Raw genomic sequence first — 72089 nt, forward strand, 5'->3', positions numbered from 1 at the left:
TGACTCGAGGAAGGCAGCAGACAAGGGGGGGGAGTGACGTTGCAATTTGAAGGGAAAGGGGCGTCTTCGTAGCAAACGACGAGGTGTGAATGGCTCAGGTCCGGTGGTCCACGGTCAGCTCCGGTGGTGTCAGCGGTCGGTCGCAATCCACCTCGGAGGCGACGGCTCTGTCCGGCTTGGGTCTCGCTATGCGCCAACGTTAGCAGCCGGCGGCTAGCAAGGCTGGCTAACGGTGACACAGCTAAACTGGGCTAGCGCTGCCAACTCACCAAACTCCGAACTCCCGCGGCGATGCGGGTAGCCAGTGATTTACTATTAACACTCAGTCTCCCGTTCTCCTTGTTGACTGTTGAGATGTCTTCCGCAGCAAAGGAAACCAAATACAGAGATTCAACTATCTATCGATTCAACTAGATTCTACTAATGTTTGCCCTCTGTCACAGTTGCAAACTCAATAATCCCTCGTGTCTTCAGCTTCAGCACGGTGTGTGTCCACTGACTCCGCCCTCCTAGATCGACTTCCGTAGCTATATATACCAACCGGACATACATCAAGTCACGTACGCCAATCAAAACCACGCCCACTAATCTGGCGCTTGCACAATACTGAACAAATCTAAGACAGAACTTATACAATTACAATAACAATACATACACCTTCATGAAAACGTACATGAATAGTATGGAAAATAATTAAGGAAATAACAGGGGCAAAATAGGGCTGATTTGGGGAAACTAACTGGCTCTAAATTGTGGGCCTTCATAACAGATAGTTTAGAACAGTACTGATAGCATAGGCATATAGGATAGTTTAGAACAGTACTGATAGCATAGGCATATAGGATAGTTTAGAACAGTACTGATAGCATAGGCATATAGGATAGTTTAGAACACGGTACTGATAGCATGGGCATATAGGATAGTTTAGAACAGTACTGATAGCATAGACATATAGGATAGTTTAGAACAGTACTGATAGCATGGGCATATAGGATAGTTTAGAACAGTACTGATAGCATAGGCATATAGGATAGTTTAGAACAGTACTGATAGGAGGCTGCAATCCGTAACTGGACCCTCTAAATCAAAAATCAGATTAAAAGACCCGAACTACCCACTGTACATACTTTGTGTTTTGTCCCCCGCCCCCACCTGTGGTGTATGTCCCCACCTGTCCTACCCGCTGTACATACCTTATGTTTTGTTGTATTGTTCTTCCCATGATGGATGTGTGTTTATCTTGTAGATAGTAATAGTTATTTGTCTGTATTATCTTGTAGATAGTACTAGCTTTTTTGTCTGTCTTACATGTAACGATGAATTGAGAATCAAGGACCCCAATTGAAATAAGCCAGTGGCTTTCTTGGGTTTTTATCCTGTTAGTTGACCTTGTATGTAATATGTACTTTCATGTACCTACTTCTGCAAATCTTCTAATAAAGTTTTCAATCAATCAATCAATAGCATAGGCATATAGGATAGTTTAGAACAGTACTGATAGCATAGGCATATAGGATAGTTTAGAACAGTACTGATAGCATAGGCATATAGGATAGTTTAGAACAGTACTGATAGCATAGGCATATAGGATAGTTTAGAACAGTACTGATAGCATAGGCATATAGGATAGTTTAGAACAGTACTGATAGCATAGGCATATAGGATAGTTTAGAACTAAGAATGTGTCAAGGCAAGGATTCAGCACTCCTTGGACTGACAAGAAGGTATGTGTGAAAAGGGTGAACAGAGACCAGGCAGGTCCATCTAGAGAGGTGGGAGTGTGGCTATGCCTACCTCATTTCCATGTTTCTGTAGGAATTCGATTTCCTGTAGCGTGAAGGTTGTCATGGAGATGGACTTCACTCTGTGGGGTGGGTTGAGCCCTCGCCTGGCACCCCCCAAGAGAGATAAAGGGGTTAACTCAATTAGAAACACACAACACATACGGTCGGTACATTCAGGCAGTTCTTTTGTCACAACCATGCACCCCCCCCCCCCCCCGCCCAACATTCCCAGAGGGACATAAGGCTTGAACTGAAACTGTCTGTTTTTCAACATGTGATAACCTACCATTATGTTCCTAATTAAAATGCCCAAAAGTTGCTGTGTTGAACTTTTTACTGCCAGCGAATGAAAATACCTGGACTTAGTTAGGAGAGAGCTAGCCAACTCTGTCCACCTACAGTAGCTAACATATAATATACAACTGTACAACAAAGGATAATATTTTCAAATAAAGAAACTACTAAAAGGTAATTTACGCTCTGTTTCAGAGCTAAGCCCATTTCTAATAGACAATACATATTTGAGAAATATAAATATTATCCCAAAAACTATCAGAAGTCAGTGACACACTATCCTCCCTAGACAAAATAGACCAATGATTTTGACACAGACCAAGATAAAATTAGACAAATATTCACCAACATTCGCAGAATATTACACAATGCAAAACATTTTAATCGGATTCAATAGACTCTACACAGATTCCATTATACAAATAGAAGGCTGTTTTGAAAAGGGACTTGAATCGCCTTGAATTGCCTATGTGTCCATTTTGCCTAGCAGACACCCACGGTGTCTCATGCGTTCTGTCTGTGTCCGATTATCGAGAACTACTTTTAAAAAGCACCCAGGTGATCCAAGATCTACACCAAACGCAACATCTGAAGCCACTCAACAAAATCCTTCAGCACAACCTTTGTATGGATTCTGATAGTAACAGAAATGGACCTGTATTGAAAAACAAAATTGGTGACAATGAGATTTATACCATTGTCCCCTCCGGGGGGTGTGGCCTCCTTGGAGTGGACAGCACTTATATAGCGCCTTTATCCAAAGCGCTTTACAACGGCCTCTCATTCACCCATTCACACACACACATTCACACACCAATGGCGGCCAAGCTACCATGCAAGGCTCCGGCCCGCTCACTGGGTGCAATTTTGGGGTTCAGTGTCTTGCCCAAGGACACCTCGACATGTGGCCAGCCGGGGCTCGAACCGCCGATCTGCCAACCTTGCGATGATTAGATGCCGGTTCTACCTCCTGAACCACAGCCGCCCCAGTGACACTGTACTGTATCAGAGAAGATCCAGATATCCAACTTTCTTTTCAGACTGGGACACGTGCTGAGTAATGTGTCACCACAGCAGATCTAGGACAAGGACAGCAGAGTGTCACCAGGACTCCAAAGAGGAGGAGGAGGAGAGGAGGAGAGGAGGAGAGGAGGAGGAGGAGGAGGAGAGGAGAGGAGGAGGAGGAGGAGGAGGAGGAGAGGAGGAGAGGAGGAGAGGAGGAGAGGAGCGAGAGAGCAAGCAGCGAGCAGTTCTACTCCTGGTTAATGAACCCAGGTTCCCCCGCCCACTGCAAGACTAGGAGAGCTCACTGAGCTTATAGAAATAAAAACCCCACGATAAGTATTAGATCTGGGAGTCGATATGTTCAAGCAAGGCTACGTCATCATGTGTCGGTTGGGCTCTGTGTCTGCAAAACAACCCTGCTTGCACTAGCGCAACGGGTGTTCGACTACGAAGGTCTGAAAGTGTATTCTTTCGAGTGTGTGGGGGTTCTCTTGCGGTGTGTGAGCGGTGTGTGAGCGATGTGTGTATGTGTGTGTGTGTGTTAGGAGGACTGTTTCCTGGCTCGATTTCCGCCCTTTCTGTGCAGGGCTCTGCTCCCCTGGGTTTGGGAAACAGCTTTTTCACAGACACAGGCAGAAACCTCTCATACTCATTCACATCCATCTCATACTATCATCCATGGCCTGTTCACGCCAACCCCCCCCTGATGTACAGGGATGAGGTAGAGCAGCTGAGCAAGCTGTGCAAGGTTAACAACCTGCTGCTGAACCAGTCAAAGACCCAGGAAATCATCGTGGACTTCAGGAGGAAAAAATCTGAGGTCCAGCCCCTGCTCATCGACGGAGAGAGCGTGGAGAGAGTCTCAACTAGGGCTGCACGATTTGGGGGGAAAAATCGAATTGCGATTATTTGGACAGATATTGCGATTGCGATTTAATTTGCGATTATTTATTTCTAAAGCCACCCAACAGACGTTTTTGTAAAGTGTGGCCATATCTCCGGCTAGGAAGGTCGTATCAACGTGCAGTTTGTTTGTACGTCTTCAGGGGACTGAGGAGAATTGGCTCCCTCCTCTAGCATCCCCACAGCCCGAGCTACGAGTGAAAGAACTAAACTTACATTGGGTTGCTTTAAAGTTGGGTTGCTTTAAAGTCAAGCTTCAGATTGAAACATGTGATGGAGCATTACTAACCTGACTCAGATGGTTTGTTTCACACAACCATCTAGGAAAGCTTCATTGGAAGCTGTTTGGAAAAGGGCAGGTACTTTCAAAAATACTTGGCAGGTGATTGGATGAATCTGTCTATCACCTTCTATCATGGGCTAATTTCAGAGAGCATTACCACATGATACCATCAACCTGTTAACTGCTCTAATTCTAATGCAAGGATGAGAACTTAAAAGATATGAATTGGAACAACATATGTATGTATGGGTTTTTTAAACAGCTGCCATTTTGTTTCTCTCAACAAGTGTAAAAAAAATAAATAAATCCAATATGAAAATAAAATAGGACCTTTCTACAAACAAGGTTATTTAATTATGGCAAAGGAGCAGCATCTAAATATTGCACATACTGCAATCAAGTGATAATAAAAATGTCCAGTAAAAAAGAATAGGTCCTTTCTGTAAACATTTAAATAGATAAAGCAGGAAAGTATACCGTTTGCCGGCAACTCTTCAACTCGTCGTCGTAATGTATGAAGTGCACGGTGAGACTGAGATACGGCTCGGTCGTCCTGCCCGACAGATCGGTTGTTGCATAGTACTCCACATTTTTCAGCTCCGTCTCAAGTATCTTCCTACATTCAGCGTACATTTCTGGGATGGCCGCATGATTAAAGTACGTGCGGGATGGAATCACATTATCTTTTATCCAGCGTTTGGATGAGTTTTTTAAACCCTTTTCATACGGCGTAACAGCCACAAACGACTCTAAAACTCTTGTTTGCTTAACGTTAGACTGGGCTACGGGACTTTCACTTAACTCTCCGTTTCTGACTGTACACTCGTCATAGAGCTGCCTGTGGTACGTTTTCAAGTGCTGATACAGGTTTGTGGCGTTGCCTCTGGATGTAGCGACTGTTCCACGACAGGTCGTGCGCAACACCTGCTTTTGTTGCACATCAGTCGTCCTAAACCCGAAATACTTACAACAGAAGTGCTGTTTTTCTTCGGGACTAAATCGTCCAACGTTGCTTCTGGTTCTGCTGAAGCCATTTATCCACCATGAATGTTGCTAGCTACCGAAACGTGGGCGTTTCACGTGCGATGTTGTTGTTGTGCGTGTGCGTTCATTGACATTGACGTTCATTGACGTTGACGTTCTTTGACGTTGACGTTCATTGACATTGACGTTCATTGACATTGACGTTCATTGACGTTGACGTTCATTGACGTTGAATCCGACGCGCTGTATGACGTATCCCAAATCGCAGGCAAATCGCAGGCTTTGCGATTAGCTAATCGCATCATTTCAAATCGCGATTTCGATTTAAAATCGATTAATCGTGCAGCCCTAGTCTCAACCCTCCGATTCCTGGGGGTGCACATACAGGATGACCTGTCCTGGAAGAACAACACAGCAGCCATCATCAAGAAGGCACAACAGCGGCTCTTCTTCCTGAGAGTCCTCAGGAAGGACCACAACAAGCAGGAGATACTGGTGGCCTTCTACCGCTGCGCAGTGAAGAGCATCCTCACCTACTGCATCTGCAACTGGTTCTCCAGCTGCACAGCCGCAGAGAGAAATGCGCTACAGAGAGTCGTGAGAACAGCCCAGAAGATCACCGGCGCCCCCCTCCCCTCTCTGGAAGAGCTGTACAACACACGCTGCCTCAGGAAGGCCTCCAAGATCTCCAGAGACCCATCCCACCCTGGGTACGAACACTTTGCCCGGCTGCCCTCTAAGAGGCGGTACAGGACCATGGCCGCAAGGACAAACAGACTGAAGCTCAGCTTCTACCCCAGGGCCATCCAGGCCCTGAACACAGCAAAGACCTAGGTTCTGGGCCCTGGACAGTCTGGACGGATTGATGGCAGCTGCTGGATTGAAAAATCAGGTGTAGTGCTGAGGCACAAATGTGTACATTTCAAGCCTGCAAACTGCGACACGTTAAATGAATGTGCAATAACACTATGTGCAATATGACAACCCTAGGGTACATAAGGTTGCAGAGAAATAGGAAATGTTAGAATAGGTATAGCATAGCATAGAGTACAGCACAGTGTTTTATCTGTACAGTATAGTATAGTGGATAGTGTACATAGCCTTTATTTATGTAAACCAGCTCCTTTCCCTTCTTGTTTTTTTTGTTTTTTTCTTCTTTCCTAGCACCAGGGGAGCCCCCCCTCCCAAATTTCGTTGTTTGGTACCTGTACTATAGCAATGACAATAAAGACCATTCATTCATTCATTCATTCATTCATTCATGTTGAAGGGAGTCCACATTCAGCTCACTTCAAATCAGTTAGAAGAATAACTATACATGCCATCGATTGGCATGCACAAACTTAGGCCTACGTTTACCAGACACATGATTATCAGTGCAGTTATATCAACCAGGCTGTTTGGCTACACACACACACACACACACACACACACACACAGACACACAGACACACTGACACACACACACTGACACACACACACACACACACACACACACACACAGACACACAGACACACCGACACACACACACTGACACACACACACACACACAGACACACAGACACACACACACACACACACACACACACACACACACACACACACACACACACAACACCTGGAAGCTCAATAGAAAAATTAGTCTCTAGAAGAACAGGTGAAACTGTATCGGAGCCATGTCACCTGAGCCTCCGAGTTATGGTAATAAGTTTCCTTGTTAGCTTTCCTCTAGCCACACAGAGGCACACACACATAAGCATACAGTACACGTGTGTGTCCGCACACACACACAAACACACGATCAAACACACACATGATATAGGCTAGAGATATCACACATTTGTGTGAGGAATTTGGGGACAGCATCTGAAATCATCTCATTGGTAATAATTGGGAAAAGCTATACAAGCCAAAGATGCTGTAGCCTAAGACTAGACCGGGCTGCTAAATTATTCACTGCTCTTGCACAGTGAATAATTAAGCCGTACGCACTCTTTGAGTCCCACCCAACAGTCTTCCACCGGCAACATAACAGTCATCCAACCGTTGTCCCCGCCACATCCTGTCACAGATGAACGTCTGACACAGTGATGAGGACAGCTTTAGGAGCGTATCAAGATCCAAGTCGATTTATGTTAAAGACCAGACCAATACCTGGTGAGGATATACATGACGTAGCCTAATTGTGGCTAGGCTATTTGTTCAGAATGGACAGAATTTATTTAACCCTCCTAACAAACCCGGCTACTGTAGTTCATCATGTGAACATGTTGCGTGCGCTGGTTTTGTGTGAGTGGCGTATACATACACAGTGCCGTGAGTAAGTAACCGGACAGTGGAGCATTTCAGTGAAACAATTAGGCTACTATGACGTTAAAGTAGAGATGCTCAGCTTTTATTTGAGGGTATTTGTGTACAACATTGGTTTCACCGTTTTCGAAATGACAACACTTTTTATACATAGTCCCCCTAGTTCAGGGGATCAAAGTTACCGGGACAATTGGCTTGACGGGTGTTTCTGGTGAGTCAGACGTGTTCCATCACATCATGTGTGCAGCATAAGAGAGCTGTCCATGTCTAGTATTGATTCTAGACTTTGTGTTTGCCTTTGGAGTCTGTTATTGCTGTCTGTCAACATGGGGAGTAGGGATGCTCCGATACTGATACCAGCACTCGTACCCGACGCTGCGCTCGTGTACTCGTACTCCGATACATCCGCTCCCGACACCACTACAACGGCAATGTAACATAACCTCTCTAGCAGGTAGGTAGAGGAGGAGGGGCGATGTCAGCAGTATGGAGTTATTTTAGGATAAGCGACGATGACGCTACAAAAGTAGAGCAACTGCACACTGTTCTCTGCTGGGTTCTGTATGTGTGACAGCAGCTGGTGAAAGCAGGAAGAAAGTCGGCGACCGACCAAAATGTTCAAACCTTTATTCTGAAAAATAAGAAAATAAATGTCAGCGTCGTTGAAAATCAATGACACACTCGCTAGTCGAGCCAAAATATTGCAATGTGATGCATTCGGTGAGTAACCAAACATAACAGTCATCCAACCGTTGTGTGTCCCTAACATTCTGTCACAGATGGATGTCTGACACAGGAACGAGGACAGGTTTAGGAGCATATTCGGTTGTTAAGTCTGACGTCACGCAAAAATTCCCCACACCAGAGTACTAAAGAGGTAGAATGACAGCTCAATCGTTTTTTTTGACTGGGATCTATTCATACAACAAGGGACACAGCACTTTCCCGTTTTTCCCATATTGTCAGCGTCTTTGAGCCTCGGAAAAGCGCTATACAAATATAATTAAATGTTAGACCCAGAAACACGTCACGACTTAACAACCAAATTGAGATCCAAGTCAAGTCATGTTAAAGACCAGACCAATACCTGTTGAATCAAGGATAGTTACTCTATGATTAAATAACAGTCTACACTGAACAAAATATAAATGAAACACTTTTCATGAGTTGAAAAGACCTACGATTTTTTCTATGTACACAAAAGGCCTAGCTATTTCTCTCAAATTGTGTTCACAAAAACGGCATATTTTAGAGTGGCCTTTTTTTCGTTTATTATGTGTGTAGAAAAAGTCTTAGGTCTTTGATTTCAACTTGTGAAAAATTGGAGCAAAAACCCCAAAAGTGTTGCATTTATATTTCTGTTCAGTGTAGTAGCCAAATGGGTCATGTGGTAAAGTGCCATTCTTATATTATTTGGGAAGAACGCTGCAATGTATAAAACATGTTTTTTATTTAAAAATAATTAAACCAATATGTAGGCCTACACAAATACCATCAAATGCAAGTTGGGAATCTACATTTTAACCTCATAGTAACTATAACTATTTAAAATACAAAGTTTTGGAGTATAGAGCCAAAAGAAGAAGAAAATGCTTCACTGTCCTATATTACTGACACAGGGCAGTGTGTGTGACTGCTCAGGGCCTGGGGGGGTGAAAGATCCAGTCACAGAGTGAACTAGGTCAGATACAGGGAGAGCTCCAGACACCTCCTCCAAGCGCAACACTTTAAGGGTGTGTTCTCACTAGAACATTTGCTTCACTTGGAATCGGAGTTTAGGATAAAATTTGCTTTGCTCTGCGTCGTTTGGAGCTGTGAGAACGCGCATTCGAAGTCGCTCCCGGAGCAAACAGCCGACGGATGCTCCGCTTCAAAAGGGTGGTTTCGCTCCGGTTAGAAACGACGCATCGAGGCTGTCCATAGGAAAACAACAGCGCATGCGTGTTGATCTGGATAAGAGCGGGACGAACGGGCAATTTTCAATTTTTCTGACCAATCAACTACCACGTCTGTTGCTTCGATTGCGTATGTTACTTCGTTTACATAAAGGGCTGTGAGAACGCAAATCAGAGAAATAATTTATGCAACAATGTTGCAAACTCATCTACTTGCTCCGGGTCCTGATTCGGACTTTCATGTGAGAACATGACCTTAAACTTTCTTTTAATACTACAACCTCCCGACCCCTCAAAACTTACCAACAACTCCAGAACGTCCATTGTTTGACGTTAGAGTGTTTTCCGTTTAAAATCATTGAATTAGATCAATATCATGCTGATCAATGCACTGGTTGAGTTTAGTCAGGACTTAAGAATCATGAGAATATCAAAATATTTTTTTTAAAGAGCTCCAAATTTTATATTATATAACGATAGACATAATTGGTGTAAATAAAATGAAAACAATTGTATTATTCATGATGATACCAGGCCTAAGACGGCATAGGCCTTTCAGTCACACACAGCCATAATGACATTTTAGACAGTGTCATGTTACAGCTTACACTTGACCTTTTAACCTAATTGGACTGACCTATATAGCGCTTTTATAACGGCTTCTCATTCACCCATTCACACACACATTCACACACCAATGGCAGCAAGCTGCCATGCAAGGCGCCGGCCGGCCGGCTCACTGAGAGCAATTTGGGGTTCAGTGTCTTGCCCAAGGACACTTCGACATGTGGCCAGCCAGGGCTCGAACCGCTGATCATTAGATGGCGGCTCTACCTCCTGAGACACAACCGGCCCTTATATGTTGTGGATACTGCAGCTGTAACATGTCTCTGTGTTGTTAGCCTACGTGTTACTTACTACTACTCTTTTGCAAAGAAAGGTTGACTAACTAGGCCTACCACTTCCTGTTTTGACCACATTGCTGCTGATTTAGCAAGAGAGCTATGCCACTTCCTGATGTTAGAATCACATCAGGCTTCCTGCGTATGATGAGACGTCAAGCTTCACCCAACCTACGTCCTCAACATGATTCTCATTCTGCTCATGCTAAAAGATTTACAGAAGAGCAAAGTGGTTCAAATGCCTCGATCAGCAAAAAGGATGATAGCTCAGACAAGGCCAGTGTGCACTGGCCATTGTTAGGATATACACCCCCACCCTCCCCCTAATCCCAGACCATTATGAGACATTACATACACTTGATAGAGAGAGAGAGAGAGAGAGAGAGAGAGAGAGAGAGAAAGAGAGAGAGAGACAGAGAGAGAGAGACAGACAGAGAGAGAGACAGAGAGAGAGAGAGAGACACAGAGAGAGAGAGAGACAGAGAGAGAGAGACACAGAGAGAGAGACACAGAGAGAGAGAGACACAGAGAGAGAGAGAGAGACAGAGAGAGACAGAGAGAGAGAGAGGGAGAGAGAGAGAGACACAGAGAGAGACAGAGAGAGACAGAGAGAGAGAGAGAGAGGGAGACACAGAGAGAGAGAGACACAGAGAGAGACAGAGAGAGAGAGAGAGGGGGAGAGAGAGAGAGACAGAGACAGTGAGAGAGAGAGACACAGAGAGAGAGAGAGAGAGAGAGAGAGAGAGAGAGAGAGAGAGAGAGAGAGAGAGAGAGAGAGGGAGATAGCAATGTGTGTCTGAGCTTCTTAAGAACTCAATTATCCCACATCCCACATTTAGTACCACAGGAGGACTGCTGGGAAATTCACAGTGGACTCCCAACCAAACCATTAGAGAGGAGGGAGGAAGGAAGGCCAAACTCTGCAGACAACGACTCTCACCAAGACAGTTGTTAGAGCTAACGCCATGATGACTTCAGTCCTAAACAGCTCCACAGTTGTTAGAGCTAACCTAGCCATGATGACTTCAGTCCTAAACAGCTCCACAGTTGTTAGAGCTAACCTAGCCATGATGACTTCAGTCCTAAACAGCTCACACACAGTGTGTGCGATTGCAAAGCCCGAAATAAGCAGCACCACAGTAATAACGTGGAACATTTCTGATGGGGGCAAAGCGAACAACGGGACAGCCAGGGTCATCTCAGAGTTAGACTGGGAGCAGCGTGACATATCAGGAAGGACAGGATCTATGATAATAACTTAATCATAAACAAGGGAGGTACGCACACTTCCCCTTTCCTGCAATAATAAACCATTATCCTCTAATGGAAAACGACAGGTTGACCTCTCTAAGGCATTGAAGGGAAGGGAAATGGAAATTAAGCCTGTAACTCGACAGCGTTGTTGGATTCATCAGGACGAGCCTGAGCACTCTGAGCAAAGAGTCAACAGGAGTGCAAAGCGCACATGAACGTCTGTTCAGACTACAGAGAGAGTGAGAGTTTGCTAAGAGCTCTGTATTGCACCGACTAAATGGACTGCACTTATATAGACTGGCTTATAGAGATATACTTATATAGCGTCCTTTATCTAAAGCACTTTACGACGGCCACTCATTCACCCGTTCACACACACATTCACACACCAATGGCAAGGTAGGCAAGCTACCATGCAAGGCGCTGGCCCGCTCACTGGGAGCAATTTGGAGTTCAGTGTCTTGCCCGAGGACACTTCGACATGTGGCTAGCCGGGGCTCGAACCACCGATCTGCCGATCTTGCGATCATTAGACGACGGCTCTACCTCCTGAGCCATAGCCGCCCCGGGCGGCTTCTGTCATGCACCCCCAATGTGTTAGATAATTAACATAGGGTCGTCTAAGGGGGTGTTCTCACTAGAACATTTGCTTCACTTGAAACGGAGTTTAGGATAAAGTTCGCTTTGCTCTGCGTTGTTTGGAGCTGTGAGAACACGCATTCGAAGTCGCTCCCGCAGCAAAGAACCAACGGATGCTCTGCTTGAAAAGGGTGGTTTCGCTTCGGTTAGAAACGACACATCCATCACTTTGCTTCGCTTCGCTTTTGGTGAGAACGCTGCCCGAGGCTGAGATAAGAGAGGGATGAACGGGCAATTTTCTATTTTTCTGACCAATCAACTACCACGTCTGTTGCTTCGATTGCGTATGTTACTTCGTTTACATGAAGGGCTGTGAGAACGCAAATCAGAGAAATAATTTATGCAACAATGTTGCTAACTCATCCACTTGCTCCGGGTCCTGATTCAGACTTTCGTGAGAACATGACCTTAATGTTTTTGCCATCATTACAGATCTTTTATTGCTTTTTCTGCAAAATTTGACATGAGGGTTGGGCGCTAATACCATATACCATGGCATTTGAAAATAGCAACAGTGTCCATTTCAATACAGTCATAAAAAAAACTGATGTGTGCGCAATATATATCATAAATGCCTTAAGAGTGTTTTCTAGCAATAGTAATAGCATAATAACAATATAGGCTACTTATATGCCAGCTCCAGGTTACTAGGCTTTCCTTCCACTGCTCCATACGCTAGCATAGAAAGCTTTTTTATGTAACCATGTTTCCCTAAAACTAAAATATCTGCCCCAAATTAAAATTAAAATATGCCTGCAGAAAGAGTGGGGTGTCAGGTATCATGACATGTTCAGTTTGAAACTATCTCTTCTGGTTGTTACAATGAGTGAAGTGGATTTACATCCTGTAACAGAATGATGGTAACAGAATGACTACATGCTTCCCTACAGAGACGCATCATTGAGGCCTCCTGTCATTGATGTACATGATGATGTAGGGGAAATAAAACAAGGAAACAAAGGTAGGAATATACAATAGCTATCATTAAGGTAATAATGTAAAGGGAATTGAGGAAAAAAAACACAAAACAAGAGAAAAATACATTTGTTTGTACATTGATTAAAATGTATTACATTCTTTTTGTGGTTTGTGGTTTGCAGTATATTTTTCTTCATTACAACAATACAATAGCCTAGTATACTCACTAGTATAAACACAACAATTAATAATAAACTACAAGTAGGCTCTTCAGGCTACACCTTAACTGTTCCTCCTGAGACATTACCACCCCCCAGCACTGCGTCTCCTGAGACACCCGCTTTCCCCCTATACTGGCCTCCTAAGACTTCTACTGCCCCCCTTGTACTGTCTCTCCAGTGTGATTTTTTTTTTTTTTTTAGCAATAATAATAATAATTCACGACGACTGCCAGTGGCCCCTGGCCTGAGCTGGATTACTCTTCCTGCTAGAACTGGTGAATTGATGATTCACTTCCTTAGTCAAATGTATTGATTGTAAGTCGCTTTGGAATAAGGCGTCTGCTAAATGCCAAAAATGTAAATGTGAAATGGCCTATGTCTCATACTGACACCCAACCTGCTCTGTGCCTCTGCACAATACAGTATGCTCTTTCACCATGAAGATAAAAATCCCTTGATGTCATTTTTGCACAAGTGTGCAACATGTATGTCATAATTCTCAACGGAAGTTCTAGGCCTATAGCTCCATAGCTGTGTGATTTGCTGGCTATGAGATGAGTAGGGTTGGGTACCGAAAATCGGTACCGGTAGGTACCGGTTACTTTACATTCGGTATGTACCCGTACCGAATCGCAAAGGAGATTTCGGTACCTCATTTCGGTACTTTACTGGTGACTCGTGACGTCACATCGCCTGTTAAATTTCCACTCAGTGAAAGCAGCGAGTACGGAAGGATAACGAGAAGGTTGCTAATAGCAACTTCCGCTAGCGGGTTGGCATAACGCGACGCTCGACTTATGGGTGCGTTCCGTTAACTCGTTCTGGAATTCTGATCACCACTCGTGGAATGCCTTCTGTCCAATCAAATGACTTGCTCCCCTTATGACGTCGGGCCCAGTGTGCGATGCGACGCTCTCAGAGCGAGTTTACGAACGCAAGCCTTTGATTGGACAGTGCACTCCAGGATTCGACGCGTCTGTTGATGACGTAGTGCGGATGTGTGGCTGCGTCTCTGCCAGGTGGACAACATGATCGGGGATCTCCTGATATTCGGGTACTGTGTCAGATCATGTATATATATCATGTAGATATATCCTTATCCTACTACTGTGTCTGAAAAATCGTCATGTCATCATGGACCAGAGAGGGGGAGGGGAGTAGTAGTAGCTGAGCGGCAACAGAGTTTGGATTTTGACGAGGTGGAGGGCTCCAGTTCATCAGAGTTATATTTCCTCTTGGTCTTCTTGGTTCCGGGGGCTATGCAGGCCTCTTCACTAGATCCCTTTTCTAAGAATATTCTGATGTCCTTGAGGGGCTGCCGAACAAGTGTGTACTCGTATTCGACATCAGTACCAACGATAGGCACCCCCAGCTTAATGGAGTCCCCAAGGCTCAGGAGTTTTATTTTCATTTATTTTAATTTGAGTGTATATTTAACTAATATATATTGTGCCTCAGCAATACAAAAGTGAAAAGCTGTTTAATGTTGTCGACCGTATATATATACAGTATATATATATGTCATTTTTAAAAATCAAAAGTACCGAATTAAGTACCGTTTTGGTACCGGTACCGTTTTGAAAGTATCGGTTAGGTACCGGTACCGGATAAAACCCAAACGGTACCCAACCCTAGAGATGAGGGTGTTGATGCAGTGCTTGGTGAGCATGGTGTTGCAGTGTTCTGTAACTACTGCTATATGACACCCAGTTTTTTCGTCTGTCCCTGTGGAAGAACCTCTTTGGAACCCTGAGAACCCTTAGGACCATGGAGAACCCTTTGAGAAGTTTCTCCCACAGGGACAGTCGAAGAACCCTTCTAGGTTCTGTACGACCTGTACTATAAGTTAATGTAGCCAATTACATTTCAGTGAGTCATCCCATTACCATATCATTTGGTCATTCTGTTGCCGATTTGTTAACAGAATTATCAGTTTTAATCACTTTACTAATTTCCCACCTCGAAAAAACTGACAATGGTGAATGTCCTTCATCATAGAATCTTAGAAAAAAACATATTGGTTATGATGACAAAACCCCCCACAAGAGCATGACATAGATTAAAGATAGTTTTCATTTTCAAATGTCATTGAGGACAATTTGTTTTCCACTTTCCAATGCCAGTGTTGAGGGACAAATCCGACGATTATAATCTCAGTGGAAATAAAACGCTGTCAAACTTGAATCCATATTCCCTTGCTACACAGTCTCAACTAGCAGAGTATGCAGGAACTGTCTGTGTCTAGCCTACTGACAAATGTGTTCTTAATCATTTAATCAGTGATTTCTTTAGTTGCTTGATAACTAGTGATGGTGTTCTGACCCACTGCTTGGTCCTGGGCCAGTTGACCAGCTGAGATCAGACACATTCAGCCTTCTATTGTCCTGCCTGGGTACAGTGACACTTCTGTCTGCTGGTTAGCATATCAGCCCAGTAGAGCTCTCAGGTCTTCTGCTAGCATATCAGCCCAATAGAGCTCTCAGGTCTTCTGCTAGCATATCAGCCCAATAGAGCTCTCAGGTCTTCTGCTAGCATATCAGCCCAATAGAGCTCTCAGGTCTTCTGCTAGCATATCAGCCCAATAGAGCTCTCAGGTCTTCTGCTAGCATATCAGCCCAATAGAGCTCTCAGGTCTTCTGCTAGCATATCAGCCCAATAGAGCTCTCGGGTCTTCTGCTAGCATATCAGCCCAATAGAGCTCTCAGGTCTTCTGCTAGCATATCAGCCCAATAGAGCTATCAGGTCTTTTGCTAGCATATCAGCCCAATAGAGCTCTCAGGTCTTCTGCTAGCATATCAGCCCAATAGAGCTCTCAGGTCTTCTGCTAGCATATCAGCCCAGTAGAGCTCTCAGGTCTTTTGCTAGCATGTCAGCCCAGTAGAGCTCTCAGGTGTTCTGACGCTGGTTTTCTCTGTGTACCACATGTACAAAAGAAGAGATCTGTGGAATGCACTGCCAGTTTACATTAACTACTAGACCTGGGACTATCACACTCTATATGTGCATGGATCAAGGACTTCCTGTCCGACCGCCCCCAGAGGGTGCGGGTGGGCTCCCACACCTCCACAGCCCTCAGACTCAGCACTGGGTCCCCCCAGGGCTGCGTGCTAAGCCCCATCCTCTACAACCTCTACACCTACGACTTCACCCCCGTCCACCCCAGCAACTCCATCGTAAAGTTTGCAGACGACACCACCGTGGTGGGCTGCATCTCGGGGGGGGACGAGGCGGCGTACAGGGATGAGGTAGAGCAGCTGAGCAAGCTGTGCAAGGTTAACAACCTGCTGCTGAACCAGTCAAAGACCCAGGAAATCATCGTGGACTTCAGGAGGAAAAAATCTGAGGTCCAGCCCCTGCTCATCGACGGAGGGAGCGTGGAGAGAGTCTCAACCCTCCGATTCCTGGGGGTGCACATACAGGATGACCTGTCCTGGAAGAACAACACAGCAGCCATCATCAAGAAGGCACAACAGCGGCTCTTCTTCCTGAGAGTCCTCAGGAAAGACCACATCAGACAGGAGATGCTGGTGGCCTTCTACCGCTGCGCAGTGGAGAGCATCCTCACCTACTGCATCTGCAACTGGTTCTCCAGCTGCACAGCCGCAGAGAGGAATGCGCTACAGAGAGTCGTGAGAACGGCCCAGAAGATCACTGGCGCCCCCCTCCCCTCTCTGGAAGAGCTGTACAACACACGCTGCCTCAGGAAGGCCTCCAAGATCTCCAGAGACCCATCCCACCCTGGGTACGAACACTTTGCTCGGCTGCCCTCGAACAGGCGGTACAGGACCATGTTCGCAAGGACAAACAGACTGAAGCTCAGCTTCTACCCCAGGGCCATCCAGGCCCTGAACACAGCAAAGACCTAGGTTCTGGGCCCTGGACAGTCTGGACGGATTGATGGCAGCTGCTGGATTGAAAATCAGGTGTAGTGCTGAGGCACAAATGTGTACATTTCAAGCCTGCAAACTGCGACACTTTAAATGAATGTGCAATAACACTATGTGCAATATGACAACCCTAGGGTACATAAGGTTGCAGAGAATAGGAAATGTTAGAATAGGTATAGCATAGCATAGAGTACAGCACAGTGTTTTATTTGTATAGTATAGTATAGTGGATAGTGTACATAGCCTTTATTTATGTAAACCAGCTCCTTTCCCTTATTCTTTCTTTTTTTTTTTTTTCTTTCCTAGCACCAGGGGAGCCACCCCTCCCAAATTTCGTTGTTTGGTACCTGTACTATAGCAATGACAATAAAGACCATTCATTCATTCATTCATTCATTCATTCATTCATTAGGGATGCAACCTCAGCACATTATGTTCAAGTCAAGACTTAAAAACCCATCTTTTTAAAAATATTGCCTTTAAATGACAAAATAAATAGGAAAAGCACTATACAAACAAAAGTTATTATTATTATTATTATTATTATTATTATTATTATTATTAAAGCCAGCCACATCATTGGCTAACAGTTCGCTCGCAGGTTACCATCGTTACCGAGCTATAGCTAACGGTGTCAGGTTACCATCGTTAACACGCTAGCCTTGCCTGTTATCAGCAGATAGCCAGACCCCACACAGCCCTTATGATACTGGGATGCATTATTCATTATTCCCACATGATAAGCAGCTAGTAAGTGTGTCAAGTGGCTCAGTCTGAATACTGACAGACCCCCAACCCCCCCGGGGGACCATGTCAGTCAGCTCGCCTTTAACTGAGCTAGCAGGGAAGTCAAGGCTAAGATAGAAGATATTGGCTGTGTTCGGAATGGCATACTAGCATACTAGCATACTAGCATACTCAATGAGTATATACTGCATACTGCCTACTGAATTCACAATAAGTAGGCGATTCTCGCATACTCAAATCTCGCATACTGTACAGTGTGAACGCACTGCATACTCAAAATCTAGGTCATATCTAGTATTAGTAGTATGCTAGTATGCCATTCCGAACACAGCCCATAAGAGAACAAGCTAGGCTAAACAAGCGTCGCCTGTCTGTCAAAGTAGAGGTATTGTAACCCACTAGCTACCATAAAGAAGGTCAACTCAATACTCAATTGCATTGTCTTGTGTACTTACAGGAGCCCGGAGCAGGAGGTGCAGACGAAGGAGCCCAGGGTGGTGTTGGCGTACGTGGGCCCCCGCTGGCCGCAGTCGGAGCAGGTCCTGTTGCCGGGCAGACCCGTCATGTCCCGGAGCAGCTTCAGGTGCTTCTCCTCCTGCTTCCGCTTGGCGCTCACAGCCATGGTCCAGGGGGGAGGAAGGCTAAACTAGGGAGAGATCGGAAGGGTTGTGACTGAGAGAGAAATGGAGGAGAGAGGAGAGAGGGAGGTTCTGAAACTGCTGTCAGAACAAGGAGGAGGCGACGCGTTGTAGGAGAGGAGGGTCCTGCGATGGGTTTCCGTTAGGCAGACTAGCGCCACCCAGAGGAGAGTGTAGTGTAGTGGAGTGGCCACGACCATGCACATGGAAGGCGCTGATGGAAGGAGTGATGGAGCATTTCTCTTGGTTTGTGCCACCCAGGGCCGGTCCTAGGCATTTAGGTGCACTAGGCGAGAGTATGATTTGATGCCCCCCCCCAAAAAAAAATGTTTAGGGGCGCCACCACCACCACATTAAGCCACCAATACTGCCTCATCACCACCCACACATTCAACAGTAAAAATATGGACAACAATGGTTTCAAGACAAAAATAGACAGTAGGCTGAGACATATTTTCATAGAGACATGAAATTCATAGACAAAATGATTGAAATTATTATTTATTTTTTAATTTGGGGGGGGGGGGGGGGGGGGGCACGCCTAGTTCGCCTATGCCCAGGACCGGCCCTGGTGCCACTGCCACGGTAGTCACGTCCCCCATTGTCAGACTTAAACTTGTTCAATTGAAAAATGGAAAAAGGTTTGAAGATCAGCACAATCACGCTGTCCATTCCCTGTCCTACCCCCAGTCCCACAGTCAGATTATGATCGTATAATCATATTGATTATTATTATTTGCCTATAGGCTACCCACATAGTCACCCACATACTCAACTGGGAATCATTCAACATAATTATAACGGTTACAGTACACTCAAAGCATCCCAACACATGATTGTGTTTTTGTGTGTACTCATTGGAATGTGTACTTCTGTCTTTTATTAGTTATGTATGCGTGCCTTATCCCTGCTGCCTGATCAGGTCTCTTGAGAAATAGGAAGCGACCCCCTCATTGCCCATGGTGATATTTGTAATAATCTGTATGATCCTAGTGAATGGGAGTCATGCTTACAGGCCTTCACCCCCTGAGGGTCTTGGCTCCACCCCCGGAGAGCAACATGACAACTTCAATAAAGAATGGATGAGCAAATAGGCATACCCACAGGTTACCCCAACAGGGAAGATCACATGGCTGCTATGGGGTGGACCAGATGATCAAATATAAATGTGAAAAACATGTTATGCGTGGATCCAACACAAAAATATGTAAAAAATCGACAATTAGCTAAGCTTTAATGTAAAAGACATATCACCCATAGCAAAGAAAAGCTCAAATGAATGCCTATATCTGCAGTAGCCTTCTCACTATGAAAAGGCTTTATGGTGCTTTAACACTACAACAGCCGTGCCTATTTTACCTACTAGTATGGAATGGAATGGAATGGACTTTATTTGTCATTGCTACAGTACAGGTACCAAACAACGAAATTTAGGAGGGGTGGCTCCCCTGGTGTTAGGAAAGGGAAAACAAACACTTTTTTTTTTTTTTTTAGAAAAAGCATAAAAGCATAAAATCACAAGAAGGTAAGGTAAGGAGCTGGTTTACATCAATAAAGGCTATGTACACAATCCACTGTAGTAGAGCCGCCTGGGTCAAATAGACCCCCTTTTTAGAATGTAAATCTGCTATTTACACACAGAGATCACTAGAGGGCACTTCCTTTTTTAGCCTGCCTCCTACACAGAAAAACTGCAAAATAGATAGCTCCCTGGTCCACCAACATCTTCAACCAGTCCCTGTCCCAGGCCACCATCCCACCATGCCTGAAAACCTCAACTATCATCCCAGTCCCGAAGAAAAGCACGGTGAGCTGCCTAAACGACTACCGCCCGGTGGCACTCACACCAATGAAGTGCTTCGAGAAACTAGTCCGGGCCCACATACTCACACGCCTCCCGCCCAACCTGGATCCATACCAGTTCGCCTACAGAGCCCACAGGTCCACAGAGGACGCCATCGCGACGACTCTCCACGCCACTCTATCCCACCTGGAGAGGGTAAACAGCTACGCGAGACTGCTCTTTGTGGACTTCAGCTCTGCCTTCAACACCATCCTTCCAGACAGGCTAGTGACCAAACTACTAGACCTGGGTCTATCACACTCTATATGTGCATGGATCAAGGACTTCCTGTCCGACCGCCCCCAGAGGGTGCGGGTGGGCTCCCACACCTCCACAGGCCTCAGACTCAGCACTGGGTCCCCCCAGGGCTGCGTGCTAAGCCCCATCCTCTACAACCTCTACACCTACGACTTCACCCCCGTCCACCCCAGCAACTCCATCGTAAAGTTTGCAGACGACACCACCGTGGTGGGCTGCATCTCGGGGGGGGGACGAGGCGGCGTACAGGGATGAGGTAGAGCAGCTGAGCAAGCTGTGCAAGGTTAACAACCTGCTGCTGAACAAGTAAAAGATCCAGGAAATCATCGTGGACTTCAGGAGGAAAAAGTCTGAGGTCCAGCCCCTGCTCATCGACGGAGAGAGCGTGGAGAGAGTCTCAGCCCTCCGATTCCTGGGGGTGCACATACAGGATGACCTGTCCTGGAAGAACAACACAGCAGCCACCATCAAGAAGGCACAACAGCGGCTCTACTTCCTGAGTCCTCAGGAAGGAACACAACAAGCAGGAGATACTGGTGGCCTTCTACCGCGGCGGAGTGGAGAGCATCCTCACCTACGGCATCTGCAACTGGTTCTCCATCTGCACAACCGCGGAGAGAAATGCGCTACAGAGAGTCGTGAGAACAGCCCAGAAGATCACCGGCGCCCCCCTCCCCTACAACACAACACACGCTGTCTCAGGAAGGCCTCCAAGATCTCCAGAGACCCAACCCACCCTGGGTACGAACACTTTGCCCGGCTGCCCTCGAAAAGGCGGTACAGGACCATGGCCGCAAGGACAAACAGACTGAAGCACAGCTTCTACCCCAGGGCCATCCAGGCCCTGAACACAGCAAAGATCTAGGTTCTGGGCCCTGGACAGTCTGGACGGATTGATGGCAGCTGCTGGATTGAAAAAATCTGGTGTAGTGCTGAGGCACAAATATGTACATTTCAAGCCTGCAAACTGCGACACTTTAAATGAATGTGCAATAACACTATGTGCAATATGACAACCCTAGTCGTCTATCTGTACAGTATAGTATAGTGGATAGTGTACATAGCCTTTATTTATGTAAACCAGCTCCTTTCCCTTCTTGCTTTTTTAGTTTTTTTTTCTTTCCTAGCACCAGGGGAGCCACCCCTCCTAAATTTCGTTGTACCTGTACTATAGCAATGACAATAAAGACCATTCATTCATCATTCATTCATTCATTCATACATCTGGCTAGCTCCCTGGTCCTCCATACATCTGGCTAGCTCCCTGGTCCTCCATACATCTGGCTCTCTCCCTGGTCCTCCATACATCTGACTAGCTCCCTGGTCCTCCATACACCTGGCTCTCTCCCTGGTCCTCCTTACATATGGCTAGCTCCCTGGTCTTCCATACATCTGGCTAGCTCCCTGGTCCTCCATACATCTGACTAGCTCGCCGGTACTTTCCGCTCCTGCATCTTTCTTGAGTACGTCCACGTATGTTAGTGTGGGACTGTGACTACTAACAAATAAACCAGTGTAACTCTATTCTAGAACAATTGTTAAGTAATACAATTAAAGAATAATATTTGAAACCCAAGATGGTAGATAAAATAAAATAGACATGTTCTAGAATACAGATTTATTGTGGACATTTTCATTTAGATAAATTATATATATTACACAGAAAAAGGGGGAGGGGCCTCCTTTAGCTGCTGTTGATGGACTGGACGGCAGGGGCCAGCGGCTCCTCTGGTGTGGAGAAGTCACACGGCCTGCGGTTCTCAGTGAAGCCGTAGAGTTTCCGCAGGGCCACGCGGGCCGCCTCTTCCTCCGCAGCGAGAACCGTCTCTCCTGGGGCTTCAGCAAGAAGCTTCTCATCACTGAGGACACAAACCAAGATTACATTTCAGACTCAATCGTGTTTTTGGTCCCGGATGGAAGAAATGTACTCTTCCCACCATCAGTGCTGAATGGTTCAAGCCAGGTGACTGCCAGTTTCTAAATCAACTGCCAACCACTCCCATTCATACATTAACATTTTTGGCACTTAGCAGACGCCTTATTCCAAAGCGACTTACAATCAATACATTTGACTAAGCAAGTGAATCATCAATCCACCAGTCGTAGCAGGAAGAGTAATCTAGCTCAGGCCTGGGGCCATTGGCAGTCTCCGTGATAGAAGGAAAAGAAAAAGAAAGAAAGATACAAATATATATACGTATATATATATATATATATATAGAGAGAGAGAGAGAGACACTGGAGAAACAGAGAAACTTAGAAAAGTACAAGGAGGGCAGTAGTCCCACTGGCTCCCCATCAAAGAACGCATCCAATTAAAAATCCTCATCCTCACATACAAAGCCCTCCATAGCCTGGCCTAGGGATGGGACGATTATCGTTTTTATCGTTAATCGTGATAAAAACACCCGCGATAACTTAATCGTGGAGAATTTTAATTATTTGAATAATCGTCATACTCGTATGTTATGAATAAACTGTGTTTAACAAATGTCTGGCGCTATTTTTCAGCCTAGTCTACATTACTTTTGCAGTCAAGTTAGCGACTGTTACTGTAATATAATTGCAATTCCTCACATGAGCCGCGCGCACAACGGCACGCTCCCCGCGGCTGCTATCAGACTGGCCGCGGGAGTGAGTGTTGAGGGAGAGAGGAGACGGCAACCCTTGCTCGCCATAGACTGTATCCCTACTCGTCTCTCCTGAGCTCGGTTGTAACGTGAACCGTGGAATACAGGATATGTTAGATGCTTTACAATAATTCCCCAAATGACCAGAAAAGGAAGTTAGATTTGTCGCTGGTCGCTTTTGACTAATTAAGTCGCCAAGGGGCTCTGGAAGTTGGCAACACTGGGAGTGCGTTCTTTAAACTTCCTTGTGTACGTTAATGAAAGGTGCTGATTGGCCTAAAAGGAATTGCTCTTTCTTAACCCTTAGAGGGCTGGGGCTATTTGAGCCATTTTTGTCATACTTAGGATTTTTACCTCATATACCACATTAAGGACCCGGATTATGGCCAGAGATATGTGCCACTAGAATCTGAATTTGAATTACTGATTTAAAATGTCCTAAAATACAACAAAATCTAAGTTAAAGTGATTACAGTGTGTTTTATTGGCATTAAAAAATAAAATTAAATAAATAATAATAATAATAATTCTCGCGATAATATCGTGGATCGCGATTATTTTGCCCACGATAATCGTGACATGACATTTTCTAATCGTCCCACCCCTAGCCTGGCCCCCCCTTACCTGACTGACCTCCTTCTCCCCCACCGCCCTACCCGTACCCTCCGATCCTCATCCATTGTTCCCCTCATTGTCCCACCCTCAAAACTCAAAGGCTTCGGTCACTGTGCCTTTTCACGAGCTGCACCCCGCCTCTGGAACTCTCTCCCCCAACCACTCAGAGACTCACCCTCACTCCTCACTTTTAAATCCCACCTCAAAACCTACCTGTTCTCCCATGCCTACAGCCTCCCCTACCCCTAGCCATCTCCCCCTCCCGGCGCCCCCCCCCCCCTTGACACGCATACAACCTCCCCTACCCCTACCCATCTCCCCTAACCCTGCCACCCCCCTGTTATGCATACAGCCTCCCCTACCCCTAACCACCTCCCCTGTCCCTACCACCCCCCCTGCCCGTTCGCTGACTCTGTGTTCCATGTTACTTGTTGTTTTTGTGTTTCCCGTATCCCCTATATTGTCAGCGTCTTTGAGCCTCGGAAAAACGCTATATAAATTCAATGAATTATTATTATTATTATTAGTCTTAGGGGACACAGTAAAGGGGAAAACCTCACCAGAATATCTGCAGATGGGACATGTGGGTGCATACCTGTACAGTCCTACAAAGTAGAGTGGCAGCACGGTGCTGGCCCCGGTGGACCTGGTGAGCCGCGGCTCTGGGAGGGGCAGGCTCCTCTGGGACAGCTCCTCCACCAGCAGCCCCATGGGGTTCACCACCGCCCACAGCTCAAACACATCCCTCCCTATCAGCTGGGTGACCACGAAGTCCTGAGGAAGAGAGGAGGACGCTAATCAATTAAAGCACTCAAATACAAATTGATATTAATGACTGGTATGGTTGCTGGTCCTAAGTAAAAAAAATCAGCATCCTTGTGATACCTGAAGATGTTAAATTTTGGGAATTGCTTTGAACCAAATCATACTAGACATGGCAGCCTGGCAGCTTGTTGTTAGTTAGTTAGATTAGTTGTTAGTTTGTCTTGCTGAGACTAATCAGATAATAATTCCAAGAGTAAAAACAAAATCTAAGCTAAAAACCTTCATGTTTTGCAGCAGTTATGATTAAACACAAACACTTCCATCAATGTCTTTTTTCCATTAACTATTTGTCTTATTAAATGTTTTATCTATTTACTTCTTATATTTGCTTTTATTCATTGTCATTTTTATTTTCTTACTATGCTGCTCTTGCTGAATAAATAATGTATGTAAAGCACTTTGAATTGCCCCTGTTGTATGAAATGTGCTATACAAATAAACTTGCCTTGCCTTGTGTATAAAACTGAAAAACTTAACAAATCTAAAAGAGAATAATAAAATAAATAATAATAATAATACAAATTGATAAATCACAGTGACAAAACGGGTGCATAAGTTCTTACCCGAAGGAAATGTCCTGCTCTCTCGGCCCCACTGCTCTCGTGGAGCGCCCCGACCACAGCCAGGAACGTCCTGTGTAGCACCTCGTCAGGGACGGGGAACTGAGCGCTCATGGTGAGGTCCTCCACAGCCAGGTTTCGGGCCACATGGCATATGACCGCATGGCTGGTCAGGTGCCGCACCACAGCAGCCACGCCCACTACCGGCAGGCTAGGGAAGCTGGCCCTGCACCAGTCCGTCAGGAAACCGTTAGTGAACTCCAGGCCCCGTGTGCTCACCTCGCTGTTGTCCCTCAGGACGAGCGCGGTTGTCTCAGAGTCCATGTCTAACACGCTCCTTCTCTCCGTCTCTGATTGCACGTAACAGGGGTTCACAAACGCCGTCTTTAGGAGCTGCAGGGAGAAGCTCTCGTGAAGGCGGCCGCTGAAGGCCTGGATCTCTGCGTTGTAATCCCAGTTAGGCTTTTGAGAGCTGGAAGACAGAATGAATAAAAACATTTAATAAATAATAATGTATACATTATTCAGGGTTCCCACACCTTCTGAAACATCAAATTCAAGGACTTTCAAGACTCAAACCATGCCAACACGGCATAGTTTGAGACAGATCTAGATGAGAATTTATATAATAGGAACTATCCGCTCACAGACAACAATTAAAAAGAGAGGCTTGAATGTGTGAACACTAGATGGTCTCTTGCCTTCTCTACCACAGCACAGCAAAACAATATATTGTGTGAAATATGTGTAAAGTTAAGCAATACAGACTTATTTACTAGTTGACGAGCTAAGTAAAACATTTTTGAATATATATATTTTTTAGAGAGGGAGAGAGAGGGGAATTCAAGCACTTTCAATGACCCATGTCTATTTTCAAAAACGTTTAAGACCTTGATTTCTTCTTCTCAAATTCACAAACTTTCAAGGATTTCAAGGACCCGTGGGAGCCCTGACTATTGATCCCCAAGGGGAAATGATCTGCTCACATCTGGATCCCTTCTTCTGATTGGCCGGCCGGCCCCTAGACTACCTGCCGCCCCCATTAGATATAGGCCTAATGGATATGGGGTATAGATTTACAATTAGAGCTCATAGTAAGGTAGCCGAAATCGACTCTGCAGGCTTGACTTGTACATACGGGCGGCTGTGGCGCAGGAGGTAGAGCCGCCGTCTAATGATCGCAAGGTCAGCACTCAGCAGATCAGCGGTTCGAGCCCAGGCTGGCCACATCCTTGGGCAAGACACTGAACGCCAAATTGCTCCCAGTGAGCATGCCGGCGCCTTGCATGGTAGCTTGCCGCAATTGGTGTGTGAATGTGTGAATGAGAGGCCGTTGTAAAGCTCTTTGGATAAAGGCGCTATATAAGTGCATTCCATATAGACCTAATGGATGTGGGGTATTGATTACAATTAGAGCTCATAGTAAGGTAGCCGAAATCGACTCTACAGGCTTGGCTTGTACAGGCCATTTTACATACTGATCACGGCAACTTTGGTTAATAGTAAGACCACTAAGAAAAGACCACTAAGAAAAGCTTGCCTGTAACACTGACACACAGCAATGTGCTCCAGACACTAGGGACGGGCGGTTATATCGTAAGGCGTGGGTTTTTGAAAATAGTAAGGGTATTAAACGTCATAAAACCGTCATAAATCGCTACATATAATAAACGCCTTAAGAGTGTTTGTTCAGCGCCGCCGTCTGTGTGGTTAAAGACGCTATGAAAGGGATGACTTTCTGTAACTTTTTGTAAACAATGTCATTTGTCAAATAAATAACCTTTAGTCAACCTTTAACCAAGTCATGTGACAGCTTCTCCTCAGAACGGACATTTTTCTTTCGGGGCGAGCCAGCAACTGTTGACGAGGCTGTGTAAGATTTGCATGGAGATGGTGACAGCCAAAGAGGAGTGAGCACTGAGCAGAGTCAGAGATGACTACCTATTGTCGTGGGCCTGTGATTGACGGACACAAAGATCCCCATCTCTGGTGGAAATAGAGACAGCCGCTTTCCACTGATGCCGAGGGTGGCCCGACAGTAGGCTACTTAATGGACTGCTCCAAAGAGCTTTACAACAGCCAGCTCATTCACCCATTCACACACCAATGGCTGGAAGCTACCATGCAAAGGCGCAAGCAATTTGGGGTTAAGTGTCTTGCCCATGGACACTTCGAGATGAGCCCCGGCTGGCCACATCTCGAAGTTTCCTTGACTCCTTGCGATCATTAGACGCCTATCTCCTGCGCCACAGAACCAATAGAAGGAGTTCCCATACCGGGAGTCGAACCCGGGCCGCCTGGGTGAAAACCAGGAATCCTAACCGCTAGACCATATGGGAAGACACGTGATCTGCCAGCTCAGAGCAGGGTTCAACACAGCAGGCAGATGTGTACATACATGTGCTCTGCTGAAGCCTGGAAAAGTTAATATGCTTGTTTTTCTGGCGAAAAAACGTAGAATAGGCTTGAAGAGTAGCCTAACATTGTGGTCTGTAGGATACGCTTTTATGCTCATTTTCGTTATTTTGCTTTTATTTGCATTACATGTCATGTCCTTGCACTGTTTTTTTATTTAGGCCTATATTATATAGGCTACTCGCTGTACTTTTATATTTGTAGCTTTATATATGTTGTTACGGTGTGTTTCTGATGATGTTAAGACAATAAAACTGGAACATGCATCTCATTGTCGTCGTATCTTTTAGCAACACAATGAATAACATCATTGCAGCCTTGCATTGTTGCAGACCAGGGGGGGTATTCCATCGACGTCGCTAAAGGAAAATCCTGGCTTATTTTTGATAACTCTCGCGAGACTTATCAGAATATGCCTGGATATTTTTAGGAACTCTCGCGAGACTTGTCAGACTAAACCTGGATTCTCTTTTAGCGATGTTGATGGAATACCCCCCAGCTCGGTCCCTGCCAACACTGAATGACTTACCGAGGCGTGGGTGGTGGAGGTCCCTCGATTTGCATTTTCCTTTCCATCAAAAAAGTATATGCCTTCATCCATCGCTTCTTCTCTCTGGTCTGTGTGAACAGAACATTTCTACACACGCGGTGGTAATGAAGTCCCAGTGTAAGGGCACCGCGGTTTGCAATGTAGGATGCCATGACAGCTTTTGCAAAATGTGTCACTGTGAAAATCATCCGACTGGAAACCCTGAAGCCCTACTTGGGGCCCTACGTATAGACGCATAGATAATGATCCTCGAATCAGCATGGAAATAGTAGGTTCATCTCTGGTAGGAACTGGTAGAAAACTTAAAAAGGTGTAATAGTTCAGTCAAAAGAAGGAATAAGAAGGGGAGCAGAGAAAAAAGAGACTGAGACCTTTTTTGATGCAGTTTGAAACAAAGGATCTTCCAAAGGAGGTATAATTTGAATGTATTAAGTTTAGAGTTGGGGAGTTCATACCAATAGGTCTATCATATCAAAACATAATCTAGGGATGTATAGGAATTAAAAAATCACATCTAGAATTTGGTAATGAAAAATGGTTTGGCCCAAGGACTACAAAGCCAATGAGATGTTTTAACTGCCAGGAATTTGGGCTTCTGTCTAAGGTGAAGGGAAGAAAAGATGTGCTAGACGTGGTGGGGAACATGAATATGGAGAGTGTGGAGAGGGAGTGATATCACAGTGCTATAACTGTGGAGGGAGTCCCAGTGTTGCTTATTGGGGCTGTGAATAGATGAGAAGAGAGGTGGAGGAGGTGCACAGAATAGAGTGAAGGAAAGGTCTCTTATGCAGAGGCAGTTAAAGCCTTTAGGGTTAGACTTAGGCAGTGGCGTGCAGTCAGGTGAGGCAGGGTAGGCAGTGCCTCACCCAGGCATTTAAGAAAGAAAAAGAATATCAGTCTTTTTTAAATATTTTTTTATTATTTTTTTATCTCAAATATATATTTTTTATTTATTTATTTTACTAATTATTCTTAACTTTAATGTGTTAAAATGTTGTTAAAATAAAAATAAATGATGTAAAATGTGTTGTTTTAAAAATAGAATGCATAGGCTGGCAGCCTGTATTTGATTCCCAACTAAGTTGGGCGCTCCGCCACGCCCCCAGCGGGCTCCGCCACGCCCAGCGGCCTGCGGGCTCCGCCCCCCAGGCTGCGCGCCTCTTTCGACGCTGCGCTGCCCTCGCTGATAGATGCAATGCCTCACTGCAAGATGCCTAGCTGCAAGATGTCGACGCAAGACTGCCGCAATGCTGCGCCCGCGTAGGTTTCATTTATCAACGTTTCTAAAGTTAAAATATGAACTCCATGTGCATTGTGAAAAGTACATATTTGGGTCTTTCATTCGCGATTTTGGTTAGCACGCAGATTTTGGTTAGCATTTTGGTAGCACGCAGGTCAGTGTGTGCTCAGATGTCAGGGAAAACGTGGAGGAATATCCTCATTTCTAAAGTTAAAATATGAACTCCATGTGCATTGTGAAAAGTACATATTTGGGTCTTTCATGAAAAGTACATATTTGGGTCTTTCATTCTCGTTTTGAACCTAACACTTCTCCTTGGTCATTTACAGACCACCATCAGTGAACCCTGTCACTGTCAGTAGCACGCAGGTCAGTGTGTGCTCAGATGTCAGGGAAAACGTGGAGGAATATCCTCAATTGAAGGTATAACGTTAAAGTTTAGCAGGACTTTTTCATGTACTGTATAGCCTACTTGTCCTTCAGACAAGTGAACTCATCACAAGGAAAAAGTAATGTGTTCACACATAATGTAGGCTACAAAGTCAAGCCCTTCAAATTACATTGCTGTTAGCATGTAAATATGAAATATGATGACAGTTATGACCAGAGAAGACCGGATTGCTTATTGTTGAGTACTAGCTTGTTATTGACAGATTGAGCCCTAAAGTGTTTATTTATGAACCTAGCAACTGGAAGAAGGGAACTGATGAGAATCGCAATAAGTCATCATTGTAGGATAAGGTTATGAGGTAAAAGTCCCAATGTATATCCGTCCATACTAATTGTATTTTCTTCCTCTGTGGCTTCCATCTGCAGAGTTGGCTACCCCCTGATCACACATACCCTGTGTGCAAATACATGGCCCTGCCATCACCAGGGGATCATGCTTCATTTGAGGCACAAATTAGAGTCCAGGTCAGGACAGAGGACGAGGCAAGGGAGTGGGTGAAGGCAGCAAAACACTCCGGGGTAACATGGAGGGTCCGAAAATCCATTCCATGTCTGGCAAAGCGCGTTCTTTTCAGGGTAACAGTTAAAATGTCTTGTGCCTGCTCCAAACAGTCACGTATCAGGCGGATGGCATTCACATAGGTTCTCAACTCCTTCCACTTTACGTTTATATAGTGAATATAATGTTTTGTTTAGGTGGACTACAAGTGTCAGCACCATGTTGATGTGAGGTCTATGACGGCCAATTCGAGACCTTCATCTAAAAACACAGGCTGTCCAGCCACAATGTCTCTCACCCTGAAACAGTGCCAGCAGCCTATAAAGCGGAGGCGGCAGATTAGCCGGTGAGTTGAGAGATGTATGCAGGTCTACTGTACGCTGATAATCATGTTGTTATATTCATCCTTGGCTTAAACTTAACATCCTCGTTAGCAGAGTATTTTTTTCCATTTTAAACTGTCCTGTATCAGCTTCTCTCACTCCAACCATCTGCAGGTCCACCCTCACCACACCATATACTTTCTTTTAGGCCTCCGCCTTTTCCTTCAGCTCTATCTCCAGCATCCTTACCCCTACCAGCTTGTCTCCTATCTGCCATGTCCAAAACCAAGCTCTGCCTCTTGTTTAGTTATTTGTCAGACAATGCCACCACGTGTAAACTTTCCTTTTCACTATTGGTGGTAGAATTCTGGTAGCATTCTGTCACAAATCATTCTTAAGACACTTCTCCACCCACTCCACCCAGCTTGCACTATCTTCTTCACCTCTATTTTACGCTCTCCATTACTTTGGATTGTTGACGCCAAGTATTTCAACTCATCCACATCCTCCTTGTTACCTCACCAATCCACTGATTCCCTCATTCACTGGCTCAAACTTAAAATAATGTTGATATGATTCTGTCAACAGCTGCAAGGACAGACACATGCCTGACTTCCCATTGGAAGTCAGGGTAAAGAACACCCACAACCACAACCTGTTTGTGGCCGAGGCCCTTTGGCACAGAGATGTGGGGAAGGCATCAATTGAGAGCCTGACGAGGCTTTTTGAAATCGGCCACTCTCCCACATCAGCACTTTGTGTCTTGAAGCACGACCTGCAAATGCAGTATGGCGTGAGATATGTCCATGCCTCAGCGAACAGAGAGATCTGCCCAGACCTCCAGTTTGTCCAAAGGTGCACCTTTTTTTTAAGATCATATTGTAGTTATTATGTATGTATTGTCAAAAGACCCCTCACATGATTGGGGTTGAGACTGTATAATACTATGTTGATGATGGTTGTGTATGTGTCACACATTTGAACACATAGCAGTGGAGTGGGATGTATAGTTTGAAACGGTATACAGCATGCATATTATAACTTTATTGGCTAACATTATTTTGTTCAGACTCTTCCAAAAGGTGTGCAGGGGAGAGTATGGTGCACAGCAAGGCCCTTATATGCTGGAAGCTCTGGAACGACAGGTGGTGGAGTACAACACCAAGTGTGGAGAAGTGTGTGCCAGGATGACCACTTCCTCTGCTGGAGCTCTTCTCATCGCGATATGCTCCCCACTGATGAAACGCCTTCACACCCACAAGCACAGTGGGGAGCTCTGCTTCATCGACTCCTCTGGGAACATGGACAGAGAGAACTGCCGGGTCTTCCTCCTCCTCACACACACATGTGCAGGTGGCCTTCCCCTTGGGATCATCATCACTCAAGCGGAGGACAAAGGCACAATCTTTGAGGGGCTGGAGCTGCTGAAAGGGCTCATTGGAAGGGAAGGCTTTGCAGGGAAAGGACAGGCAGGACCTCGCGTGTTCCTGACAGATGACTCCAGTGCAGAGAGGGGAGCTCTAAAGCAGGCATTTCCTGAGGCTACACTGCTGCTCTGCTCCTTCCACCTCCTCCAAGCTACCTGGAGGTGGCTGTGGAGTAAGGAGAGTGATGTGGAGAAGGGAGACAGGAAAACCCTCTTTGCCTTCATCAGGGACATGTTGTACAGCAGGGAGGTCTCTGAGGTAGACAGGCTGTACAGGCAGGCCGCGGAAAATCCAGTTGCTGTCAGGTTAGTGTGGAGTTTAGAGACAGTTAGCTTTACAATGGTGAAGATACTTAGTTGACAAATGGTAATTTCACACATTTCATGCCTGTAACATTGCATACATACAGAAGGAGATGCACCTCTATAGTTAATGTAATACACTTTTTGTCTTGTAATCCATTCCAGGTACCGTAAATACCTGGTCTACCTGGAGCGGCTGTACAACAGGAGGGAAGACTGGGCGCTGAGCTTCAGAGTGGAGCTGCGTACTCGAGGGAACAACACAAATAACTTTGTGGAGGCGGCGATGCGTGTCCTCAAAGACAAGATCATGCTGAGGACCAAAGCGTTCAACCCTCCGCAGCTCTTTGATATGCTCACCTCCCGGCTGGAGACATACTATGTAGCCCGCATCACTGATGTTGCCCTTGGCCACAGAGAGGCTTTCCAGCGTTCACGCTTCTTGGCTCATGAGTCATGACAGCAGCATTGAAGCCAGCGACATTCAGCAGGTAACAGTTTTAAATACTACTACTACTACTACTACTACTACTACTACTACTACTACTACTACTACTACTACTACTACTACTACTACTACTACTACTACTACTACTACTACTACTACTACTACTACTACTACTACTACTACTACTACTATCACTACTACTACTACTACTACTACTACTACTACTACTACTACTACTATTAGATTCACAGAAACTTTCAACACTGAGTTAGTGTTTAAACAGAATCTTCTCTTTCTTAATGTCTGACAGATTGAGGTGAAGCTGTTCAAGGTCAAGGGGTCGACAGCAATGTATGAGGTGGACATGGAGTCTGAGCTGTGCACCTGTCCAGCTGGACAGACAGGGGCACCATGCAGGCACCAAGAAGCAGTGGTGCAACACTACCACTGCTTGTCCAACAATTACATTCCCACTACTGCTGAGCAGAAAGCTGAGCTTCTGAAGCTCACATCAGGAGGTAATTTTGGGTTTTTATGATTTATAATGATAAAATAATAATAATTTATTGCATTTATAGAGCCCTTTTCCATCAAACAATGCTCAAAGTGCAGTGGGAGAGGAAGAAGGGGCACACCACATCACAACCAATGTGTAGCGCCCACCTGGGTGATGCTTAGGCTGCAGCTTGTGCACACTACAGCTCACCACACATCAGCTAGTGAAGAGGTGAAGAAGAGGGTAAAAAGGAGAAGGGGGACAAGGAAGGACTAGTACTAGATTATTTGTATGAAGATGTCAGCGGGTACGCAGGCAGGCAGGCATTGGACAGTACTAATGCGCGATCGTGGAGGCAAAGAACCTTAGCTAATTACTGCCCTAATAACACAGTTGCCTACCAAAAACAAAGAAATACTCCTACAGTAAAATATACATTATTTGTGCTTTGCTATGTTTACGTAACCCAAACAACGTGCCTAGCAACAGGCATTAAGAATTATAACAATTCTTATGCTTGGAGTGCTATCATCGCAAAGACCATGGTACAATCTACTGTAGTCTATTAGACTTGCTCATCTCAACATTGTTTTTGTATTTTCAAGCAACCGTATCTGTGGACTTCTTCCAACCTCTGAGACAGGGGGGGCGGGAAATCCGCTCAATCATGTGTGTTGGGTATTCTTTGTGTTGAACACTCACCTCAGAAATGAATAAAATGTTTTTGGACCTGTGAACTAAAAAAAAAAGAAAAAAGAAAAAGAAGTTCATAATCAATCATGTGGGTGGGACAGACAGTAATACTTATGCACCTTTTTAAAAGCAGTGTGTGCAGACGTGAATGTCCTGCTGATGAGGGAGATTCTTTTGGTCCAATGGAAGAGGACCCTGAAGTACATGTTCCTCTGCCTGGTCCGTATCATCCTGTATCATAATCATTGTTAACAGTGTTTGTTAATAGTGGTGAATGTGGTTCAGTGTGACTGCCATACAGACAGAGCACTGTGGTATTCAACGATTCTGCTGAGATTGGGATAGCATTGCGGATAATGGACATTTTTAGAACTGTTCCCTCACTGTATGTAAATTAATTCAAACCTATTTTCTTCTTGGATATCACAGATTCTGGTGGTGCCTCCATCGTGGAAAACATGATGGAGGATCTGAAAAGAAGAGGCCAAGAGGATCCCCTCTTCTTCACTGGGTTGGTGAAGATGGCCAAACAGCATCAGCTGCTGAAGAAAAAACCAGCTGCACTACTGTCAGCTGTCCACACCTTTGGAAGGAGCAGTACTCTGACCAGCAGACGGGCAGTCACTTTGAGGCGGGCCGCCAAACGGCCAGGCCCAATGATTGGCTGCCAGCCCACAGCTGTGGCACGGAGGAAGCAGAGCTGTGGCTCAAAAAGGCACTTGTCTGCTGGGCGACCAGTCAAGCGGCACAACTTGACTTCTGCAGTGGCCTCAAACACCAGCCTGGCCAAAAAGCACTGAGGAACTGCCCCTCATCCACTACAGAGGCAGGACGCTACCGTACAGTGCCCCTCATCCACTACAGAGGCAGGACACTACCGTACAGTGCCCCTCATCCACTACAGAGGCAGGACGCTACCGTACAGTGCCCCTCATCCACTACAGAGGCAGGACACTACCGTACAGTGCCCCTCATCCACTACAGAGGCAGGACACTACCGTACAGTGCCCCTCATCCACTACAGAGGCAGGACGCTACGGTACAGTGCCCCTCATCCACTACAGAGGCGCGACACAGTGGATTACAGTGCCCCTCTCTCATCGTTCCTTCGAGGCAGAACATAATTTTATATTATTATATTATATATAATATATTATATTTTATAGTTTTATGTATTTATTTATTGAATGTTTTCTGTCTGCCCTACTAAGCTGTTTGACAAAAAAAATTCCCCATTGGCGACAATAAAGGTTTTTTCATTCATAATATTTTGGTGCTCCTCTACCCCTTTGTATATATTGAAGACCCAAAGACGGCTCAAAAGGACAGTTTTGACTGCCATTGTATTTAATAGGCCTGACAATAAAGGTTTTTTCATTCATAATATTTTGGTGCTCCTCTACCCCTTTGTATATATTGAAGACCCAAAGACGGCTCAAAAGGACAGTTTTGACTGCCATTGTATTTAATAGGCCTGACAACAAAGGTTTTTTCATTCATAATATTTTGGTGCTCCTCTACCCCTTTGTATATATTGAAGACCCAAAGACGGCTCAAAAGGACAGTTTTGACTGCCATTGTATTTAATAGGCCTGCTATTGTCAATCTGTTCACTTCAATCTGTTCATATCAATAGGCCCTTTTCAATCTGTTCATATCAATAGGCCCTTTTCAATCAGTTCATTTCAGGTTCTAATGTTCATTTTTACAAATCTATACAAAACCTGATCTCACATGTTTTATCCTCAAGAGGATACATAGGCAGAACAACTGAAATAAATGAAACTTTAATCGCCTCAAAAACTGCTTAGCTGGTGGGATGGACTCACACTCATGGACGCACATTTGCCATGTCTCTCCTGTGATGTTTTTATGCTCTGATATTGTAATTTAATGTAACTTATTGCTCGTCTCGTTAAGAGGGGTCAGGGAATATTTTTTTACAGCTCACTTTTCTGGCCCCTCTGTTGTCCTCTACCTCTGTTTTACTAGTTCTGGTGAATAAATATCTGACAGTGACATATTACGTGGTTGATTGAAACGGTAATGTTTAAAATAGCAACGCAGTGCGTGAAAATGTATGCAGTCTGGCAAAATGTATGCCGTTTCGCAGTCGAGCCCGCTGGGAGTCGAGCCCGCTGCGCGTGCGTCGAGCCCGCTGGGGGCGTGGCGGAGCGCCCAACTTAGTTGGGAGCCCGCTGGGGGCGTGGCGAGCCCGCTGGGGGCGTGGCGAGCCCGCTGGGGGCGTGGCGGAGCGCCCAACTTAGTTGGGAATCGTTAGCAGGCGCCCTGCCACCAGGAGAGTTTGCTCCCAAAGCTAGCTGATTGCTGATTGCTGGCGAGAGGCACCTGTGTCTGCGAGAGGCAGACTGTGCTTGTGCTTCTGTGCTATGCGAAGTGATAGACCAACGGTTTCGTAGGTTTGCGCATGCGTAGTCTGTTCTCACATTGTCTTCATTGATGGACGTTGAGGCACCGTGCCACGCTGCTTCTGACTGTCTGACAGCATGATTGACAGTTTGCGTTTGGCTTGTTTGGCTTGCCGTAGCGGCATTCCTCTGCTGTTCGCGCCGCGGTTCTAAATTTCCCCAGCTAACTTGCGATAGGCATCATGGATATCCAACAGTTAAAAAGATTTTCAACCTTCAGTTTTGAGCAAAAACGAAATGTGATTGAAAATGGGAGGGGGCAACACCTGACCTATCTCAATTAACCCAAAGGAAGGGACAGAAGATTGTACGAACATTTCAAACGGAATGGTACAAAAAAAAGGACTGGCTGTGTGGATGTAGCCAGGCTAACAAGCTGTTCTGCTTCCCTTGCCTACTGTTCTCGTCTAGCGACAGTGTGTGGGTGAAAGGGGGCTACTGTAACCTGAACAATTTTCCAAGAGCTTTAGAGAAGCATGAAAAATCCACAGCCCACATCCACTCTCAGATGGCCTTGGAAACCTTTGGCAAAAGTCGCATAGACATGGCCCTGGATGAGCAGCACCGGCTGCATGTTACTGCACACAACGCAAAGGTAAAGGAGAACAGGGAAATGTTGAAAAGCCTAATTGATGCAACATGCTACCTTGCTAAACAAGAATGAGCATTTCGGGGGAACGACGAGAGCAGTAGCTCCATCAATCGTGGGAATTATGTCGAACTTAGCCGCACATTTGCCTACGCATGTTACATATGCTTAAGTTAATGTAGGCTATTGCGTGCCGGTTCAAATGCTGTAAATCCTGTGTTGTTGATGCAGGTGAATTTATATTGTCATTGAGCTGTTTTGCGTGCTGCTGTAAATCCTGTTGAGATGCAGGTGAATGTATAGGCAATGACAGGCTGTTGCGCTACGCTATGTGTAGTTATGAGATAACAATACATTTGACATTTTTGACCAGCTATTTGATAGTATAGTATATATTGGCTATGTGATTGACGTTATAGATTATATACGTGATTGACGTATATTAGCCTACATTACATTACAGTCATTTAGCCGCCGCTTTTATTCAAAGCGACTTACAATAATTGCATTTAACGTAGGAGTGTACTGCTTTTTTAAGGCAAAATGAAGAATAGCAAACTAAAAATACAATAGGTGCTTAAGAGGGAGGATCCTGGTAGTAGGCCTACTTCTTGAAGAAGTGAGTTTTGCGTTAAAAGATATAAGGGCTATTGATTGATTGCCTTTATAGTATGCGCTACTATGCCATTTGAAGTCTGACTGCTGCGTTAATCGCATGTTTTTTTTTTTTTAATAGCTCACTGCCTACCCAGCCAATGACCTCACTGCACGTTACTGGACTTAGGTCATGTTCTCACAGGAAGGTCAGAATCGAGACCCAGAGCAAGTGGATGAGTTTGCAACATTGTTGCATAAATTATTTCTCTGATTTGCATTCTTACAGCGCTTTATGTAAACAAAGTAACATACGCAAACGAAGCAACAGACGTGGTAGTTGATTGGTCAGAAAAAATGAAAATTGCCCGTTCGTCCCGCTCTTATCCAGATCAACACGCATGCGCTGTTGTTTTCCTATGGACAGCCTCGATGCGTCGTTTCTAACCGGAGCGAAACCACCCTTTTCAAGCGGAGCATGCGTCGGTTGTTTGCTCCGGGAGCGACTTCGAATGCGCGTTCTCACAGCTCCAAACGACGCAGAGCAAAGCGAATGTTATCCTAAACTCCGATTCCAAGTGAAGCAAATGTTCTAGTGAGAACACCCCCTTAAAGTGTTGCGCTTGGAGGAGGTGTCTGGAGCTCTCCCTGTATCTGACCTAGTTCACTCTGTGACTGGATCTTTCACCCCCCCAGGCCCTGAGCAGTCACACACACTGCCCTGTGTCAGTAATATAGGACAGTGAAGCATTTTCTTCTTCTTTTGGCTCTATACTCCAAAACGTTGTATTTTAAATAGTTATAGTTACTATGAGGTTAAAATGTAGATTCCCAACTTGCAGTTGATGGTATTTGTGTAGGCCTACATATTGGTTTAATAATTTTTAAATAAAAAACATGTTTTATACATTGCAGCGTTCTTCACAAAGAATATAAGAATGGCACTTCACCACCTGATCCACTTGGCTACAGAGCAAAGCGAATTTTATCCTAAACTCCGATTCCAAGTGAAGCAAATGTTGTAGTGAGAACACACCCTAAGGTGATGCCTTTAGCTGATGCTGTAATCATTTAGTAGCCATTGCTGATATCTATATGTCTGTGTGTTGTATAACATCTAATACAATGTGAATTCAATAACACACAGGAAGAGATATACCACAATATATATATTTAATGATTAACATAAATTTGTATAACAAACTGACGGCATCGATTGCAGCATAACCATGACAAAGCAAGCTGTCTTTAGGGAAACGTAGCAATGCTTGTATTGGAACTTCGATAGGTGCCAGCAATACACCAGAAATCTAGTTAACAACTTCAGATAATGTGTATACTGGTTTCAGTAATGTGGTTAACATGGCCGATTGCTCAAAACCAATCTTTGGAAATAAATGTTCAAATCTACAGTTTTTCCAACTGTCTCTAAATTTGGATTATGGTAGAGGCAAAGTGCAACTAAATACATCACTGCTGTGTCGCAGTGATATGTTTGTGTGTCTCAATATATAATATTCCACTTTACCAGCATACAGTACTGATAAACTGAGAGGACAAACATTGTCCTCTAGTTGAATCTAACTAGCTCATTCCAGAACATTTCGATTCATTCTCAGAAATCGTATGGAAATATGGAAATATATATATATTTATATATGGAAATAACCATATAGAATTAAGACTTAATGGTGCGCATTAGAGTGCCACGGTATCAGGAGCCCATCTTGCTAGGGTACTGCAGTTCTTACAAGCTTACACTTGAAAAGAAGGAAATAGCAGAATCCTAACAAGTTTACATCATCTTCAAAAGCCTGTGTAGCTTTTAGAGAAGTGCTGAATGGCCTTCACATCTGTAGCATTCAAGGAACAAGACCACATGTTAAAGAATGTTCAGTGAAAAGCTCTGAGTGGTTTTGGTCCAAACTGAGCACCCTCAAATATGATGTCATGATCGAGCACTGGTGGCCTGAACTTACCCATTTTATGACTTTTGTGTTTACAAGGATATGCACACTATAAGAAAATGTTGTATATTGTACGTTCACATTTTCAGTGTGGCCACAGCTCGCTGCAAACATGTTTCACACCCCGCGATAGACTCAGCTTCATATCCTTGATTCGGATAAGCAGCTAAACCACGGTTTCCAAAAAGTGACACCAATAAACACAACAGTGAATTACAATCACTGAAAGGTAAATAAGATGTCTATCCTTGTATTGGTGACAAAGTGATGTCATATACTATGAGGTGGTGTGTTTGATTCCTCATTCCAAAACAGAGACCAGGATAAGGCGAACATGCGGTCCTCTTCATTTGACACTGAACAGTACCGGGCTTCTGAACAGTACCGGGCTTCTGAACAGTACCGGGCTTCTCATCTCAGCGGTCAAACCTCTGGAGTCGCCGCCACCGAAGCTCCTCCGCAGTTGGATCTACCGGGAAGTTACAACCATAAGGTAGTTTAGTTGACTTTATTTAGCACACATGAAACGGTGCAAGGAGGGAACGAAGCCCAGAAGGCTTGTACATAGTCCCACTCCCGTCAAAAGCTAGGTTTCAATATAACATAGAGAACACATGTAAAGAAAAGAAAAGAAACCACAAACTAAATCATATCCAAGGGGCAAAAAGGTAGGATAGCACACAAAAAAAGAAACTGAAAAAAAACAAGAAGGTAGTGATTATGAAAATGTTCTCGCTCAAACGACGAGTTCTCATTTTCCCCATAGGTGAAATGAGTCATTTGATTATTCCGACAAAAAGGTCCGAATTGATTATTAGTGCAATAATGTAGTTAATGATATGAATAATGCAGTTTGTTAAAGACAGAGTATACAGAAAGGTTTGAACACTCAAGTGCCACTCCTGCTATGTGACACTTTGGTCAGGTCTTCAAACAGTGACAAACAAAACCAAATCAATTCATTAACAGATCATCAAAGTGTGTTGAGATCGTTAGTGGGCATTAAACGGACTGCACTTATATAGCGCTTTTATCCAAAGCGCTTTACAACAGCCTCTCATTCACCCATTCACACACACATTCACACACCAATGGCGGCAAGCTACCATGCAAGGCGCCGGCCGGCCCGCTCACTGGGAGCAATTTGGGGTTCAGTGTCTTAACCAAGGACACTTCGACATGTGGCCAGCCAGGGCTCGAACCGCCGATCTGCCAACCTTGTGATCATTAGACGGCGGCTCTACCTCCTGAGACACATCATTAATACATTACCGATGCCTCTTCAGGCTTTCTATCTTTGGTTAATATTCACCTCTGTCATTCAGACTGGCCCTGACGGCCGCCTCGTACTGCTCCTCTTCCGATAGGCCGGCTGCGTAGCGGTGGCCGTTCTGAGGCTGGCCATATGAAGGGGGGGCATTCTGACGGTGGCCAGACTGAGGGTGGCCATACGGAGGCTGCATAAAGGGCCCTGCAGTGGAAGATGCTTAGGATTGTGCAGTGACGTTGCCTTCCTGAGACCTGAAGTCAAAATTGCCCACGTCGTCCAACCCGGTACGCTAGCTTCTAGGGTACATTGTGGTGTCAAATCCTTGGGGAAAGTCCAAACATGCTACACACATACACACCTGCAATCTTTTTCATGATGGTCTTTAGAGGGCCGGCCGTGTAGAGGAGCCCTACCAGGATGCCTGCCAGGTGGCCCACAAAGGAAGTCCTGCAGAAGGAGGAGAGGGTGTTATGGAAAAGAGACGGTGTTATATTACACATACACAATATGTCAATGAAATGTGAAATGTGTGGAAAGCTCCTTTGTTTCAAGGGAAACAAACTGTCTAGTGGAGGAATAGTAGTTAGACCACCTCAAAACCTACCTGTTCTCCCATGCATATAACCTTCCCTACCCCTAAACATCTCCCCTAACCCTGCCACCCCCCTACCCCGCCCTGGACATTGCTGCGTTAATTGTTCCCTGTGCCTGTTCGTTAACTCTGTGTTCTATGTGCTCATGTTGCTTGTCGTTTCTGTGTCTTCTGTTTTTCCCATATTGTCAACGTCTTTGAGCCCCGGAAAAGCGCTAAATACAATGAATTATCATCCACCCACCCTTCCCCTCAGGAGAACTCACCCTGGTGAGGTGATGTGGATCAACACCAGCTCCGCCCAGCAAGCGTACCGATTGGGCAGAGCGACGTGCATCACATACGTCACACCACCTGGATCGTAATAGTTGCTCAGCACCTTCAGAGCGAATAGGACCCCTAGAAGACAGAACAGCCATCAGCTCACCATCCCTGTTACGCCTGTAAAAAGTATTTTGCCCTAACCTACTTCCATTTACTCCAGATTCTGAGGAATCCCCAGATAGCTAGCTAGCATGCTAGCATACCAACATGAACATGGTAGAAGCAGCACACCAGCAGTACCTGAGAAGCCCACTGCACACTGCGTACTGTAGGACGGGTCGTGGGTGAGTTCAGTGAGTCCCATCTCCAACAGGAGGTAGACTACCCCCGTGAGCACGGAGAACACGGCCAGCAGGTAGGCGAACCAGGGGCCTCCCAGCCGGCGCTCCAACCTGATGCCCTTATACAGGAACGAGGCCATGTTGAAGTACAGGTGCCAGTCGTCTATGTGGTGCAGCGGCGACGACAGGAGGCGGTGCCAGTCCCCCTGCCACCAGGCCCGCTGGACGCTGACACAGGCCTGCATCAGGGGCTTGGCAGGGGACATGAACAGGTAGACGTTGAGTCCCAGCACGGCGAGCGTCACGGGGGGGATGTTGTCCACCCCCACCTGGAACACCTGGGAGGCCAGGAGCAGGAGACCCAGATGGGACCCCCCCCTGTGTCTGTTCCTCATTGTCACTCAATCACAGCTGTTCAGTCTGAAAAAGACATACATGACAAGAGTCAATACAACAAGCTCTCCCAATGTAGTTTATTATTACTGTTATTGCACAGTAGTTCCTCGTATTGCACAGGGGGGGGGGGGGGGTTACAGAGGGAATTTTCTGTTTTGTTTTTCTTAGATCTTAGACAATGAAATGCAGCTTAGCCTAACCAGAAGTGCAAATAGCGATATAGTGCAAAGACACGATAGTGTGAACAAAATAGGATATGTACAGCTATGAAATCTAGTCAGGAGACTGTCGCTACTGCAGCTGCATCTGCGGCATTCAATAAACAAACGTCAACATACTAGAGCTCCGGACGTCACGTGACTCGAGTCACGAAACTTTGTTTACGAAATAAACCTGTGTGATTTCCCTGGTTGCTCAGGGTATATGTATGTATGGGGTTACGTCATGACACTCTGCACTCTGCTTACCCTCCACCTGGCCCAGCAGAAGCAGAGAGAGCCTCTTCACTCCGCTGGTCAACTTAACTTTGAGCCACGAAGACAACCAACCCTATTTCTGACAACTTTCTGGTACTAACAGTCAGTCAAGATAGGTGATCGCTCGCCTTCTTGATAGTTCTGCAAAGTTCTCAGTACACAATACTCAAGTTACGACCACGGAGAAGTATTGAGGCAAACTTTCGCCACTGTTTAAGTACTTCTGTCAGTTTGATTTCATCATTTCCCTGAAGAGCCACACGGCGCGGCGTGGAGTAGCGTTCGTTTAGTGCTCTGGTCCGCTCAGAATCGGTGTCACGTGGCTCTACGTGTTATCTGATTGGCCAGGCCAGGTTGTATATCCATGCCTGGTACGCGTAGGGGCTAGAGGTTGATTTGTGATTGGGTGCAAAGTCCATCCAAGAACCGCCCTAATCTCGATCAACCAAGCGACGGGGCCAATAGGATCGGACCATACGACACGTGTTTCACAGGCCCCGCCCACCCACACAGATAGCTCCATCTCCGGGTCTCTGTTAAGTGTGTGTAGACTCCCTGGGATGGTCTGTGAATGTAGTTATTAATCGACATTTAAATTCACACAACATGGGTATTCTTCGTATATTAGAAATCATATTCTTCTTTTATTTCGCCTCTCACATTCCTATAACTTTATTGATTGATTTTCAAGCGCTGCTTCCTGCACAAGTGTATCCTCAAGTGGTAAGTATTTGGATGGTAGAGGGTGTGTGTGTGTGTGTGTGTGTGTGTGTGTGTGTGTGTGTGTGTGTGTGTGTGTGTGTGTGTGTGTGTGTGCGTGTGTGTGTGTGTGTGTGTGTGTGTGTGTGTGTGTGTGTGTGTGTGTGCGTGCGTGTGCGTGTGTGTGTGCGTGCGTGTGTGTGTGTACGTGTGTGTGTGTGTGTGTGTGTGTGTGTGCGCGATGTGTGTGTGTGTGTGTGTGTGTGTGTGTGTGTGTGTGTGTGTGTGTGTGGTCCTAGAACCCTATGAGTTGATCATGGAGTTCGTGAGCTACGGGTCACTGTAAGGCACTCTTAATCGTGAAGATTGTTCATGAGTCGTTGGTTTTTCATTCATTTTAACAGCTCAAAGATCTTCTGAAATGGTATGCAGCTGAATTCAAAGATCCCATGATGTTGGACCCCCCAGCCTGGTTCAAGTCATTCATCTTCTGCGAAGCGCTGGTGCAAACGCCTTTCTTCCCCGTCGCTACCTATGCCTTTCTGAAAGGTCAGACTCGAGTTATGACCCTAACCCTACTACAGAATGCGTGTTGTCAATGTAAACAGACCTTTGATTCAGCTTGTGTAGTATCACAGCGGTGCAGTAACCATGGCTGACCGCTATGGGGCGCCCATGCTCAACACACTATATAGAATAGTAGAGAATAGTTCAGAAGTGTATTTTGTACATTACATGTTTCTAGTATTGGAATGGGCATTGGGACTGTGTGTCTGATCTGCTCCCAAACCCTTCAGGGAACACACAAGCACATATCACGCTTGCGAGGAGTTTGTTGTGAATAATGTTAAGTATTGCATTTAAACTTCAGAGGTCGTGAGCTAGATTATGCCTGCCCTCTGACAATTGTTTGTTATTTATTGATTTTAAAAGTGGCCTCAGTTCCTCTCGTGTACAGTATGTTATGCATTATAAATCTGACATTGATTACTGAATGAATGAATCAATCTAGATTAGATTTTATTGTCATTGCAGAGTACAAGTATGAATTAATGATCTTTATTGTCCTTGTACAGGTACAACGAAATTGAAATGCAAACCCTAGGTGCTAACAATCAACACTGTCCTAAGATAATAATAAAAAACAAGAATGAGACATGAATAGACATAAATAGGGGGGATATAAATAGGGGATAGGTGATCGGTAGGAATCTGAGTATGTATCTATTATGTAGGGTGCCTCTTGTCCAATCAAATGACTTGGTCGGAACTAACTGTTGTATAACAGTTTCTTCCCCAAAGCCACAGCCCTCCTCAATAACTCCTGATCATTGCACCTTGCACCTTACATGTTCTTGCACTAAGTTGTACAGTATATTTATTTATAATATTCACTCATATTGGTACTGTATATTTTGTCTTGAGTATTGTTGGATTGCCGTCTTTCTGTTGTATGTTGTATGTACTGTAGCTTGTTCAGCATGGTAGAATACCAAGTCATGTTCCTAGTGCACTGCACATGGCGAATAAAGTTGAATTGAATTGAATAATGTGTCATCCGTCCTCCAGGAGGCTGCAGGTGGATCAGGACCCCGGCCATCGTGTACTCCGCCCACGTGGCCACCACCCTGGTCCCCATCCTAGCCCACATCCTCTTCTACCCGTTCCCCACCCAGCCCCACCCGGGCCCCCAGACCCAGAGGGAACGCCTCACCCTGGTGTCCATCTACGCTCCGTACCTGGTGGTTCCTCTCCTGCTGCTCGTCACCATGCTCCACAGCTCCACCTACAACTCCTCCCCTGCCGTCCGGGGCGCCGCCAAGACCAAGAAGGTCAGATGAGACGCTGGTCCAAGCAGGCGAGGCTGGTGGAGGTGGAACTCGGGAGGACGGCAGCCTCATTGTGATGCATTTAAACCAGTGGTCCTCAAACCTCTCCTCGGGGACCCCCAGCCGCTCCACGTATTTGATCTGTATTTGATCTGTTCCAACACCTGATTCAACTCATCAAGTACACTTGATAATAATAATAATAATAGCTTGGATTGATATAGCGCCTTTCTCAAACCCAAGGACGCTTAACACATTTCATAGACAGACAATCAGACAGACAGAACAGAAAAACAAAGCAAAGAAACAAAGACAGCGAGAGTGACAAACTAGACTAGAGGCCAAAGGCCTTAGAGAACAGGTGGGTTTTGAGGGCTGATTTAAAAGTGTCCAGGGTAGGGGGGGCATTGCGGATCGCCGTGGGGAGAGAGTTCCAGAGGGTGGGAGTTGCCACACTGAAAGCTTGATTAGTTGAATCTGGTGTGCTGGTGGTGGAACAGATCAAATATGTGGAGCGGCTGGGGGTCCCCGAGGAGAGGTTTGAGAACCACTGGTTTAAAGGTATCAAACGTGTGCCCTGAATCCATTAGCACAAATTGTGATATTCTTATTCTGTGACCCTACGATCAATCTTCCATCCTTCACACTGATAGGTTTTTGTCATTGGTTAAATTGTATAGTCTATGTAAGATATAACAATTCATCTGTATCTAACAGTACAAGACCTAGTCCTTGATACAACTACATGTTTTTATTAATAAAGGCACTGTAATATCTGGTCTATTCTGTTTGTCAATTGAAATATTTATATCAAGTGAATAGTGTGGCATTATGTTCAGCATTCATTTGAACTCAAATAGATAGTCATTCATCACAGTGATCTTGGTACAGATCTGTGGTCTAGCACCATGGCCTGGGGTGGTCCAGTGGTCTAGCACCATGGCCTACATATCTGCCCATGTCAGCATGAGTCAGACTGACCCAGTCAAAGAAATACCTTTAAAAAGATGTAGTGAAGAATGACACCAAAACAAGAGGTGGGAAAGAAAGAGTGGCACATTTTATTGATCATATTTCATTTTATTGAGCATAAATATCATCTTCAGACAAAGTTTGTCTACAATGTTTGCTTACTAATATTCAACTTCAATATGGACAAAATCAACAATGAGAATGTGAATACACAGTATGTTATTGTTACAATGACTGAAGAGATACTGCAAATAAGCACACAAACAAACAGTAAAGATTATAATTCATTTTGAATGTAACTTCACTGTTTGGTTACACACTAGCCTGAAATTCCAATTAGCCACCTATGGAATACGGTGTGGTCCCAGACAAGTGCTAAACAATTCAAACATGAAAACAAGACTTCTGATGTAAACACACAAAAAGAAAGCGTACACACAACAGTAAGTGTTACATACGACACACAGCGAAATGAAATAACAACATTTGACATGTTTCAAAATCATGAAATTATTTACAGTAACATGCAAATACTGTACTTTTTTCTTGTTGATAAAAAAAGGTAATAAAACTAGCTATACAGAGTAATTCTTCGGTATAAATAGTATAAATAAATTCCTTTGTATATAAATAGCTCCTTTCCCCTGTTTCTTGTCGGAAGTAGTGTGAAAGGCGTTAGAGTCTTAGGTTCTAATTAAATTCAAGCACTCAACACCTTAGAAATGCACCACTGTGAGCGGGAGGGGGGGCAATTTTGACACCTGCTAGTGAAAAGCTTGCTATGGTGTCTAAAGCTTAAAAAGGGAATACATTTACACCTTTCTGACTCTGCTTGTGATCAGGGTAAACTGGTCTGTTTTTAGAGTTTGGATTGCTTTTGAGTAAAAGAGAGGTCGTTGTGTTCAGTTGAGTGATTCTCAGTGCGGGTATTACCCATAGAGAACAATAGACAGGCACCCTGGTAACATGACCGCAAACACATAAACACACGCACACACAGCCTTTGTGACAACCTTTACTTCTGCAGAATGAACTGGTCAATGAACTCATTCTGCTCAGCTTCTACTTTGGAGAGAGCGTCGTGCTCTATGCGATATCTGCAACAAACCATCAACAAGACGTTATTAATTCCAGTGTTTTAACAGACAACTGTCAACTAAGGTGTAACGGTACACAAACATGTTGGTTACACAAACATGTGTACCGTTCCACCCCTAATGTCAACCTATCCAATCCACTCAGACCAACAGAGTGCTTAGGCCCTAAGGGAAAGGGGTTAGGAAACTATTTGGGATTCAGTCTGACGTCATCAGAGCCCTCGGGTGTTTGTCATCACTCTTACCTCTCTAGTTGCATCTTCTTCTCTGCTATAAGAGCCTGCAGCTGTTGTTGCTGTGCCTCCCTCTGCTTGGCCACAGACTTCAACAGGTTCCTGGCTCCTATAGCCTGAGTGGGAGAGAGAAAGAGAGAGAGAGAGAGAGAGAGAGAGAGAGAGAGAGAGAGAGCACAGAGTGTTAACTCAGATAAGGGATTGTTCCTACAGAAAAACACAAACAAGCTTGGAAGTCCACATGTCAAAGTCCACCAGCCACCTTGATCTCCTGACAGCTTAAAAAGTGGGCTTTGCCAAGATGGACTACTACTCAAACTTACACAACTATTACTACTATGCTATTGATTTGCGAGCTGCTTCATATCGAGCAGTGTTGCCACTTTTCTTACCTTCATCTTTTCAGTTTCTGCCTCTTTTGCCAATTCATCCACCAGCTCAATGAGACCTCCAACTATATGCTGAAACTGGCCAATTTCTGTTAAAGATAACATGGTATCACGTGGTAATAATCATCAGTGTTTTAACACATGGAATCAAAAATACATAATAATAATAATAATAATAATAATAATAATAATAACTTTATTTGTATAGCGCTTTTTCTGCAAACGTTGCATTAAGTGCTTTAATCATTATATACTCTTAATTGAATTATTTTGTCATTTAAATGCAATATTAAAAGGATGGGTTTTTATCATCTTAATTTAATTATTTAGTCATTTAAAGGCAATATTAAAAGGATGGGTTTTTATAATCTTAATTAAATTATTTAGTCATTTAAAGGCAATATTAAAAAGATGGGTTTTTAGTCTTGACTTGAACATGTGTGCTGAGGTTGCATCCCTAATGTAAACTGGCAGTGAGACACAATCTGGGTGCATAAAATGAGAATGCAGCTTCACCAAATCTCTTCTTTTGTACATGTGGTACACAGAGAAAACCAGCGTCAGAAGACCTGAGAGCTCTACTGGGCTGATATGCTAGCAAAAGGTCTTTCAAATATTCTGGTGCTATGCCAGTGAGAGCTTTATAAACAAGCAGAAGGATCTTGAAATCTATTCTGAACTTAATAGGAAGCCAGTGTAGAGTTTCTAAAATAGGAGTTATATGAGCTCGTCTGCTTGTTCTGGTTAAAACTCTCGCTGCTGCATTTTGGACTAATTGCAGCAATTGTAGCTTTCTTCGGAAGACCAGGAAGGAGACTGTTACAATAGTCCAAACGGGTAATAACAAAAGCATGCATTAACACTTCTGCATCAGCTTGCTGGAGAAAATGTTTAACTTTTGCAATATTCCGTAGATGATCAAATGCAGATAGATTTGATGTGAGGCTCAAAGCTTAAGCCAGAATCTATAATTACACCTAGATTCTTAGCTTCATGTTTGCAGTTTGAAAGCAAGGTTCCCATCGTATTCGACAATTTGTCTTTTACATATTTTTACACATACATTTTACATAGCTTCATAAATGTATATTCAAGAACTGATTTAGCAGATGCTTTTATCCAAAGCGACTTACAAAATGTACATTTGTCTAAAGTAAGTGACATTCAAATACAAACATTGTGCAAAATCCTACACCATTTATCACACAATATGTGTGTCAGTTATAGCCTCATTGAGTATTATTAACTTCATTATTATTATTAACTCTTCTTACTGTCAACAAAGTCTTTGCACTCCTCCTTGAGTTCGGTGGTCTTCTGGCCCACCTCAGGCTCCAGAACCCGCAGCTTGTTGAGCTCATCGAAGTGAAGGGCAGCCTCAGCTAACGGGTCTTTCGCCATGGCCACACGGCCTATCTACCCCAGGAGGTGATGGAAGGGGAAGGGGCTGAAAAGAAGACACACCAAGAACACATCAACCAAAGACGTTCAATGAATGTTAATGAGGGTTCGATTGGTTAGATCCAGGTCCAGTGTGGTTCTGTGGGGCACAAAGGCACATGGGCGCGGTGCGTCTTCAGTGTCCATAGTCTTGCTCTCCTGCTCTCTGATGTAATGCTAACCTGGCATGATCTAAAAAGACAGGTTAGGTGAAAGACTACAAGGAGATAAGATGTTAGATTAGTGGGAGAGCAAAGGAAAGGAGCTGAGAAAAAGGACTTGGCTAGGACGTCTGATCGCAGTCCAGCCAGGCACTCTGAGGAGGGTCTCCCGGTAGATGGTGTGGTGTCTACTGTCTACTGAAAAGGACACATTTGACACAAAACTTTTGACTTCATAATACTTGGAAAACGACTTACAAACAAACAGAGCAGCTGGCAAGTGTCTATCTATCTAGCTAGTAGTGGGCTAGCTGGTCCACCCTGGAGCACCGATGGACCGTCTGGTCTGGTCCTAGCTGGCTAAGCACAGAAGGACATTCATGGATAACAAGTGAGGAAAGTCTTCAATTCAGAAGTCACACACCTACCGTCGATTTCTGTCAATTTTTATGATTATGTGGCAGAATCCACACCACCGGACACACACTCCTCCTCTTCTTCTTCGGCTGCCAGGGAAACAAACACAGTCGCGATCTGTGTTCCGTTAGTTGAAGTCCCGCCCACCTACTTCCGGTAAATGCAAGCATTTCTTCACAATAAAAGCCCCCACCTTAAACCTGGATTCTGTGGTGGCCCATCAGAATCACAAATGAAGAGCTGTGGAGAATAACAAACCAGGACAGCATAGCTACCACCATCAAAAGGAGAAAGTGGAGCTGGATAGGGCACACCCTTAGGAAGGACTCCAACAACATCACTAGACAGGCCTTGGACTACAACCCGCAGGGGAAGAGGAAAGCTGGAAGGCCGAAAAACACCTGGAGACGTTCCACACTCCAAGACCTGAAGAACATCGGGGTGAGCTGGCAAGAAACAAAGGCCCAGGCCCATAAGAGAGTGAGATGGAGAGCTCTGGTGGACGCCCTATGCCCCTCAACAGGGTGAAGAGGACTAACTAAACCTGGATTCAAAAATACTAATTATGGATAAAGGAACCCTGTATATTTATCTTATGTCTGGAAATCAACAATAATTGTGTTTTTGAGGGTTTGTAATTCTTTAAACCTAATAATGTCCTAATGCTGAAAGACTGCTGGATTGCCTAGCTGGATAAGAGCTTTACGTCAATATCTGTCCAAGACTAAACTTGACATTTAAGCGCCAATCTGTTCAGCAACACTTTTAGAATATGAATCAAGTGAGTTTCACAAGCAATCATGATGACCCTTGTTGTACAAAGTGTAGTCTTCATCAGCACACTGAAAAGGTCTAAAAAAAATAAGGTTGTCCTGTCTTTGGGAAAGGATGCTGACACTAAACACACACACACACACACACACACACACATACACACACACACACACACACACACACACACACACACATCTCTATCACGTCACCCCATTACCACAGAGACTCAGAGAAGAGATGGATAGTATATTCATTTCCTATCAGTGGTGAAAACTCTGTGGCATTGCATGAATGTTGTTGATTTGTTGTTACTTCCTGCTCTGAATGGGCCATAACCTCTTAGGAGATTCAAGCAGTTGATATAGAGGGATGTGGGGGCATTTCCTGGCATACACACACACACACACACACACACACGCACACACACACACACACACACACACACACACACACACCTAACACCACAGTGTGAGTAATGAGACCCTCAGATACTCTTTCCCCACTATTACAGCAGAGCAGACCCAGTCTGCCAGGACCAGCAGACCACCACACACACACACACACACACACACACACACACACACACACACACACACACACACACACACATACACATACACACGTGGACCTGTGTGTCAGAAAGGCCCTCAAGATGATCAGGGACCCCAGCCACCCCAATCAGAAACTGTTGGAGCCCTCACCATCGCCGTCAGGGAAACGGTCCAGAAGCCTCGGGGCTAAACCCCAGAGCTGCAACACAGCTGTGTCCCCCAGGCAGTAAGGCTGCTGGAGAAATACACTGGAAGAAAACTAAAGACTGCCACCCCTCTAACCAACCCCCACGCATACTACAAACATGAACACAATACAGTATTACACTATTACACTACTGATTCTACTACTTCGCTGTAGTACCACTACCATCACTCTTTATTACTTTATTCTACTTTATTACCTTACTTAGGCAGGCAGGCAGGCACGTTTATTTGGATAGCACATTTCATACAACAAGCAAATATAAGAAATAAATAGCTAAAACATTTAATAAGACAATAGTTAATGGAAAAAATACATTGATAGAAGTTTGTGTTTAATCATAACTGCTGCAAAACATGAAGGTGATTTTGTATCTTGCTGCAATACCAATGTTGTTGAACCTAAGCCAAACTCTTGGATACCTGTAGGCTACATTGGATGTAATAAAAGTCATTCTGATTCTGATTCTCTATACGGAACTACTACCCACTACTGGATTACCTGTATACCATTGGACTAATTTACTACCGTACTGTATTGTATTATACATATCATCGTACTTTGCACACACACACACAGGTCACACACACACACACACACCCCACACACACATAGGTCATACACACACACACACACACACACACACCCACACACACACCCCACACACACACACACACCCACACCCACACCCCCCCCCCACACCCCCCCCACACCCCCCCCCCCACACACACCCCCCCCCCCACACACACACACACACCCACACACCCACACCCCCCCACACACCCACACACACCCACACACCCCCCCCCCCACACACACACACCCACCCCCCCCCCCCCCCCCCCCCCACACACACACACACCCACCCACACACACACACCCACACACACACCCACACACACACCCCCCCACCTTGGAGTCAGCTACTTTGGTGAGGCCCAGCTCAGTGATGAGGCGGGTGACCTTCTCCTCCTTGGCCTTCTGGGAGATGGAGGCTGGGAGGCGCAGGGCCGCGGAGAAGCGGAAGTTCTCCCTCACAGTCAGGGTTCCCATGACGACGTCATCCTGACACACAGGGGGGGGGACACAGTCAGGTGTACACACACACACACACACACACACACACACACACACCCACACACACACACACACACACCCACACACACACACCCCCACCTTGGAGTCAGCTACTTTGGTGAGGCCCAGCTCAGTGATGAGGCGGGTGACCTTCTCCTCCTTGGCCTTCTGGGAGATGGAGGCTGGGAGGCGCAGGGCCGCGGAGAAGCGGAAGTTCTCCCTCACAGTCAGGGTTCCCATGACGACGTCATCCTGACACACAGGGGGGGACACACAGTCAGGTGTACACACACACACACACACACACACACACACAGACATACACACACACACACACACAGACATACACACACACACACACACACACACACACACACAGACATACACACACACACACACACACAGACACACACACACACACACACACACACACACACACACACTGTGGCAAGAAAAGGTATGTGAAGTTTGTGAACCCTTTGGACTGACCTGGTTTTCTGCATTAATTGGTCATAAAATGTGATCTGATCTTCATCTCAGACAAGTATAGACAAACACAAGGTGCCTAAGCTAATAACACACAAGCAATGATATCATCTAGCATCTCTACTGAACACACCCATTGAACATTCACAATGCTGGTGGGAAAAGTAAGAACCCTTGGATTTAATTAAAAAATAATGTTTTTTATCAATAACATGCGTTTATGATCTAATCTTCACATCAACAACCAAAAAATAGTATGAGGGAAATGCAATGAACTGATAGACCAAGCCCAAATCTAAGCCCCATGTCCAGGTAAAAAGATCACTTATAAGTAATCCTATAGTTAGTTAATAATAAAGCCTAATGCTCAAAAGCAAGTGCCTATAGCCCCTGCACTGACAGTATCAGAGATGGTTCTGAATTCAGTACATCATAACATAATAGATCATATATGGGGGGTATGCTAACGATATGAATGAATCATATTAGAATTCACGTTTCACGTATTGGGTTTATTCGTTATTTATTTGTGGTGAGATGGGTTACAAATAATTTAAATATTAATTATGGGAAACCCTGCCCTGACCCCAATGATGTCACGTGATTGATTGAAAAAAAAACACCCATAATTCATAATCGCGATCTGAAGTAGCCTACACATTGACATGCGTCATAGACGACATGATCGCTTATGACGTCACAAACTGACGGTGGATAACGTTCTAGATCTCACAGCTGAGACAGAGAGTAACACGCACGAATCTACATTTGAGTTGATCGGACACGTTCAGAGAGTTTATTCAACGCGTTGAAACCTCCATTTGATTTCACAGACGTTCAGGTAAGAGCTCTTCAATTGTCTTGGCAGATAACAAGATTATAATCAATCAATCAATCAATCATATAAACAACATATTATATAAGCCAGTGGCGGCCTGGCTATTTAAAAGCCTAGTAATGGCAAAAGTATGTAACGAGGCTGTGACGAGAGCTGTTAATGTTCATGTTTAAATGTACATCAATTGTATTCATTGTCCGTCTCGCTTCTTACGCCACACACACACACACACACACACACACACACACACACACACACACACACACACACACACACACACACACACACACACACACACACGCACACACACACACACACACACACACTTCTTACGCCTTTACGTGTATTTGAAAGCATTCCACGGATTTGAGAAGGACTGCATTCACCCAAGTTTCGTAAGAAATTGGCCCTATCAGTGTAATTTAGTAAATGCAGTATCTGGCCATATGCATATGCATGATATCATTCACCCAAGTTTGGTAAAAACTGTCCCAGTGGCGTCGGAGATAAAAGCGTGTGACAGACGAACGGACACGATTAGAAAGGGGTAGAATTGGACATAATAGGCTAAATTGACCCAAACCCCAACCATTTTAGATGGTTTTCTAGTGTCATTTCGTTCACCTTCGTTTAAATGGGTACAGCTAAATGATAAAAAAAAATAAAAAAAATAATTGGTTAGAAAAAGATAGAATGCCTTACACATATTTCGTTTCAGTTAAGCTCTGTAATTTCAAAGCAATAAAGCAATAAATAAATAAATAAGCAATAAAGCGGCTTGTATAGTGAGACGCTGGGCTGGTCATGCTAGTATGAGGATAATCAAGGTAATGTCCTATAAGATAAGTGTTTCTTGTTTTATTTGAATTGTGTATAATATATATATATATATTTGTATATGGTTTGTATATGTATATATATATATATTTCATTGTAATTCTGTCATTATTTCAACATTTAGCATGGGACCCAGTTATAATTAGCACACGCTCTCTGGTGCAATAACGTTGGTTAATGAAATGTGATTGGTGAATTAGATTGCTCCGATAAAATCAATGGGCATTTGTGTGGGCAATTGAATGTATCTACAACAGTATTATTGTGATTATATCTTATCCTAGCATTAATATTATTATTATTATTATTATTATTATTATTATTATTATTATCTGGAATCTGATGAATCTGAATCTGTGCGCTCCGATTAGAGCCATGGTGATGAACAATGTCATAATCACATTCCAGTGACAACACCTGTTCACCATACTGTCAGACTGAACTGTTAAGTCATTGTGAATTTTTTGCTGTTGTTCTAAGATTACATTCATGATTTCATCTTCAGTTGAATCTTAGGAGTAAGCGACCATGTTTTGCACTTATATACAGTGTGACTAACTGTCCTATACCATCATAGAGTGTAAGAAAAGATTCAGAACAAAGATTAGGCCTATAGTTATCTATAGTTATGACATTTCCTTCTGCTTTGACAGGTTGTTTACATCCAGGACCGTCAAACATGATGTTTTGTCTACCAATCAGACGTGTACTAACTGTGAGCCCTAATGTAAGTATTACTTTAATATATCATTCTGTCTAACTTCATTTGAGGTAGTATGTCATCAATAGTGCAATGGGTTAGGGTTAGGTTAATCTGGCTCAATGTACCAACAGTACACTTATTATACAAACACATAATATCAATCAATCAAATCAATCACAGACATTAGATTGATGGTATAATTGTAGTATTTCTACCTTCTGAAATGATGGTTAGGACTGGTGTTATCAAGCGAAAGGTTCTTTATATACAAATCTGCTGAGATACACTTGTGATCCCTTTCAATTCAATAAAACGAGCTATTAGATATTCACTTTCTATTCTGGACGTACAATTCGCATTTCTCAAAAACAACAAACAGTCAACTTACTGTATATGACGTCTTGCTGCAAGGCATTCTGGAACCTGCAGTTCTACCCATTCTTAGCTTCTACAACAGAAATGTACTTCTTTTTAACTCTCTTAACGATAAATAACAACTCTTAACTGTCAATCAATCATGTAACATATGAATCAATCATGTAAACTTAATATTACAGTCTCTCACTGTCACCGTTCCTTCTAAATATGGGTTTATCTTTTCTGACACCACCAACGACAGGCTGACACACTGATCAGAAACGAGATGGTCCTGAGGGGCGCTATGAAGAAGGAGACTGCGGATGCAGTGAGGCAGGAGAGGGACTCGATCAAGGCCGACGTGAGGTCGAAGATGAAGATGAGGGAGAGGCAGCAGAGAGGAGAGGAGGAGAGGAGGAGAAGAGAAGAGGGGGAGAGGAGGAGGAGAGAGGAGGAGGAGAGGTGGCAGAGAGAAGCTGAACAGAGGCAGCAGAGAGAGGATGATCGGAGAGAGGACAATCAGATTGATGAAGCGATCAACAGATTGGAGAACAGGATGGAGGCGGAGATGAAGGCTCTCTGGGCTGAGCTGAGAAGACTGGGGGAGTCGACTCAGGAGGTGAGATGACATACTGTAGCTACATAATAATAATAATAATAATAATAATAATAATAATAATAATAACCATTATTTGTACAGCACCTTTCCTGCAAACATTGCAGTTCAAAGTGCTTCAATCATTATATAATCATCATTTAATTATTCAGTCATTCAAAGGCAATATTAAAAAGATGGGGTTTTTAGTCTTGACTTGAACATAATGTGCTGAGGTTGCATCCCTAATGTAAACTGGCAGTGCATTCCACAATCTGGGTGCATAAAACGAGAACGCAGCCTCACCAAATCTCCTCTTTTGTACATGTGGTACACATGTATTCAATGTATTCAATGTATTGGTACATGGCTATTCAAGCTTGGTAGGGAATCCTCTTAATTCAATTCAGCCTCTCGTAAGGCTGGTTTGTTTAGGCCTGTTTAGACACAGATGAAGAATCATCCAATAAAGCGTTTGAATCTCACGACGTCACCGCCTCTTAGATTGTAAACATAAGTGCAATATTGTAATACAACTGTGAACATTTCTGGCAGCTACTAGACTGGAATATGAGTGAAATATTGAGATACAACTGTGAACATTCTAAATCTGCTACTGCGACACTTTAATGAATGTGCAACAAGTATTATGTGCAATATGTAAACAACCCATGTTTACATAAGGTTCAGATATAGGAAAAAGTTTGGATATTTATAGCATAGCATAGTACAGAGTATAGAGTACAGCACAGTGTTTTATTGTATAGTAGATAGTGTACATAGCCTTTATTATTGTCAACCAGCTCTTTTCTCTTTTTTGTTTTACCCTTGGCTCTCTTGTTTTTAGTTTTTTTTCCAAGCACCAGGGGAGCCCCCCCTCCTAAATTTCGTTGTACGGTACCTGTACTGTATTAATGACAATAAAGACCATTCATTCATTCATTCATTCATTCATTCATTCATTATCCCACAGAACGACGAGGGCTTGGAGAGATGTGACTCCTCCTCCGTCCTACAGCCGGTCTGGGAGCGCCACCCACACCACACCACCATCACAAAGACCCACGGCGCTGCTCATTACTACGCCGCGACCCCAATCACTGCGTCCTCCTTCCGCCCGCCAAAGCCAAGCGTGACCCAGACCTCAGGTGACCTCAGAGCGAGACCCCCCCAGGTACGCTGCCCCTTCCTGCCCCCGCTCGTCAACCCTCCCCGGCCTGAAACGTGCGCTTCCCCTCCCTGCCTCCCTCGCGCCCTGCCACCTGCACCTCCCATCACTAAAGACAGACACCAGGCAGAGCTCAGACACCCATTCTGCCCTGACCCCAGGCTCAAAGTCGTCAACATAGCGCGCAAGATCTTGATAGAGGAGAAGGAGGAGCGGAAGAGGGAGTGGGCGACAAATATGATGGATCTGGAAGACGAAAGGGAGAGTTGGCTGGCGGAGGTGATGGAGAAGGTGGAGGTGAAGTGTAGGGAGATGCGCGGGGCGATGGAGAGCAGAGGCGACCCTGGAGGTCAACCACAACAGGAGGTACAGAGGATGAGAGTCGGGGAGGACAAAAAGTCCTGGACATTTTTGGACGAAGAAATAAAGAGAGGAAAGGAGAGGATGAAGATCCTTGAGAAAGAGATTAAGGAGAAGGAGAAGGAGAAGAAGCACAAAGTGGAGGCAGAAAAAGAGAGAGAGAAACATCGAATTAAGATCCTGGAGAAGGAGGGAAAGGAAAAGGAGAAGAAGGAAAAGGAAATGGAAAAGGAGGCAAAGAGGAAAGAGAAAGAAGAGAAATTAAGATTGGAGGAGGAGAAAAATATAGAAAACGAACGGATCAAGAACCTGAAGAAAGAAAAGAAAAGAAAGGAAAAGGAAGAGATATCACAACTGGAGGAAGAAAGGAAGAAGGAAAAGGAGAGGATTAAGAACCTGGAGAAGGAGAAGAAGGAGAGAGAACAGGCAGAGAAACTGCAGCTAGAGCGAGAGAAGAAGAGAGACAAAGAGGAGGTGAAGAGCAGGAAAGAAGAAGAAACAAAGGCAAAAGAAAAGGAAAAGCAAGCCTTGTTACAGCTGGAGAAAGTAAAAAAGAAGGTACAAGATATGATCCAGTACCGCGAGAAGGAGGAGAGAAAGACAAGAGAGAAGGAGGAGAAACTGCAGAAAAAGATTGACAAAGAGGTGGCGAACTGCCTGGAGAAAGAGAGGAAGCGGAAGGAGAAGGAGGACAAGAAGATAGCCGAACTGGAGAAGAAGAAAGCAATAGTCGACGAGAAGGTCCGAAAGCAGGCGGAGAAAAACCAAAAGCTTAAACTAAGGATTATGGAAAAAGAAGAGCTGTTCAGGAAGAAGCAGGAGATGAAAGAACAAGAAAAGGAGGACAAGAGGAAGGCAGCTGAATTGGAGAAGAAGAAAGCCATAATTGACGAGGAGGTCCGAAAGCAGGAGGAGGAAAACCGAAAGCTTAAACAAAGGATCTGGGAACAAGCCCAAACCACTGCCAAGATGGAGGTGGAGGAAGTGACATCAGAGGAGGAAGTGACATCAGAGGAGGAAGTGACATCAGATGAGGAAGTGACATCAGATGAGGAAGTGACATCAGATGAGGAAGTGACATCAGATGAGGAAGATTAGTAAGTGTAGAACTTTTAGGTGTAGAACTTCTATAGGTATAGGATTTGGCTTAGGTGGAGAACTTGTCACATTTAGTTAAGGACACCTGAACACGTGGCCGGCCAGGGTTTGAACCGCCAAGCTGCCGACCTTTCGATCCTTAGACGCCGGTTCTACCTCTTGAGCCAGTCGCCCTAAATATGAAATATGACATTTTTGTGAACGCATGTTTACTAGATTCTGACCCAGTAATCTTAGAACTGAAGCTAACCACTGTGCTTCTATTGCAGTGATTCATCTGACTACTAACTTTGGGACGGTGTGGCGGAATAAAATAAAAAAAAATACAAGTGAAGAAAAAACAAAATAGTCTTGGGGGTACCTCTTCAAAATACAGGAGGGTGCCCTGTGATATCCCTTGAGCTATTTTCAGATATTAACCCCTTCATGCCCAAAATGCAAAATACTCAAATCAATCAAATGCATCAAATTGAGGTACCCCCAAGCAACGAGAAACAGCAGAGAAAGAAAACTGTACCTGACAAACAAGGTTCAACCCCATGGCTCCTGGACTAAGAGGAAGAAAAAAGAGATGGAAATAAAGAGAAATCTAAAAAAAATTCTCAACCTGGGGTTGTTTCTGTCTCTGAAGACTCGCTCTTTTCTTATTGCTCTTTCTAAAAACCAAAGATTTGCCATTCCGTACGAAGGTGGCTAACTTTCTAACCACAAAATAAGACACACAGACACACACACACACACACACACACACACACACACACACACACACTCTGACACCACCGGTCACAGACACACACAAAATAAGTCAGTCTTAATTTGTATGCAACAGGCAGTCTTAATTAGACTGGTCCTTAGACCCTAACCTGAGAACATGAGACTAGTCTAAGGCTTAGACCAGTCTTAATCTATGTTTATGAGAATATGAGACTAGTCTAAGGCTTAGACCAGTCTTAATCTATGTTTATGAGAATATGAGACTAGTCTAAGGCTTAGACCAGTCTTAATCTATGTTTATGAGAATATAAGACTAGTCTAAGGCTTAGACCAGTCTTAATCTATGTTTATGAGAATATGAGACTAGTCTAAGGCTTAGACCAGTCTTAATCTATGTTTATGAGAATATAAAACTAGTCTAAGGCTTAGACCAGTCTTAATCTATGTTTATGAGAATACAAGACTAGACTAAGGCTTAGACCAGTCTTAATCTATGTTTATGAGAATATAAGACTAGACTAAGGCTTAGACCAGTCTTAATCTATGTTTATGAGAATATAAAACTAGACTAAGGCTTAGACCAGTCTTAATCTATGTGTATGCCTCCAATTAGCTTTCGTAAAGTTCACATACATTTTCAACCTATATTGTGAATGTTTGAATGATGTATTGAGTATGGACAAGAACAATACAATAATGTGTATGTTCTTAGATGAAACAGATTGTGTTTATTCATTATTGTAACTTAGATGAAGATCAGACCATGTTTTAAGACAAATGTAAACATAAATGCAAAAGGTCCACTGTACTGGACACACTCACACTCACACACACACACACACACACACACACACACACACTCACACACACACACACACACACACACACACACACACACACACTCACACTCACACTCACACACACACACACACACACACACACACACACACTCACACACACACACACACACACACACACACACACACACACACACACTCACACTCACACTCACACACACACACACACACACACACACACACACACACACACACACACTCACACACACACACACACACACACACACACACACACACACACACACACACTGAGTGCATAATTACATTAATATTTTTGGCATTTAGCAGGCGCCCTTTATCCAAAGCGACTTCCAACAAATACAATTGTCTAAGTAGGTGAACCATCTATCACATTGAGGGCATGAGTGCATACACTGATGAGTCATTTTCATCTCGTTACATCATCGTAGCCAAACTAGCTCACCGCTTCCCGATTTGCATGGGTTCGAATGGGATGGGGTGGATTTTCCACAGCAAATTTAAGTATGCTGTGACCTCATATGTCCTGTAGGGGGAGCCCGCCGCCAGTTTAACACTTCCAGATGAAGTAACTATCATTTGTCTGATCTGGCTACTGCAGGCCTACATTATACATTGTTCATTGTTCATTTCAAAGCAAGAAAACAAAAAGTCACATGATTGAAAAACATAAATATTTTATGATGTTGTTGATCAGACCCAAGTTACACCGCAGTGCAGTCTCTAAATGATGATGAGGAAATAATAAACACACATTGAACATATGTGGGAGAGCGCCTGTGGATCAGGAGGTAGAGCCCGAGTCTAATGATCGCAAGTTCTGCGGGTCGGTGGTTCGATCCCCGGCTGGCCCCATGTCAAGGTGTCCTTGGGCAAGACACTGAACCCCTAATTGCTCCCAATGAGCGGGCCGGCCGGCGCCTTGCATGGTAGCTTGCCGCCATTGGTGTGTGAATGGGTGAATGAGGGGCCGTTGTAAAACGCTTTGGAATAAGGCTCTATATAAGTGCAGTCCATTTACCATTTGCAGTCCATAATGTTGTTTAATTTGCCTCTGTATAATTTCATCTGTCGACTCCACCCTACACATACTGCAATAGAATGTACGCAACTGGTGGTGCAGCCATATAGAACAGGTGGAGGGTAGAAAGACAGGCATGGAATGGAATGCAGAATGGTATCAACCCCCCTCTACTGTGTCCCCTAAAAACTTCTATTGCCCCCCTTGTACTATTTCTCTGTTTCTCCAGTGTCTAGATAAAAAAAGTTAGGTTTAGAAGAAGGTGATAGAAGAAGGTTTTTCCTTCTATCAATGGCCCCAGGCTTGAGCTGGATTACTCTTTGTTAAATGTTGGTTATTGCGTATTGGCTAAAACCATAACAATCGGACTACACACTGTGAACGGCGGAATCATACGCTGTCAGACAGGGTTCATGTTATCAAGGAAGCAACTTTTATTGTGGGAATGGTCACATATATAGGATCAGCTGGCTCAATCATTCGTGTCACACAGCTTGTGTCAACCAATCAATTATGCCCCACTCACACTGGGATAGGGATGACTGGAGAGCACACTCATGTCAACACTCTTCCTGCTACGACTGGTGGATTGATGATTCACTTGCTTAGTCAAATGTATTGATTGTGTCGCTTTGGAATAAGGCGTCTGCTAAATGCCAAAAATTTAAATGTCCATGTATCAAACACGTTGTAATGTATAGAACGGAATATGGAATGGTGTCAATCACACGTGATTTGAGAACATTCCTCATTCCATTCCATGCATTCCAAATTAGCCTGTCCTCCCAAATGTCTACCTCCGCCAGCCTCCCCTAACGTAGGACATCTCTGGCTGTGCGGTCCTCTCGATGTCTTGGGTTCAATTGGTATTGATTCCTACTTCAGTATTAATGGATGGTCAATTCATTCCTGCTCCCTAGAGTCTGAGGCTCCATGAAGCAGAGAGAGAGAGAGAGAGGGAGAGAGAGAGAGGGAGGTTAGACCCAAGAGAGAGAGAGGGAGAGAGAGAGAGAGAAGGAGAGAGAGAGGGAGGTTAGACCCAAGAGAGAGAGAGAGAGAGAGAGAGAGGGAGAGAGAGAGGGAGAGAGAGAGAGAGAGAGGGAGAGAGAGAGAGAGATATCAATATTAATGCAACATGACACATACTGCTGTCTCTATTCCTCTGTGGTCGGGAAGCTAAATCTCACTTAAGCCTATTAGACCCATTAGAACCATAGTAATAACTCAGAGCCCCTTTCAGATACAGACACAGTTCCACAGACACATTCCTCATTCCATTCCAGGCATTACAATGAGCCCCGTCCTCCGATTTCTACCTCCACCAGCCTCCCCTGCTACACCTACAAGTGAGAGGACCAGCCTGCGTCATGGTTTCAGCAGAGTCATAAATTAATGAAGCGTATATATATATCTGGGTTTTAATCATCCTCTGTATGGATGTAGTCGAGAAGCACTGTGTGTGTGCATGTGTGTGTGTGTGTGTGTGTGTGTGTGTGTGCGCGTGTGTGTGTGTGTGTGTGTGTGTGCGCTCTGAAGTCTAGTCTATGATATATCTGGGTTTTAATCATCCTCTGTATGTATGTAGTCGAGAAGCACTGTGTGTGTGCGTGCGTGTGTGTGTGTGTGTGTGTGTGTGTGTGTGTGTGTGTGTGTGTGCGCACTGAAGTCTAGCCTATGATTTTGCTCTGGTATATATGACACGTTTTTTTTGGAGTCTCTGTACCAAGCACCTTAGCATTCTATTTTTAGCTCCTCCATATGTGTGTTTTGACGATACTGATTGCCTGTCTCTTTCAGGTGATCTCTCCCTCTGCTGTGCCCTGTGTGACTCATCCTGATGTAGGCTACACAGTAAGCGCTACAGGGCGTCCAAACAATCATCTCTACAGAGAGAGCATCTAAAAAATATATATATATATCTCTAGAGAGGGAGCATCCAAACGGTAATCTCTACAGAGTACACAAGCAACGGAGGATTAGCACTGGCAGAGCAGAGAGCTCCAGTGTTGTACACACACAAAAACATGACGTAACAGTTTGGTATGGATTAATTTGGCTAACCTTCCAGTTCCATTTGTTAAGTATTTCCATCTGTCCTACACTGCACAAGCTTGGCATGCTCTGAGATAATATAATCCTGCATTCTGTGAAATCTGTGAGTGATTTATATGTTGTTGTTGTTGTTGTTTTTTGTTGTAAATACCCCCTGCTGTTGTGTTGCAGGCAAGCACATAATGAGTGGAGTGGAGTGTGTTGTAGTGTGTGTTTACTTTCACAGACAGGCTTCATCAGAGATGAAGAAATCATCACATAGTAAATGTTGTCTACGATACATACAAATCTACTAGCATCTTCAGCAAATGAGGATTTTGTAATTTATTTTTTAGCACATTTTTTGTTTTTTTTAATTCAGGGAATGATACAAGGGAGTGGTAACATATACATTAACAAAAGAGAAATAGAATAACAAAAATCCAGTAGAAATACAAAATTCCCATAAACCTTCCACCCCCCCCCCCCCCCCCCCTTCCCCTTCCCAATCTCTCTTTACCCCAACAGTCCCCCACCTCCCCCTCCTCCCACAAATGTCCCTCCCGCCAAATACCTCCAACCCACCCGCCCTACAGGAACCTATGGAAGGAGCAGATAGATTAGCCTATAGTAGTGTCTTGAGAATGGTTATAGTTTGATCCCAGCAAGAAATATGATCAGATATGGCCTGATGCCTGTTGGCTATCCAGTGTTCCATTCTGGCTAAGTCTATATAGTCTAATATCCACCTCTGCGTGGTCAAGAAATGGGGTGACTTCCACCTGCAAGCTATAAGCCTTTTGGCCGCCTTCAGGCCAGCCAGACAGATGCGTCTTTGTTTGATGTTTGTTTGTTTAAATCCATCAATCATTTAACAGGAGGATTTTTCTTTTTAGGTTCTTAATGCCCAGCGAAGCGAGCACACGACACTGATGACATCATCTCCAGCTTCTACCGTGGAAGCCTGCATCATGTTTCCTCTCCTCCTTTCTTCCTCTCTCCTCCTCTCTCCTTTCCCTCTCTCCTCTCTATACTCCTCTCCTTCTCTCTTCAACTTTCCTTCTCCTCCTACTCCTCTCTGCTTTGCTCCTCTTCACTCCTCCTCTCTCCTCTCTCCTCCTTTCTCCTTCTCTCCTTCTCTCTCCTCCTCTCCTCCTTTCTCCTCCTCTCTCCTCCTCTCTCCTCCTCTCCTCCTCTCTCCTCCTCCTCTCTCCTCCTCTCTCCTCTCTCCTCCTCTCCTACTTTCTCCTCCTCTCCTACTTTCTCCTCCTCTCCTCCTCTCTCCTCCTCTCCTCCTCTCTCCTCCTCTCCTCCTTTCTCCTCCTCTCCTCCTCTCTCCTCCTCTCCTCCTTTCTCCTCCTCTCCTCCTCTCTCCTCCTCTCCTCCTTTCTCCTCCTCTCCTCCTCTCTCCTCCTCTCCTACTTTCTCCTCCTCTCTCCTCCTCTCTCCTCCTCTCCTACTTTCTCCCCCTCTCTCCTCCTCTCCTCCTCTCCTCTCTCCTCCTCTCCTCCTTTCTCTTCCTCTCTCCTCCTCTCCTCCTCTCTCCTCTCCTCCTCTCCTCCTCTCTCCTCATCTCTCCTCCTCTCACCTCCTCTCCTCCTCCTCCTCTCCTCTCCTCCTCTCTCCTCCTCTCACCTCCTCTCTCCTCCTCTCCTCCTCTCTCCTCTCCTCCTCTCCACCTCTGGCAGGGAAAACAGCCTTGTCGTCAATTACTCCTGTTGCTCTCCAGGGAGGGGACCACAAAGCTGACTTCATTTTACGTGAGATGCCTACCAAACAGCCAGCAGGAGGGACCAACTAATCAAATTACCTCTCTCGCCTATCAGAACACAGATGTAAGACCCAGGCCCTAGCATAGATTACTTTTCTTGCGATGACTGATGGATGGATGATTCACTTATTTAGACAAATGTATTTGTTGTAAGTCGCTTTGGATAAAGGCGTCTGCTAAATGCCAAAAATGTAAAAATGTAAACGTAATAAGCTACATATTCAAAGAGGATAACACATTGAACAATCAGTGTGTAACAGAAAGATTCAATCTTATGAGAGAACCATTTATTGTACCAATACAGTGTCTTGCTTGGTTCATTATTATAGATTTGTACATGCTATATTAAGTATCAAATCATATTATGTTGATATTTTTCAGAACACAACAATCATGATAGGTATTTCCTTTCCATGAGTTATCATGTGTTGTGTTACATTTGTGGGTGATGTGTATAATAGTTTCTTCATGGTGGTCATAATGTTGAAATTGATCAATTTGTCCTTGTGAAATGAAATTGGTGCGGACTACCAGTAATTGCTTCTGACATAAGACACACACACACATTTTGACAAGTTCCAAATTCTGAAATTATAAAAATAAATAAATAAAATTATTATAATATAATATATAATACATAAATTATATAAATTATGAAATTGCTAGAAAAGTTAGGCTCCAACGGAAATGCCACAGGTGTTGACAGCATTGACGATGATGGCCTCAATCATTTTCAATCATTATTGACAAAATACTAGTGTTCCTTGTTTATTTTACATAAATGAATATTCAGATATTTTTAGATTTTTAGATTTTTAGAATATTCAGATATTTCTAGATGTAGATTCTAATCAATAAAAAAATGTCAATGGTGACTTCCGGAGTGTTTGGGGGTGTGTGTTGAGAGCGGTGGATATTGGTCTACTGGATCACTGAGCCACGGAGCGGCAGAGCTGCTGTCAACCCGCCGTCTGCAGCACAGCAGAGAGCATAGCGCCTGACCCATAGAGCAGGGGATGTACCGGGGATAGAGCCTGATAGAGGGGATGTTACCGGGGGGAGAAGCGACGATAGACAACAACAACAGCAACACACTACTCCGTGGCTGTGGCTCCATGTCACTCATACATAACATACGCGGGGAATAACTAGTTCCAAAGTAATGCGGAGGATCTCTGATCACACGGACCAGACAGCCTGGATCAGATGTGTTGTGTAACACGGAGAAACCTTGATGCTTGGGGAAGGTTTGGACAGGAGGAGTAGCTAGGCTGAGCTAGCCAGGGAGCTGTGCTACGTGGACGGACGGAACGGGAGGAGGATCAGCCAGGATGCTCCGGTGGACACGGCAACAGCTGGTAAGAACTACTAGCTTAGCTTTGGCTAGTGTGGTTTTTTGTGTGCAATTTTCTTTTTATTCAACAATAAGAACAATAATACAACAATTCAACAACAACAAAAACAACAAAAGAAAAACATTACATTTTAATTTTAATTAGCTTGTGATTCATAGGAAATGTGTAATCCAGAATGTCTTGTGTTATCCCCCATGTATCATTTCCAAAAACCCTATTATTATTATTTTGTGGCAATTACAGAATATATGGGGCATGGTTAAGCCTCAGATACCACACAGTTCCTCCAACATGGCTTCCTTGTATCCGAATAGTTATTTACTATTTTGGACGTGATAAAAAAACGGATTGGGCTAGTGTTTTATAACCAGACTAGTTTCCCTCTCTAGCTACCTTAGTAGCTATCAAGTGAGTTGTTTGTGAAACAATGGGAGTTAGTTAGTTCGTAGCGAAGGCTTAGGGGTGATTCTGTTGTCTCCGTTGTTTGTTGGAAGTTGAGCGGCTTGTGTTGACTGTGACAGCTGCGTATATGTGTGTGTGTGTGTGTGTGTGTGTGTGTGTGTGTGTGTATGTGTGTGTGTGTGTGTGTGTGTGTGTGTGTGTTAGCCTGCCCAGCTAACAACATTAGCCTGCCACGACACTTTATACAACAGTTAGTTCCGGCCGAGTCATTTGATTGGACAAGAGGCATTCCATGAGTGCCGATATACAGTACAACAGCACTGGGACTTTTAACTATTATTACTCCGCCGCACAGATGTTCTACTAAATGACCGTTAATTAGTGACGTTAGAATTATAAGGTACTATCTCCATTTTGGTCAAATTTTTTTTTTTTTTTTTTTTTTACATAATCTGATCCATTAGATGTTTATTAATGCCTGTGTGGTGTTGTTTTTAAAATGTTGACATTTTTGAGCCCAGCAAGGAAGCCAAAAAAAGGCCTAGCTAGCTGTGTCTCTCACAGTACCTGCCTGCCTATTATATATTATATCTAGCCACTCAATCTTCTTTTTTAGTTAGCTCTCTACAGTTGATGAGCGTTACAGTGAACTTAATGCTAGAAGAGTTAGAGGATCTACCAAGACATCCAGGGGACGTGTCAGACTGACTCGACCCAAGTTGAACAAGACAAGGGATGCTTACCTACCTAGTGCTCTCAACTTTCCTCTCTCAGTGTTGAGGTGCCAGTATATGTGTATATATAATATATATAACGAGTAGCTACATGATGTACAATGCATTAGTTGTTGTCAGTTTCACATCAAGAGTAGGCTGCTAGGTTGTTTTGATACATGCATGTATGTACAACGTTTATGTTATTATTTAATAATAATAATAATAATAATAATAATAAAACATTTTATTTATGGGCGCCTTTCAAGGCTCTCAAGGACACCTTACAAGACAGTTTAAAACCACATATCAAAACATTAAAATCAACAAAGCAAAAGGAGATAGAAACAGCCAAATCAGATATAACAACAAACTAAATACAGGAGATCAAACCAAGTCATTGGTCTGATGGCTATGTATAGTAGCTATGTGGTAGCTAGCTATGTTACAGTATATTACCCATATTATTATACAGAAGAGCAGCACAGAAATGGATTACTACTATCATTACTACTATCTTGTTTCAGGTTGTTCTGCATTATGTTTTGTTAGTTGACCTAGCGCTGTTGTTTCTGCAGGCTGCCTAGTGTCCTGTCTGTGCTGGGCTGGGCTGAGCCATGCAAAGTCATGTCTTTCCTCATGTGTGATTAGCTATGTAGGAAAATATCCTGTCTCTGCCCTGCTGCAGAGAGGGTGAAAACAGAGTTGCAGAGTTGCCTGTCAGCCTTCCTCAGTGTTCACATTGTTCTCTTAGGACCTGGGGAATGGTTTCATACTGAAGGAGCAGAGCTGGATGTTTACTGAATAATGCTTTGGGAGACTGTTCTATTTCTTTTCTCAGTTTTGGAACATTATAGGTACCACATGTTGACATGAACGATTTGACTCGATTCAGTTGCTTTGAAGTTGCTTCAATCGGAGGATGTTTTGATGAGCGAATGTGGAAGCAAAGGCGTCTTTCCTAGACTATCTAGTGTAGCCTAATTGTCATCATGAGAATTCTAAAGCGTTGTGTGTTCTTTTGAGGGGGAAAGGGTTGTCAGGAAGTTGTTTTTTATTTACGAGTTATTGTTGGTTAACCCACTTAAGCCATGTGATTAAATGGAAAACTAAAAACAACAAATCACTAGCCCAAACCAAAGGCATCATAGACCTACAGTAGTTATTCAATAACGAAGTTGCCTTTTTGCTAGTGTGAGAATTCTGTTACGGTTTTGCTCAGAGGTTTGTAGGTGTGCATTTGGTACCCATCAATCTGCTACTACCTGCAGTGGGTGGAACTCTGCCAACTGCTTAGCCCACAGTTCCTCATGAATACTTGTGTAGAGAATTTGAGAACTTTATAAACGCAGTGGCACACTGGCGCAGGCACTGTACAGTAAGCTGAAACATAACCTCCGATTTGATCTCATCGTGAAAAGGTCACCAGATAACAACTGTTAGATGAGGCTGGCGCCTGGCCCGCGCTTCTCCTTCACTTCTGCCCGTCCGAGAGAGATGATGTCATTGTTGTAACTCTCTGAAGGTGAATGGACGGATGTTGTACCCTGTGTGTTAGTCCACGAGTCTCCCACGCGGACTAGCCGGCCTCGCTGTAATAAGACATTAGGTCATTGTCTTGTTAATGGGGTCATGTGACAGGAGAGGTGATTGACGGGATTAGGAGGGGAGTTGGTGTCTTCTGAGAGAGAGGGAGGCGGGAGAGAGAGAGAGAGGATACAAAGAAGCAAGAGAAAATTGAGAGAGAGGTAGAGAGAGAGAGGGAGGTAGAGAGAGAGAGGGAGGGAGGGAGGGATGGCTAGGGAGGAAAAGCATAGAAAAACAAGCGAGAGGGAGCGAGAAAGAGGAAGGTAGAGGGAGGGTGTTTGGCAGCTGCATGAGATAGTTTTACCTGCAGAACACTCAGTTCAGGTCCATCTCTATACTGACATGGCACCACTCAGCCACAGACAGCCCAGCGAAATCTACGTTTGTGAGACGAGTCTGAGACGGAATTGATAGAAACCTGATAGTCAACGTTCCCTGTGATACCAGCGTGTGCGTAAAGTATTGTCGTGCGCTAGCAAGAAATGTAAAATTAGGATCGGAGTTTACTTTTCTCCGATCTATGCATGTAAACCAGAAACTAAGTGCCTGAAATGATAGGTTTCAATGCTTTTTGTTTCCTTAGAAACATATTCACATATTCAGAATAATACTATGGTACTGTACTGTAGTGGAGACATTGATAGTAGTAGTAGTAGTAGTAGTAGGCTAAATGCATACAAAAAAAGCAGAGCTGATGAACTGAAATGCAGTCGTTTATATTTGGAGGTAACGGACAAACCCCAACTCGAAGATATATTCAGACTTGACTGGACTCAACATAGAACAAGTTCTATGTTCTACTAGGACCTGTGAGCAACTGTCAAGTTCAACACCGTAAGTGGCCTAAGGTGGTCCAGTGGTCTAGCACCGCGGTCTACAGTGCACACATATCGTCCATGTTGGCATGGGTTTGAAATCCAGCCCATGCCCTGCTGACACGCCCTCTCTCTTCCTATAATAATAATAATAATAATAATAATAATAATAATAATAATAATAATAATAATAATAATAATGCATTTTATTTATAGGCGCCTTCAGAGCACTCAAGGACACCTTACAGAGCATAATTTAAAAACAAGCAACAGATTCAAACAGGTTAAAACAGTGATTCAAACAAAAACAAACAAAACAAGACAAAACAAAGACTTAAAAACAACCATCAATTAAAAATACGGCAGTCTAAAACGGTGGGTTTTCAGGCAGGATTTGAAGGTGGGTGGTTTATGCTGCGGCATGGCGTGCGACTGTTCACGGTCCCGCCGCCGCGGGATAAATGACTCCGCTGACAGGTGCTTCACGGGCTGTGCTCTCCTCATTAACTCTGGCTGAGGCTCAGGAGGTAGAGGCTGGTGGAGGTAGAGGCTGTGTCTCAGGAGGTAGAGGCTGGTGGAGGTAGAGGCTGGTGGAGGTAGAGGCTGTGGCTCAGGAGGTAGAGGCTGTGTCTCAGGAGGTAGAGGCTGTGTCTCAGGAGGTAGAGGCTGTGTCTCAGGAGGTAGAGGCTGTGGCTCAGGAGGTAGAGGCTGTGTCTCAGGAGGTAGAGGCTGTGTCTCAGGAGGTAGAGGCTGTGTCTCAGGGGGTAGAGGCTGTGTCTCAGGAGGTAGAGGCTGTGTCTCAGGAGGTAGAGGCTGTGTCTCAGGAGGTAGAGGCTGTGTCTCAGGGGGTAGAGGCTGTGTCTCAGGAGGTAGAGGCTGTGGCTCAGGGGGTAGAGGCTGTGTCTCAGGAGGTAGAGGCTGTGGCTCAGGAGGTAGAGGCTGTGTCTCAGGAGGTAGAGGCTGTGTCTCAGGAGGTAGAGGCTGTGTCTCAGGAGGTAGAGGCTGTGTCTCAGGAGGTAGAGGCTGTGGCTCAGGAGGTAGAGGCTGTGGCTCAGGAGGTAGAGGCTGTGTCTCAGGAGGTAGAGGCTGTGTCTCAGGAGGTAGAGGCTGTGTCTCAGGAGGTAGAGGCTGTGGCTCAGGAGGTAGAGGCTGTGTCTCAGGAGGTAGAGGCTGTGTCTCAGGAGGTAGAGGCTGGTGGAGGTAGAGGCTGTGGCTCAGGGGGAGGCTGTGTCTCTTTACAACGGCCTCTCATTCACCCATTCACACACCAATGGCGGCAAGCTACCATGCAAGGCGCCGGCCCGCTCACTGGGAGCAATATTGGGGTTCAGTGTCTTGCCCAAGGACACTTCGACATGTGGCCAGCCGGGGCTCGAACCGCTGATCTGCCGACCTTGTGAT

General features: G+C 44.5%; 6 protein-coding genes across 7 annotated transcripts in view; 2 read left to right on the plus strand and 4 right to left on the minus strand.

The window, feature by feature from the left end:
• LOC308172515 (arf-GAP domain and FG repeat-containing protein 1-like) overlaps positions 1–18649 on the minus strand; it is a gene marked incomplete at both ends in the record, with an annotated part of 42381 nt that extends 23732 nt beyond the window's left edge. The window contains 2 exons of the mRNA XM_080547413.1: positions 1795–1888; positions 18483–18649. Coding sequence (XP_080403539.1) covers positions 1795–1888; positions 18483–18649 — 261 coding nt within the window. The remainder of the gene's footprint in view (positions 1–1794; positions 1889–18482) is intronic.
• A 3786-nt stretch (positions 18650–22435) lies between these two features.
• Positions 22436–28513, minus strand: mrpl44 (mitochondrial ribosomal protein L44; the record flags this gene model as incomplete). The annotated part of the gene is made up of 4 exons (XM_080547200.1): positions 22436–22625; positions 24607–24785; positions 25400–25868; positions 28341–28513. The coding sequence occupies 4 exons, from the start codon at positions 28511–28513 to the stop codon at positions 22451–22453; spliced, it is 996 nt and encodes a 331-aa protein (XP_080403326.1). The 3' UTR covers positions 22436–22450.
• A 10549-nt stretch (positions 28514–39062) lies between these two features.
• On the minus strand, positions 39063–43327 carry rhbdd1 (rhomboid domain containing 1). Its single transcript, XM_080547249.1, has 6 exons — positions 43149–43327; positions 42245–42705; positions 41947–42079; positions 41447–41535; positions 41131–41289; positions 39063–40287 (listed from the first exon to the last, which is right to left on the minus strand). The coding sequence occupies exons 2-6, from the start codon at positions 42678–42680 to the stop codon at positions 40235–40237; spliced, it is 870 nt and encodes a 289-aa protein (XP_080403375.1). The 5' UTR covers positions 42681–42705; positions 43149–43327; the 3' UTR covers positions 39063–40234.
• A 380-nt stretch (positions 43328–43707) lies between these two features.
• tmem97 (transmembrane protein 97) lies at positions 43708–46466 on the plus strand. Its single transcript, XM_080547525.1, has 4 exons — positions 43708–43880; positions 44261–44405; positions 45426–45778; positions 46224–46466. The coding sequence occupies exons 1-3, from the start codon at positions 43764–43766 to the stop codon at positions 45695–45697; spliced, it is 534 nt and encodes a 177-aa protein (XP_080403651.1). The 5' UTR covers positions 43708–43763; the 3' UTR covers positions 45698–45778; positions 46224–46466.
• Positions 46467–46772: 306 nt separating this feature from the next.
• Positions 46773–50484, minus strand: ift20 (intraflagellar transport 20 homolog (Chlamydomonas)). Of its 2 annotated transcripts, none has more exons than XM_080547616.1 (5): positions 50406–50484; positions 49651–49823; positions 48380–48465; positions 48000–48103; positions 46773–47754 (listed from the first exon to the last, which is right to left on the minus strand). In XM_080547616.1, the coding sequence occupies exons 2-5, from the start codon at positions 49775–49777 to the stop codon at positions 47673–47675; spliced, it is 399 nt and encodes a 132-aa protein (XP_080403742.1). In that variant the 5' UTR covers positions 49778–49823; positions 50406–50484; the 3' UTR covers positions 46773–47672. The 2 variants fall into 2 exon arrangements, with proteins under 2 accessions (XP_080403742.1, XP_080403743.1); XM_080547617.1 differs by lacking the exon at positions 50406–50484 and adding an exon at positions 50236–50399.
• Positions 50485–67141: 16657 nt separating this feature from the next.
• The window catches only part of atp11b (ATPase phospholipid transporting 11B), a 56741-nt gene continuing 51793 nt past the window's right edge, over positions 67142–72089 (plus strand). The window contains exon 1 of the mRNA XM_080547414.1: positions 67142–67174. Coding sequence (XP_080403540.1) covers positions 67148–67174 — 27 coding nt within the window. The 5' untranslated portion in view covers positions 67142–67147. The remainder of the gene's footprint in view (positions 67175–72089) is intronic.

Source organism: Nansenia antarctica, assembly GCF_963989245.1.
Source record: "Nansenia antarctica genome assembly, chromosome: 17".
NCBI lineage: Eukaryota > Metazoa > Chordata > Actinopteri > Argentiniformes > Microstomatidae > Nansenia > Nansenia antarctica.

Bases quoted from the DNA above. Each gene is read 5' to 3' on its own strand.
- rhbdd1 (XM_080547249.1), bottom strand. From the start codon at position 42,680: ATGAGGAACAGACACAGGGGGGGGTCCCATCTGGGTCTCCTGCTCCTG. The intron at 42,080-42,244 runs GTACTGCTGGTG...TCTGTCTTCTAG, and splicing joins GTGTGCAGTGGGCTTCTCAG to GGGTCCTATTCGCTCTGAAG. The intron at 41,290-41,446 runs GTGTGTATGTGT...CTTCCACTGCAG, and splicing joins CATCATGAAAAAGATTGCAG to GGCCCTTTATGCAGCCTCCG.
- tmem97 (XM_080547525.1), top strand. From the start codon at position 43,764: ATGGGTATTCTTCGTATATTAGAAATCATATTCTTCTTTTATTTCGCC. The intron at 43,881-44,260 runs GTAAGTATTTGG...TCATTTTAACAG, and splicing joins CACAAGTGTATCCTCAAGTG to CTCAAAGATCTTCTGAAATG. The intron at 44,406-45,425 runs GTCAGACTCGAG...TCCGTCCTCCAG, and splicing joins TACCTATGCCTTTCTGAAAG to GAGGCTGCAGGTGGATCAGG.
- ift20 (XM_080547616.1), bottom strand. From the start codon at position 49,777: ATGGCGAAAGACCCGTTAGCTGAGGCTGCCCTTCACTTCGATGAGCTC. The intron at 48,466-49,650 runs GTAAGAAGAGTT...TATCTTTAACAG, and splicing joins GTGCAAAGACTTTGTTGACA to AAATTGGCCAGTTTCAGCAT. The intron at 48,104-48,379 runs GTAAGAAAAGTG...TCTCCCACTCAG, and splicing joins CAGAAACTGAAAAGATGAAG to GCTATAGGAGCCAGGAACCT.